This window comes from Trichechus manatus, unplaced genomic scaffold, assembly GCF_000243295.1.
Source record: "Trichechus manatus latirostris isolate Lorelei unplaced genomic scaffold, TriManLat1.0 scaffold00016, whole genome shotgun sequence".
Lineage (NCBI taxonomy): Eukaryota > Metazoa > Chordata > Mammalia > Sirenia > Trichechidae > Trichechus > Trichechus manatus.
Genome location: NW_004443952.1, coordinates 25939279 through 26003333, shown reverse-complemented (window position 1 = coordinate 26003333; position 64055 = coordinate 25939279). Strand labels below are relative to the sequence as shown.

The 64055-nt window shown below is 50.3% G+C and overlaps 7 protein-coding genes across 11 annotated transcripts; 3 read left to right on the top strand and 4 right to left on the bottom strand.

The window, feature by feature from the left end:
* The first annotated feature begins 7 nt into the window (after nt 1-7).
* On the top strand, nt 8-4109 carry TESK1 (testis associated actin remodelling kinase 1). Its single transcript, XM_004372294.2, has 10 exons — nt 8-117; nt 261-382; nt 496-544; nt 1092-1238; nt 1592-1674; nt 1858-1948; nt 2183-2266; nt 2422-2511; nt 2659-2773; nt 3106-4109. The coding sequence occupies exons 2-10, from the start codon at nt 288-290 to the stop codon at nt 3987-3989; spliced, it is 1638 nt and encodes a 545-aa protein (XP_004372351.1). The 5' UTR covers nt 8-117; nt 261-287; the 3' UTR covers nt 3990-4109.
* A 333-nt stretch (nt 4110-4442) lies between these two features.
* CD72 (CD72 molecule) lies at nt 4443-11925 on the bottom strand. The gene is made up of 10 exons (XM_023727532.1): nt 11894-11925; nt 11338-11526; nt 11136-11243; nt 10302-10373; nt 9686-9775; nt 9029-9364; nt 6491-6645; nt 5768-5889; nt 4872-5042; nt 4443-4568 (listed from the first exon to the last, which is right to left on the bottom strand). The coding sequence occupies exons 2-9, from the start codon at nt 11417-11419 to the stop codon at nt 4877-4879; spliced, it is 1131 nt and encodes a 376-aa protein (XP_023583300.1). The 5' UTR covers nt 11420-11526; nt 11894-11925; the 3' UTR covers nt 4443-4568; nt 4872-4876.
* Nucleotides 11926-23729: 11804 nt separating this feature from the next.
* On the bottom strand, nt 23730-25328 carry SIT1 (signaling threshold regulating transmembrane adaptor 1). The gene is made up of 5 exons (XM_023727531.1): nt 25166-25328; nt 24919-25054; nt 24772-24830; nt 24606-24667; nt 23730-24525 (listed from the first exon to the last, which is right to left on the bottom strand). The coding sequence occupies exons 1-5, from the start codon at nt 25215-25217 to the stop codon at nt 24292-24294; spliced, it is 543 nt and encodes a 180-aa protein (XP_023583299.1). The 5' UTR covers nt 25218-25328; the 3' UTR covers nt 23730-24291.
* Nucleotides 25329-28297: 2969 nt separating this feature from the next.
* Nucleotides 28298-31198, top strand: CCDC107 (coiled-coil domain containing 107). Of its 2 annotated transcripts, none has more exons than XM_012554401.2 (6): nt 28298-28445; nt 28535-28686; nt 29947-30004; nt 30094-30184; nt 30281-30393; nt 30474-31198. In XM_012554401.2, the coding sequence occupies exons 1-6, from the start codon at nt 28340-28342 to the stop codon at nt 30680-30682; spliced, it is 729 nt and encodes a 242-aa protein (XP_012409855.1). In that variant the 5' UTR covers nt 28298-28339; the 3' UTR covers nt 30683-31198. The 2 variants fall into 2 exon arrangements, with proteins under 2 accessions (XP_012409855.1, XP_023583297.1); XM_023727529.1 differs by having other exon boundaries at nt 28301-28445; nt 29944-30004; nt 30474-31196.
* Nucleotides 31199-31214: 16 nt separating this feature from the next.
* ARHGEF39 (Rho guanine nucleotide exchange factor 39) lies at nt 31215-34920 on the bottom strand. The gene is made up of 9 exons (XM_023727528.1): nt 34783-34920; nt 34503-34597; nt 34115-34235; nt 33739-33857; nt 33083-33153; nt 32705-32833; nt 31884-32113; nt 31531-31619; nt 31215-31351 (listed from the first exon to the last, which is right to left on the bottom strand). The coding sequence occupies exons 1-9, from the start codon at nt 34918-34920 to the stop codon at nt 31336-31338; spliced, it is 1008 nt and encodes a 335-aa protein (XP_023583296.1). The 3' UTR covers nt 31215-31335.
* A 7553-nt stretch (nt 34921-42473) lies between these two features.
* Nucleotides 42474-49693, top strand: CA9 (carbonic anhydrase 9). The gene is made up of 11 exons (XM_004372380.2): nt 42474-42855; nt 44114-44143; nt 44387-44557; nt 44724-44866; nt 44952-45044; nt 47033-47099; nt 47931-48088; nt 48302-48446; nt 48578-48604; nt 49040-49121; nt 49493-49693. Exons 1-11 carry the CDS (start codon nt 42474-42476, stop codon nt 49557-49559), a joined length of 1365 nt encoding a protein of 454 aa, XP_004372437.1. The 3' UTR covers nt 49560-49693.
* Nucleotides 49694-50668: 975 nt separating this feature from the next.
* Nucleotides 50669-58633, bottom strand: TPM2 (tropomyosin 2). Of its 4 annotated transcripts, none has more exons than XM_004372291.2 (10): nt 58461-58633; nt 58237-58421; nt 57670-57795; nt 54588-54721; nt 54376-54493; nt 54211-54281; nt 53687-53762; nt 53448-53510; nt 53031-53100; nt 50669-50839 (listed from the first exon to the last, which is right to left on the bottom strand). In XM_004372291.2, the coding sequence occupies exons 2-10, from the start codon at nt 58348-58350 to the stop codon at nt 50757-50759; spliced, it is 855 nt and encodes a 284-aa protein (XP_004372348.1). In that variant the 5' UTR covers nt 58351-58421; nt 58461-58633; the 3' UTR covers nt 50669-50756. The 4 variants fall into 4 exon arrangements, with proteins under 4 accessions (XP_004372348.1, XP_004372347.1, XP_004372349.1 ...); XM_004372290.2 differs by lacking the exon at nt 53687-53762 and adding an exon at nt 53997-54072 and having other exon boundaries at nt 50688-50839; XM_004372292.2 differs by lacking the exons at nt 50669-50839; nt 53687-53762 and adding exons at nt 51661-51996; nt 53997-54072.
* Nucleotides 58634-64055: the final 5422 nt, after the last annotated feature.

The following is a 64055-nucleotide window of genomic DNA, read 5'->3' as shown; positions in this document are numbered from 1 at the left end:
CGGGGCCGCCCCTCCTCCTACCGGGCCCTCCGCAGCGCTGTGTCCAGCCTGGCGCGCGTGGACGATTTCCACTGCGCGGAGAAGATCGGGGCCGGCTTCTTCTCTGAGGTCTACAAGGTAGGACAGGCGGAGAGGGCAGAGGGGCGGGGCCGAGCCTGCAACGCAAGCTGGAACTGGGGGCCCAGAGCGACAGGCAGCGGGCCCGCACTCAGGCGACCCGCTGGGCCTGCCAGCGACTCGCCTGCTGCTGCCACCCCCAGGTCCGGCACCGACAGTCAGGGCAAATCATGGTGCTGAAGATGAACAGGCTCCCCAGTAACCGGGGAAACACGCTACGGGAGGTGCAGCTGATGAACCGGCTCCGGCATCCCAACATCCTTAGGTGAGCTGGAGGTGGCTAGAGGGAAAGGTAAAGATCCCGCGGGAAAAGTGGAGACGGCCGGAGCTCTAATAGCTCTAACAGCCTACCCTTCTATCTTCCGCATCCTCTTCCAGGTTCATGGGGGTCTGTGTGCACCAGGGGCAATTGCACGCTCTCACAGAGGTGAGGATGGGCCAAGAAGGGGAAACACAAGGGGAGTAGGAGTCAGCGGGACAAGTGGATCTGCGGAGGGATAAGGAGAGGCAGCAGAACCTCCTCCCAAGGGAGGTTTCCCTGAACTTCCCTTTGGGCAAAACACTTATGAGGTCTCCGCTGGTGCTATCCCCTGTATCCCCCGGGTCAGTGATGTCCAATAGAACTTTCTGCAGTGATGGAAATGTTTTATGTCTGTGTTGTCGGATATAGTAGCCACTAGTCACATGTGGCTAGGGGGCATTTGAAATGTAGCTACTGTGACTGACGAACTGAATGTCTAGTTTTATTTAATGATTTAAATTTAAATAGTTGTACATGGCTAGTGGCATGGCTAGTAGCTACTGTATTGGACGGGGCAGTCCTAGAACATGAATGGGGGGCCCTAGAGCACAGACTGACCCTTCTGACCTTTGTGATCCTCCTGAGTGCTGTGCCCCCTGGCTTATAAGTGGGGGACCTAGAACATAGGCTGAAGCCTTGACATTCATTCCCCTTCTCCACCCCCATGACCTAGTACATGAATGGGGGGACCCTAGAACAGCTGCTCAGCTCCCCCGAGCCTCTATCCTGGACTATCAGACTCCACCTGGCTCTGGACATTGCCCGTGGCTTGCGGTACCTGCATGACAAAGGTATATTCCACCGAGACCTCACATCCAAGGTAGGCTGGCCAGGTGGGTGGAGGCATGAAGGGGGTTTGAAACAGACTGTAACTGGCCTGTGGATATTGGAACATGGATAATAGCTATATTAGGATGTTAGAATGTATATTAGGCATTTGGGCAAGGCATTGGAGAATATTGGGGGGCTGGGGTGGAGGAGAGTGCTTTGAGGGAATGCGTGTCATGCTGGGTTTGGAGTGATGGATAATATTAGAGAATTTGGGTGCACTGGAGAACTGGGAGATCAGACACGGTTGGGGTTATGCTGGAATGACAGGGCTTTGGGGTATGTGTGGGGAGACCAGAGAGCAGAAGGTGATGGCTGTATGGGGATGCTATATGTGTGTGTCAGAACTGTCTGGTCCGACGGGAAGACCGAGGCTTCACAGCTGTTGTGGGTGACTTCGGGCTGGCAGAAAAGATTCCTGTGTATAGGTGAGGTGAATGCCCCTGTCCCCCTAAACTTACCAGAGGGCCCCTACCTAAATGAACCATCTAGAATGCCAGGCCCCCAGACACCTTTCCCTTGGGGTGGGAAGGGGCTTCACTTCATCCCCTTTTGCTTGAGGAAGGTGCCTGAGTGGGATGTTTCTGACCATCCTGCCCCTGCCCCTGCAGGGAAGGAGCAAGGAAGGAGCCGTTGGCCGTGGTGGGTTCCCCATACTGGATGGCTCCAGAGGTATTGCGGGGTGAGCTGTATGATGAGAAGGTGAGACATCAACCCTTCAGGTCTCCAAGGCCTTCCAGAGACCCTTGAAATACTCTCATAAGGGCCCATCCCAAGCTCTTCAACAGCCCTGCCAGATATGTAGGAAGCCCCAAGATACCACTTGCCCCTCACAAGCATCCCCCAACACATGAAAACTGTCAAGACTCCCCAGCTCCCTCCATATTTCTGGTACCTGGCCTACCTCCTCCTGCTGACTTTCTCTCTTATCCCCAGGCTGATGTATTTGCCTTTGGCATTGTCCTCTGTGAGCTCATCGCCCGAGTACCTGCAGATCCTGACTATCTACCCCGTACTGAGGTAAATGTGTCTGGGTTTGGAAAGGAAAGATATTGCCAGATGGGGTGGCTCATAACCAAGGAGGGTTCCCTGGAGGTTGGAGTCCTGATGGAGGGGTAGAAGGAGAGCCCAAGGAAGACTGACTTGAAGGCGCCTCCTCTCTGCTGTCCCCACAGGACTTTGGCCTGGATGTGCCAGCTTTCCGAACCCTAGTGGGCGATGACTGCCCACTGCCCTTCCTGCTCCTGGCCATCCATTGCTGCAGTGTAAGAGCCTCACTCACCCTCCTCACCCCACCCCTGCCCCCAACCATGAGCTGACATAGCTGCCCTTTGGGTCCCAGGTGATGGGAGGAAAACTCAGGGACGCTTTTTCAGAGCACTTAGTGAAACTGCCCCGTCCCTACCCATCAGATGGAACCTGGTGCCCGTGCCCCCTTCACTGAAATCACCCAACACCTGGAATGGATCCTGGAGCAGATGCCTGAGCCAGCCCTCCTCACCAAGGCTCCCCTGACACATAATCAGGGTAAGTGAGCATGACCTTGACCCAGCTGAAGTCCTTCTGCCTCTCTCCTCCTTAGAACTCAGGGAATTCTCTTGGAGAAACTAAGTGTATTCGTTGAGAAGGCTAGGTTGAGGGTTGTCTCAAAGAAGATAGTTTTTAATGCTAGAGCCTGAGGGAGGGGATTAAGGAAAGAAGTAAAAGGAAGCTGGATATGATACCCCCCCTTCCCAAAGTATCCTGTGGGACTCCTTTTTCTAAGCTCTAGTCCTAGCAGCCTCCTGAAGAATAAAAAGGCCCTCAAAAAGCTATGATCAAATGCTGACAGCAGTGATCACAGACCTCTCTGTCTACAGGGTCTCTTCCAAGATGGGGTCCCTCTGCCACACTTCCCCGGCCAGACCCCCGGCTCTCCCGAAGCCGGTCAGACCTCTTCCTGCCCCCATCACCAGGATCACCCCCCAACTGGGGGGACAATCTGACTCGAGTCAACCCTTTTTCACTACGGGAAGACCTCAGAGGAGGCAAGATCAAGCTCCTGGACACACCCAGCAAGCCAGTCGCCCCCCTGCCCCTTGTACCACCATCACCACTGTCCTCTACCCACCTGCCCTTGGTGACCACTCCAGAGACCCTGGTCCAGCCCGGGACACCTGTCCGCCGCTGCCGCTCCCTACCCTCATCTCCTGAGCTTCCTCGACGTATGGAGACAGCACTGCCAGGTTCTGGCCCTCCCCCCGTGGGCCCCTCAGCTGAAGAGAGGATGGAATGTGAGGGCAGCAGCCCTGAGCCAGAACCCCCAGGACCAGCTCCCCAGCTGCCCCTGGCTGTGGCCACAGACAACTTCATCAGCACTTGTTCCTCTGCCCAACCCTGGTCCTCCCAATCAGGACCTCCCCTCAACAACAACCCCCCAGCTGTGGTAGTAAACTCCCCACAAGGCTGGGCTGGGGAGCCCTGGAACAGGGCTCAGCATAGCCTGCCCCGGGCGGCAGCTCTGGAGCGGACAGAACCCTCGCCGCCCCCTTCAGTTCCCCGGGAGACTGATGAGGGGCTGCCCTGTCCTGGCTGCTGCCTTGGCCCCTTCAGCTTTAGCTTCCTGTCCATGTGCCCCCGCCCCACACCAGCTGTTGCCCGCTACCGCAACCTGAACTGTGAGGCAGGCAGTCTCCTTTGCCACCGAGGGCACCACGCCAAGCCACCCACTCCCAGTCTGCAGCTGCCTGGGGCACGCTCTTAACAGTGGGGCCTGTGGTCTCAGACCTCCAACTTTGGCCTTCAGGACACCCTGTGAGGACAGAGCGCAAATGCTGGACAGCGTCAGTCCCAGATGGGCTGACCAGCCCTTCTCCCCATATAGGGGAGCATCAGCATGAACTCAAGAGACAGAGCACTTCCTGTCCAACCCCTGGGCTCACTCTCCTGCGGGGATCCCTGAACCAGACACAGCATTGCTGACACATAAGACTAACACGTGCAAATTATTTAAAAGTATTTCAATAAAACTGCCTGGCTGGCTCCGGGCTGCCCCTATCCGCTAAGCCGGTACGCCCTCCTCCCCCCCTCCACTTTGCTGTGGGAGTTTCTTCGGGAGGCCAAAGTCCCTTCTAGAGGCTTCTTAGCCCTTTTCCTAGGAACAGTCCAGTTTCTGGGACAGAGTTTCAAGCAGGTAGCAGGCTGGCTAGAAGTATCAGGCATGGATCAGTCATGGGCTGGGCACTGCCCGGGCAGAGTGAGGGAGCACTGGAGGGAGGTCATCATAGGCCCTGCAGGCCACAGGTTAGGGATGAGGGGCACAGGCTCTTGTTGGCATGAGTATCTGGAAGAGTAAAGCAGCAGTGAGCTCCACAGTTGACTGTCACTAAGAACGAACCCTCATCTAGGTCACCCCATCTCCTCCCCAGGGCTCTGGACAGCCACATCACCAGCCTCCCTTCAGTTTTAAGGCCTTGCCTGCCCCTCTCCCCTGCCCAACCCTCCTTTACATAAGCAGCCCAGGCCCCTGGAGCTGTGAGCAGGACTGCCACTCCCAGGAACAAGTTTTCCCTCTCATCTCTGGGACCCTGCTCTGAGTCTCTCTTCCCCGAGTCCTCCGCGCCTCATCCCCATCCCTCGCACTTACCCAGCTCAAAAGTGCGAAAAGTGTTCCCCATCTGGATACTTGAAGGCTGCCATCTGACAGATGCAGGGAAGCATATGTGAACACTGCTCTTGCTGCAGTTTTTGCCAATAGTTTTGTACCTTACCACAGTCTAGGTTTTGTGTCCTAAACCTTTGTTTTTGTGGCCCAAACCTGTACAGTAGTGAAATAGAACAGGAGTAAGCTCTGGACCCCTCCTTCCCATCTTCCCTTCTCCACTTGCCCTTGCATAAAGCTTAACCCAAGTCCTAACTCACCCCACCTGCCCAGACACAGCCCACGCCTGAGTGTGGCTCAGAGTCCAATGGCTGGATTCCAACCAGAAGAGGCTTTAGGACCAGGGAGGGAAACGTCATCCAAGATCTTAAAGTTGAAAACTCCAGTTAGGGAACATGGGAGGTCACCACCCTGCTTCAGGGTTCCTGGGGTCGGTCGTCTTAAAGTTACCCCACTGCTCCCTTGTTTACTTCTTTAGTGCCTCGTGTGGCCCGACTGAGAAAGTAACAACCTCAGTTTGGGCAGTTTTGTCAAGGGATGGGAAGTTAGGTTAGGGTACCAGGATTCTTGATCAGCTGTGAAGCCCAGGCTAAATCCTCAGCTTCTGAGAGAAGATGAGAAAAAGATGGCATAGGTTCCCAATCTAGTAATTATCCCCCCAAAATTGTATGTACCAGGGACTGCTAGGTACTGGGGACAGAACAGAGCACAAGACTGGTCTAAACAGTTATTAACCAAATAGAGAAAATGAACAAAAGGGCAATCACAGTATTGATTTATGAAAGATTTTTGGGATGAAGACCTGGAAAAGAAATCTCTTTACTGTGCCCTTAGGAAGGGAATATAGAGTTGAAAATACCTGAAAGTCCTAACAAACTTACCCATTGAATAGTGTGCCATCAGTCCACTCCCAGTTCTTATTGAAGCGGAGGCCAATCCAACATGAATTAAATAGACCATCAGGTGGTAACAACTGATTTAAGATTTCTTTGGAGTCAAATAGCTGAGGGGAGATTCAGAGAGACATGAGGTGTATAGAGAGTGCTGAGAAATACGGAAGAAAATGAATACCCTAGGGAGGCCTGTGAGCTTTGGCAAGAGGGCTTGTCCCTGCATCTTCCTAGTGTCCACCCTGCAGGTGCAGGCTCACCCTTTAGTTCACCTCCCAGCTGGAGGAGAAACTCTGCCAGCCTTTAGAAGGGGGCCATCTAGTAGGCTATTCTAGTCACAGGGAACCTATCCCTACAATCCAGCCCAGCAGGTATGGAATATGTCTCCCTGAGAAGCCATGAGAGTCGAACCTGTTAAGTAGCCCAGAGAGATGACCAGAAAGCTGGGATGAGAAACACGTTAAAGTAGCAAAGGTTCATAAATTTCAACTCTCATGCCAACTCTTATCAGTAGGGGCTACCTGGAGAAAAGATGCACCGGCTGTTTTCAAGTTCGAAGGTAAAGAGCATTGTGACTGATTATCAGTATCTGCATGGAAGAGAAATGGGAAGCCCAGCATGCACGCCAAGTGTGCATTGCCACTTCTGACTTGAGGACGTATGTCCCTTTACCTAACAGATGCAAATACAGCCTGTGGATAAGAGTATTCTTACTGAATAATAAGAGTAAGCTTGAAGATCTTTGAATATGGCCAGATCGGAGGACAGAGATTTACAATGCTTTCGGCTGTCCTCCCAATTTCTCTGAATAGGTGAGACGTAAAAGCAGCTTGTCCTCTTCTGTATCCATCCCATGGGGCAGCAGGTTTCTAAAAAAGAGGAAGAGTGTGACAGCACTGCCCAGACCCAGAAGGAAGGTCTCAGCACTGTTTTTGGATGGAAGTGACCACTCAGCAGCAATCTGGTTGCTAACAATATTCTCCTGGGTCTAAACTCAGTGCCTTCATTGACTCCTAGTCTTTGACCTTTGCTCTCTTTTGCCACCTTTGCTCTCTTTTGCCTGCCCTGGAAATGCCATACCTGTGTGTACTTAGTAGAAAGCTTTAACATTCAACAACATTACTCTCTAATAATCTGGGAGGTTTATTCCAATAGGGCTGGTGTTACTAGCCCCAATTTCTGACCAATTACAGTCTACCCCCCCCCCATTTTGGCTAACCTCACCTGGGCCCCCTACAATTGTTCACTAGCCTCTAATTCATCTCACTAGTTCCCTAAAGCATCCCCCACTGCATATGCAAAACTTTTCCCACACTCCTCAAGCCAACCACCTCCTTGCCTCTCTACTCTTCCACAAGCATACAGCTTGGTTCCTATTTTACTGAAATTGTCAGACTCCTCATGTGAGCTCTCTCCATTTCCCTTCTCTTCCCCTCAAAATTTACGTCTCTCCTCTGTTCCTCTTTTCCTGATTATCCATAATAAACATCCCTCTTTTCTTTTTAATGTCAGCCGCACCCCAGTCTGTGCTCCTGATCCCAGCCGTACCCAACTCTCTTCCAACACTCTGTTCAATCAGTCCTACCTCCATTATTCAGATCATTCCCTCTCCACTAGCTCCCTCTCTTCTGCCTACATTTTCATGTCTCCACTCAGCTACCCCCTTGAGCTACTGTCTTATGGCAACTTCAAGGAATAAAAAGAAGTCCAGTGTGGCTAGATCAAAGAGGATAAGGGGTAAGTGGCATGCTGGAAGGCAGGCAGGGCCTTGGAAGCCATGCTAAGGATTTTTTATTTTTATATTACAAAGAGAAAGTCCATGTAGAGTTTTACACAGAAGAGTTTTGTTCATTGATTAAGTAGGAGATTGAAGGCATCTGCTGAAAGTGAGGGGGAAGGTAGCAGGGTAAGGAGTTCTTATGGGGAGCAAACTGACCACCCCAGGGATTGCTAGGCAGTGCTGAGGCCCCAGCTGAGGCTGGAGACTAGCGTTTCACTGGCACCAAGCAGAATGATTGCACACTTTGTCACACCTGGGTGCAGACATGTGCAAGGTGGGCAGTTGAGTTCATCCAGAGTTGAGATTTTGCCAGTCAGGTGCACCAGAAGGATGATGAAACCAAGGAGTGGTTGAAGTGATGGACTCCGGAATCCAGTACATAGGGAGAGAAGTGAGGATAGGAGACAGGCTGATGGGAAGGGAGGAAACAGGGGAGTCAGTGGGTTGGAGGCTTGGGTGAGGATGAAGAAGTATGGGGAAATTGTGCGGAAGGGTGGGCAGTTGTGATCAGAGTGGAAGTCTGAAGAGTCATTTCAGCACAAGAGTCATTTCAGATGCTGAGGCCCAGGGGGCAGCAGTGGGAATGAGTGGCAGTACTGACATGGAAGTGAGTGTCACAGAGGACAAGGAGGTTAAGGAAATGAGGACTGAGGGTGTTTTCATATAAAATCTTGCTGTCCCAAGCCTAGAGGGAGCATCCAGGTGCCCCCTGAGCCAGATGGAGACTAACCCTGACCATAGATATCCAGTCCATAAACATTCCAGTCCTCTTCTAGGCACCCTGTCTAGAAACCTAGCCTGCTTTGGTACAGCCTTTCCCCTTTTATGTATCCCCCTTTACCATCCCCCATATTGGATGGGTTCTTGCTTTCAAAATGGATGAACATCCCATCCCAGTTCCCTAAATCACAGTACCCTTCCCACTTCATTGTGAGTGCCATCCATGCATGAGAATGTCTGCTTCTTGCCCCACCACCAGATTGTACCTCATCAATCACTAATTCTTAACCTTTGTGGGGGGAGTCTCAGATGTATTGAGAATCTAATTAAAGCTATACTATACTCTCTTTAGAAAAATATGCAAAAAATTAAGTTACAAAAAAGAAAAGAAAAATGTGCAGACAACAAATTTCACATCCAAATTCAGGAGGTGCCCAGATCCTTGACACAGACATCATGCCAGATACCTGAGTTTACCATGCTGCTTTGGACAGTGTAGTTTGGATTGCTGGCTGCCACCCTTCCCTCCCCAACAGGGTCTGCCTTAGAGCTGGGTGAGCCCCCTCAATCCAGTGTGCAGCTTCAGCCTTCTTCCTGCATGGCTCATGTCAGCCACCACTCTGGTTCACTACCCCATTTCCGCAACAACTCATTGACTTCCTGATACATAGATAGATCTCCATCATTAGTGTCTCCTTTCTTCAATCCATGCCTCACAGCAGTCCCCTCTTGGCTCCCCCCAGAGCAGTTACCTGGTGAGGAACATTTGAAGAAGGACTTCAGTGTGTCTTGCACATTGCTCAGCCTCTGCTCCAGGCTGCTCCTCTGCCCCTCCTCCCTTCGCAAGGTCTCCTCTGTCTTCTCCCGGTCAGACTGGCAGTCCTTTAACTGCCCTTCAGCAGCCTGGCGAAGCCCTTGTTCCACCTGTAGTGCTTTTTGACTCTGGGCCAGCTCCCTCCTGGACCCTTGCACCTCCTCTTCGCTATTCTCCACCTGGGTTATCTTTAGGTGGAGCTGCTGGTGCAGGCTGCTGTTAGTGGCTTCCAGAACCCTGTCCGTCTGCCGGAGCTGCTGAGACACCTGCAGATCTGTTTGGTCATAAAGAGTGATTTGGAGGGCATCTTCACCAGACACACCCTGGACCCCCGAGACTTCAGCATCAGCCCTTGCACTGCTCCTTCCAACTTTTTGCACAATGAGCTGAAATATAAGATCTGACTGCCTAAAGCTTAAGGAAGTACTGGATAAGGTAAGGACAATTTAGGAGGACGCAGTGCTGGAAACCAGACCAAAAGCTAAGGGTTTGGTGGGAGTGACTATGGGCTCTACTGAGGAAGGGTGGCTGTTGGGGGGGAGCAGGGAAAAGGTCGTTTAGGGGTAAGTGGGAAGTGGGGGGCAACCATACTCACAGCGCACTCCCAGGCAGATGGCGGCCACACCTAACAGCAGGCAGGTGAGGAGCAGGCCAAGGAGGAGGAGGTGAGTGTAGGCTACACAGCCTTAGGGAGCGAGTGGAATGAGGGGCAATCAGTCGCGGGAAAGAATTTATAGACTGAGGGGATGGGGGGAGGGGATTCACGAGGAAAAAGCACCCCTAACAGGACAGTGATGCAGGGTTGAGGAGGGCAGGCAAGGTCGGCTTGGTGGGCTAGTGGGAGTGTTTTACAAGTAGGGGAGGGAGGTGTTCCAGAATAAAGGTTGGGGATTATCAGACAGAGAGGGGGAAAAGGAAAGGTACGTGAACTGGGGACTTGAAGCAGTCTGGGTCGACATATTGGAATGATCAATATGGGGATGGGGTGAAAGCGGCACCGAGAGGGGTCGCGGTACCGCCGAGGCGTCGGAAGGGCTGCGCCCGGGCTCCCTCCCGGGCCAAGCCTGCACACAGCAGGTCGGCCGACCTCTGCGCGGCCTCGCGTGAGCACGTGCCTCCCCGGCCACCCTCGCGGGGACTCCCAGGAGAAATGGCCTGCGGCGGCCCGGCGAGGTCGCGAGCGCGCGTCGTGGGGACCGGACGCCACTCACAGGGCAGAACCCGCCCGGCGGCTGCTGACGTTACCGCGCTCCAGGCCGCAGGTGGCTGCTCCGGCAAGACCGCTGTGGATTGGGAGCGTCGCCAGTTGGCAGATGGGAAGCACCAGGAAATGCCCCTTCTACCCCCTCTCCACCCTACCACAACGCTGGGCCCCAGTCAGTCCTATGTTGCCCTCTGTACAATTCATCTGGGACACCCTCATCACCCGCGGGAGCTCCTCATCTCTCCCAGAACTCTCTCCTCCCTCCTGAGACTGGCCTTGTCTTTTCCCTGGGGACCCCTTGTCTCCCCCACCACAAACCACAAAAAAAAAAAAAAAAAAAACGTTGCTGTGGAGTCGATTCGGACTCATAGTGACCCTACAGGACAAAGTAGAATTGCCTCATTGGATTTCCAAGAAGCAGCTTGGTGGATTCCAACTGCCAACCTTTTGATTAGCAGCCGATCACTTAATCACTGCACCACCAAGGCTCTACGTCTCCCCCCAGGTCTCCTTTTACCCTTCCTCAGGGCCCCCTTATCTGCCCACCCCAAAACCTCTCCCTGGGATTGCTCTCATTCTTCTCCCCTACCCTCTCAACTCTCTCCTGTGACTCCCATTAGAACTCATCTCCCTGAAGGGCCACCCTGATGCCTCCTCGGAGCCCTTACCTCCCCACTGGGTTCTCCCACCTTGCCCTTGGCATCTTGATTCTTCCCCTGGCTCCTATTTGCCCAGTTCTCATTCTCCTCTTTCCTTAGACACCCCTTCTCTCCCCAAGGGCATTGTCCTCTCCAGCTCAAGACACAGCACCCCAAACATATGTCCCCTGGGTATTCCATACCTGCTTTGTTCCCTAGTCCAGGGGGAGCCACGCCAACTGGCCACTCTGGAGCTGAGGGCACTTGTACATTCTCATAGGTGAGCTCCCCATCCTCGTAATCGTCTGAGTCTGGAGAGGAAAGAGACCAAGGTGAGAATCAAGAGGTGGGGTCCTGAAGGAGGAGGGGATGCAGGCAGAACCAAGGAGATTCATTCACCCTTACCCTGTCCTAGCCGGGTGGAGATGCTCTTCTTCAGGGGTGCCTTCACAAACCGAAGGTCTGCATAGGTGATGGGCTCAGCCATGGTCCTGAGCCCCTCTGCACCCGCTGTTCTTGCCGCCTTGTCCACTGGCCCCAACCCCGCTTGCCACTCTCCGCTCTGTCTTTATACTCTTAGGCTTTGTGTTCCCTCTGTGAAGCACAGATAATCATTTTTACCCTGTGACTTCCAGTCACGAAAGAGGAAGATGTGAGCAAATCTCTACCAGATGGGTTCAGTGAAGCAGAAGGCATCGCTGGGCCTGGGACGGGGGGCAGACGAGGGGAGATTGAGGTTCAGAGTGTGGGAGTAGGTGCTGGGAGTGTCCAGGTCACTACTCGGATCTGACCATGTCCTGCGTATGTCCCCCTTCATGCATCCTAGACCCACTTCAGTAATGCTGGGCTCCAAACACTTGTCCTCCTGTTTGGCTACCCTGATTGCCCCCCGCCCCTCCTGGCTGCCTTGTCCACTGGGGCTTACGGATGTGTAGTCAGAGCTCTTCTGTGCACTACTGACCTCAGAGGATCTCAGTCACTGCTCCAGGGTAGGGCTCCATCGTTCCCATCAGATTTGTGGTACTAGTGTGGATCCCTAGCTTCCCACCATCCTGGGGTTCCCAGAGGGTATGAGTTTCTAGAAAGGGGTCCCCTGATGTGGTGGATCCCCAGATGGGGCTCATCTCCCCCATAGCTTGGGGGCTTTCAGGGTGGGCCCAGCTCCCCTCCTGCTATAGCCCCACAGATCTGCTGCGGAAGCTCTCCTCCCTGCCACAAGGAGGTTCTCACTCAAAAGCCCTTTCTGGGAATGCTGCAGCCCTTCTGGAGGATGCAGGGGACTTAGGACCAAACTGTTTCTCTGAAAACACACCCAGAGTTCCTCTTCAGAGCTTTTCCCTTCCCCCTCCATCCTTGTTGCCCTCCTGTGGCCTGTCAGCCCCTTCCTCTCTCCATCCTACCCCTCCCAGCCTCGTGACATCCTCTGTCCCTACAGCTGAGCTACTGTGCAGGATCCAGAAGGTGGAGCCCAGGAGGCTGAGGCCCCAGAATAGGCCTGGGCTGGGGGTGAGGATGAGAGACCCCACAGGGACCTTAGCACTGGCAGCCTCACAGCTTGTGCTCTGGAGAAGCCTTCTGTGTACCCCTGTGGGGGACCGGGGATCAAGGGAGCTGCCCAGGGATTAAGAACGGCTGCAGCTTCCTAAGCAGAGAAAGGAAGCAGGGCCAGGAGCTGAGTGTGCAGACTCTGGATCAGTCAAGATTTTTGTATCTTCTTGTTTTAGTTTTGGTTTTGCTCTTAGTTTCCTAGTAAAGTTCTTCCTGAAAAACAAGTCCCAACATGGTCCTTTCACACCCAGCCTGGAGGAAGAAGGGACATTTGGCAAAGCAGAGAAGGACCCAGTAGCCGAGAAGCACTCAGAAGGGCCCCTTAAAAAAGGGGAGGGCTTGGCCAATGGAGGACAGAGGGACACCCAGGGAGGGGAGAAGGGGGCTGCTAAGGAAGGGTGCCTGGAGATGCTCCTTAACATTCTTTTGCTCCTATAGGGAACCCCAAAAGGGCCTAATTCTGGGAGTGGGAAGGGGCTGGGGCAAGACAAGGTACAGAGGTGGGGAAAAACCCACCCCGCAGCGGGTGACATCCACCCCCTCAGAAACCCCTTCTGCAGCTGTGGGGAGAAAAAAGGAAGGGGAAAGAGGTCCTCGCCGCAGCTTAACAGCTTTTATTGTATGATTGGTGGTGTGTGGCGTGGCACTGTGATGGGCCCCATCCCCGAGAAAGTGCCTACTGAGGGACCTGAGTAATGTGTCTGAGGAGAGACAGGTGTATGTGTGTGTGCACATGCGTGCCCCCAGGTCTTTGCTGTCTGCTCCGGGGGTGTCATCCATGTCAAAGTCCGTCTGGAGGATTAAACACAGAGGACTCTGGGGGGCAAAGGGTGTCTGGGATAGCTGTTTTTTTTTTTTTTTTTCTAGGGCAGGGATGACAGACCATTTTAAGAAAAGTCTTAAGAGGTCATGGCAACAGGTTCTACAGATATTTCCTTTTTAAGGTTCATTGTTCCCTGAGGTGTCCCTGCAGCTGTTAACCATCCCTGCTTGGTTAAGGTTTCCAACAACCCACCCCCGGGCACCCCGCCAGGGCCTCCCCCAGATAACAGACAGTATGTGTTGGTGACTCCCTGGGGAACTCAGTGACCCGTGAGAGTGACTGGGGGCGTATAGAGCAGCTGGTGGCAGGATGCGTGGGGGCAGTCAGTGCACTTGTATCTGTGATGTAGGGAGTAGGGGGTATGGGCAGCATGTGTACCAACTGCAGGAACACCTGTGGGAATCCCATAAACTGTAGATAATGTCTTAGTTTTCAGGATTGATACATAGGTGAACATAACCTGGATGCCAGTAAAATGCCAAGACTGAGGCTCCCAGGGTACACTCTGAAAAAGAATCAGGGGCATACTGTCTAACTCGGCCCTTGGAGAGGCTTAAGAAGGGAGGGTACCCAAAAGGAGCTAGGATGAGTTAAACTGCATACCCAGCCCCAGGGCAGGAGCTGGCCTTGGAGGTCTTAACCAGGCTTGGCCTCTGTTTCTCTCGTCTTTTGCTCTTTTGGTGATGGTTGCATGTCTTCTCATGAGATCCTGCATTCCATTCTATCTTAGACCATCACATAGCCTTCTTTTGTGAACGGATGTAAAAGCGGAATTCTTCCCCTTCCCCATGTGTACCACATGGGATCTTTGCAATATTTACCTCCACATTTCTTTTGAAGCTAGACACCTGTAACGCCAAGCCATATCCCTACTGCGCAACTGTCAGAATCACCCAGGGGCTTTTAAGCGTTGAGGGCCAGTGCTGCACACGTTAGCATTTCCAGAACCACAATATCCTCATCTGAGCCCCTAGAGGACAAACACCAAAGCCCCTTTCTTGCCCTTACCTGGCCTCTCCACTGCCTATTACAGGGAATAGGGTGTTAAGGTAGACAAAAGGAAGGAACCCAACAGTAATGGCATCCAGAAAGAATTTTCAGTGTGGAAAGGGGCGCATCTTGGTAAAGCCCAGCCAACATTAAGAAGTCAGGGATGTCTCCTAAAACTCTGAAAGTCAGACTGTCTCTCTCTAACTCCAATCTAATCACTTGAGTTGTTGAAAGGGAGCATCTTTGCCAACTGTAGGAAGAGAGAGATTTCATGATGGAAGAAGAATTAGAGAGCTGCATCATGAGGACTCAACCAGCCCATTGCTGGCTTTGAAGATGGAGGAAGGAGGCCGTGAGCCAAGGAATGCAAGCAGCCTCTAGAAGGTGGGAACGGCAAGAAAATGGGTTCTCCTCTAGAGCCCCCAGAAAAGAACATAACCCTGCTGACACCTTGATTTTAGCCCAGTGAGACCCATAGTGGACTTCTGGCCTCCAGAACTGTGAGATAGTAAATTTGTATTGTTTAAGCCACTAGTTTGTGGTATTTCATCACAGCAGCAATAGAAAACAAATACACAAGTGTCTGCTAAGTTTCCTGAACTGTGGAGGAAGCATGATGTAATGGAAAGAGCACATTAATGGGGGTAAAGAGGCCAGTCACAATTTCCAAGGTTTTCATTGGTAAAATGCAGATGGTTTAGATGATGTGTGACATCAGTCAAAGGTGTGATTGCTGGAGACATAGTAGGTCTAGACTTTAACAAAAACATCTTAAAAAGTCTGATGCAACAGCTTTGGAGACAGGTGGTAGCAATATGGGCCACTTGATAGCATTATTAATAGTATTTGCAGTTCTTTGAATCACTGAAGACAAAGAGTGCCGCTAGGTCGCCCGTGACTCACCCAGGCCCCTCCTTGGTCCTGTGTTAAATGATGACACAGAAAGCACGTTCGTGTTTTCTGATGCCACAGAGCTGAAAAGAAAAGCAATCCACTGAAAGGCAAACTCAAGATTCAAACACTGCAGCAGGGCAAGATGATGACTCAAAACCACAGAACAAAATTTAATAAAGGTAAATAATAATAGCTAGCATTTATTGAAAAATGAAATTTGGGGTTCAGAAAATAAATTACATAAGCATGGGATGAAGGGTATCCTGGCTTACCAGCAGTTTATACACAAACTTTCAGGGAGGGAGAGGCAGTTATCAGACATTTTAGAGCTGCAAGGGAGAGCCCAACCCACTTATTTTACAAATTAGGAAACTGGGCTCCATAGGCTGTAAACTCAACTGTGTGACTGGGAGGGCCTGTGGCAAAAGCTACACTGATAGGACTTCAGCTCCTTTATCAATATGTCACACATCGTGCCAGCCACACCTATAGTCTCTTTTAACAGGGCAAACCCCTGCTGATGAGGCAGGCCTAGACCCTGGGATTTGTAATATCAAATTCTGACCTCAGCTGATTGAAATAACCAAGTGGGCAACTGACCCAAGACCTGGCCAGTCCATAGACTAGCCAGTGGCCTATGGGGTAGCCTGGGCTGGAAGTCAGGGATGATGTGAACTTACCAAATTTTCATTCTCAGGAATTTAAGGAAAATAAGGAGATAATCACTCAGCAGTGGGAGGTGAAACTGAAAGGCTGCATGGAGAGAGTCTGTCCACAGCGCAGAGTTCTCCATACCTTAAGCAATTGTGCCTGGCTACTCTCTCTCAAGTACTTGGTGGAGAGTAATTATCCTGGCAAGGGTAATGAACCTGATTATCATGCAGACATAGGGTTACCCTTACACATTGGGATGGGAGGACTGCCTCTGCAGCCAGGGGATTCCTGGGTGCCTCTTGGTGCTCCCCACCCAGTGATTAGCCATGAATGGACAACTGTGGCCATCACAGCCTGAAAAGGGCAGAGTAACCAGGGTTCAGACCCCTTGGAAGTGAACACCTAGGTTACCCACCAGGCAAGTGATCTAGAACCAGCAAGAAGTGATGTCCGAGGATGAGGGGAGTCTGGAAGGGATGCTAGAGGATCTAAGCTGAATAGAGGGTTGCAGCCTTAGAGCCAACCCTGCGGTGTGGATTGTAGTTTCTTTCACTAATCCTCCTATTTTAAGTGTTTATTTCATCTCCTCCTCTCCCTTCTTCTTTTTTAAGAACTTGTGACTGCATCTACCCTGAGACCAGAACTGGATGGTGCCTGGCTACCACTACCAACTGTTCCAATTAGGCCCACAATAGATGGACCTTGATAGGATGGGAGAAAAATGTGGAAAAGAGCTTCAAATTCTTAACAAACAAACAAAACAGACCTACCAGGCTGTTTAACACTGGAAGACTCCCAGAGACTATTGCCCTGAGACACTCTTCAAACCTTGAACCAAAACTAACTCCTGAGGTCAGCTTGTAGCTAAACAACAGATTGGCTCAAAAAATAACGAATATCACCCACAAGTACTGTGCTTCTTTAAAAAAGTCATCTATATGAGACTAAACGCTCAACAATTACTTCAGAACAAAGATGAGAATGTAAGGGGGCAGGGAAACTAGATTAATGGAAACAGAATATTGTGAAGTATGTAACCAATGTCTCTGAACAATTTGTGTAGAAATTGTTCAATGGGAACCTAAACTGCTGTGTAAACCTTCACCAAAAACACAATAAAATATTATTTAAAAAAAAAAATCTGTTACCGGTCATGCCGTTAAAGCAGCAGCGATATGGTAGCGTGAACTCAATGTGGAACATGCGTGGGTCTGAGCCATGCGTGTGTGGATGGTGCAGACACTGTCAGGGCCTCAGTCATGTCCCCTGGCCTCACCTCGGTGGTGCATATCAGCCCTGCTTCCACCTGCCAGCCCGCACCTCTTTGCTTGCGGATTTTCTCTGGTGGCTCAGTGCTCAACCTTCACACATGGCAGGCCTGAAGTGCTGGAGGATCAATCTCGCCCCCTCCCAAGGGCAGCACTCAAATAATGACTGGTGGGAACTGATATATAAATACATCGGCTCCCTCACCCCTCGGGTGAAGATAAGGATAATAGCAGACATCTCTGTCTAATTTCTGATTTTAATTGAAATGGCTTTAGTGTTTCACCATTGAGAACAACATTTGCCGTTAGGTTTTAGTAAATACCCTTTGCCTTCAAGTCGATTCCGACTCATAACGACCCTATAGGACAGAGTAGAACTGCCCCACAGGGTTTCCAAAGAGCGCATGGTGGATTTGAACTGCCAATATTTTGGTTTGCAGCCATAGCTCTTAACCACTGCCCCACTAGGGTTTCCTTTAGCAAATAGTCTTCATTAAATTTAAGTGATTTTCCTCTTTTTTTATTTTAGAGTTTTTATTTAGGAATGGTGTTAAGTTATTCAAACTCATTGATTGTCCCTGGGCAGCAGGGTGTTTCTGGGACTTGCTGCCTTCCTAAAGGTCCTTGTTCTTGGCTCTGAAGCTGTTCTTCAGAAACTTGTCTGAGAGAATGCTCTTTGCAAAGAGACCAGGAGAACCCACTTAAAGCTTCTCTCCTGTAACTGGGAGTTGTCAGAGGGGTGCGGAAGGGAGAGCCTTGCTGGGGTTGCCATATGCTCAGAATCTTCTAGTCCTGACTAGTCTAAGTATTACTGGATTATTGACAGATACACTGATAATCACTAAAAGATTCAGAAACCATTAATAGTAGTTGCCTCTAGTCAATTATGACTGGGAATGGGAATGAGGCAGGGAGCCTTTTGCTTTTTTTTTTTTTTTTTTTCTCTTTTACTATAGATTAGTTTTGTCTATTCCAGAACTTCATGTAAGTGGAATCATGTAGAGCCTTTTGCTTTTTTTTTTTTTTTTTTTCTCTTTTACTATACTAAAATTTCTTAACCTCGAAGCTATTGACGTTCTGGACCAGATAATTCTTTGTCATGTGAGGCTGACCTGTGCATTGTAGGATGTTTAGCAGCAACCTGGCTTCTACCCAATAGCACCCCTCCTCAGTTGTAATAACCCAAAATGCCTCCAGATGTTGTCAAATGTCCCCCAGGAGGGAAAAGTTGCCCCTGGTTGAGAATCACTGTTCTATACCCTTCTGTTCTATTTGAATTTTTTTTAACTGTGTGCTCACACTGCTTCTATAATTAAGCACTTAACCAAGGTCATGAGACAGAGGAGGAAATATGAAGCTGTTGGGCGGAAGCAGAAACATGAAGTAGAGAATCTACAATAAAGGATGAAGAAGCAAAGTAGGAGGAGATTTGGATATAATCCAAAGAGGCACAGACAGTCTCTGGGTCACAGGACCGAAAGGGGAGCTTGAAGACCCCCATTCTTTATGATTCTTTAATTCTCTTTTCTATCTGTAATAATAAGGAGCCCTGGTGGTGCAGTGGTTAAGCACTTGGCTGCTAACCAAAAGTTGTCAGTAGGAACCCAACCAGTGGCTCTGTGGGAGAAAGACCTGCAGTCTGCTTCCAATAAAGATTACAGCCAAGAAAACCCTGCAGGGCAAGTTCTACTCTGTCACATGAGGTCACTATGAGTCGGAATCTACTTGAGAGCACCTAACAACACCATCTCCAATGATTTTCCTGTACCTGAGGTCCCCAGCACTGCCTGGGATCCAATAACAGACTGCAGAGGCCCAATCAAACCATGGCCACTGTTCTGGGATTCCCACTCCATTAAGTGTCCTACTTGCTTCATGTGTCCTTACAATAAACACCCCTTCACTTAAGCTAGACTGAGTGAGTATTCCTGACAAAGTGCCCAACCAAAGAAGTGGACCCCGCCCCAGCACCGTGTGCTTCGAGCTACATTCACTTGTTAGCACCACACATGAAAAGGGATTCTGATTAAGCAAAACAAGAGCGATGAGTAGCCTTCAAATATGTCCTGTAAAAGAATTGCAGAAGGAATTTTAAAAAGCTTTTCCTGGGGAAAAAAGACTTAGGCCATCCATGAGGACCGGCTTTCAACTGCTGTTGGGCTGTCATGTACAAGATGGAGAAAACTGATTGTATGATTGTAGCTCAGAGGGCAGAAGAGGTGAGTGAAGATGTAACAGGGAATTGGCAAATGTTGTGTTATATATATTTTTACAATGATACTTTTAAAAAAAGAAGTAACAGGGCTCTAAATTTAAAAAGTTCTATCAATAAAAAAGGCTAAGACTGGAAAAGATTGCTTGGTAGGGTAGTGAGCTCCCCATCTCTGGAAGTGCTCAAAAAGAGGCTTGAAGGGTGGTTCCCGCAGTGGGTGTAAGTCTGGGCCTGACTTATCAGCCTCCTTCAGCTGTATCTTTCTAGAAATGTATAAGATAGGGAAGAGACCAGGTCCACCCACACACTGAGCAGAAATATGTCAGGGCTAAATGGTATGATAATGCGTTTAAGTCAGAAGACGATGGCTCACAGAGAAATTGAGCAATAGGGAAGATCTCAGAGGTTCAGCATCTTAGCTGGCCCTGGTCTGCTGGTCTTTCCCCACAGAATTAGTCAGATCTTGTGGTTGCAAGAGATAGAAACCTAGTTTAGACTGGCTTAAGCAAAAAAAGAAATTTATTAGCTTACATAACCAAAAACTCAGGAGGCAGATCTAGCTCTGGGCATGGCTGAATTCAAGGCTTCAAATGAAGTCATTAAGACTTGGTCTGTCTCTGAAAGAAGTTCTGATACATGTTACAACATGGATGATCCTTGAAAACGTTATGCTGAGTGAAATAACTCAGACTCAAAAGGACACTGTATGATCTCACTTACATGAAATATCTATAATAGGCAAATGATAGAGATCAAAGTTTGTTAGTGGTTGGTTACCAGGGCAAGCAGAAGGTGGAGAGTTACTGCTTAAGGGGCACTGAGTTTCCGCTAAGGGTGATGAAAAAACTTGGAAACATAATGGTGATGGTTGCACAACGTGGTGAACATCATGTCACTGAAGCATACATGTAAAAAAGGTTGAAATGGCAAATGTTTTGTTAGATATATTTTTACCACAATTAAAAAAAAAAAAGGAAACAAAACATGCAACTTAAAAGAGGAATTAAAAAAAAAAAAAGATTTGGTCTCTCTCTGTGTCTCAGTTGTTTCCCTCCTTATAGCCAAAACCGCCTTGGAAGTTTACACCCATCTTGAGAAGAGTGTAGGGCAAGGCCAAAGCGGGTCTTGATTAGATGGCTTCCGAGGCCCTTCCCAATCTACAAGTAATTCCTTAAGAACTTCCTGTCACTGAACCTTTGGCTGGCCCAAAGCCCCTTCATCTCCAGGTTTTGGGTTTATCCCTACCTATCCTCTCACCTACGAATTCAGGAAGAGGGGAAAAGCTGGGGCCGCAGAGGGCGCTGGTGGTGCCCCCTAGAGGAGCCCTCCTGGGAATGTGCCTGGGACAGGGCACTCCTTCTGGCTGGAATCATACACCAGTGAGGCAAGGAAGGCCACTAAGGAAAGTACCTGGAGCTATGGAGGGGGAAAGAAATACCATGCATTTTGTAGGGTGAGCCGAGTTGACCAGCCAGAGAGATGTGGCAATGGGGCCCTTCAAAGGTGTTTGAGCGGATTCCAGAGGAGGATTCAGCTGTCGCAACATGCTTCTAGACCCAGAGCTCAAATAGAGAGTTGTCACAGTCACGGGCCTGGGCCAGAGCACGAGTCTCGGAGATTGAGAGTCAGATAAAAAGGTAAGAACTAAATAGTTGTAGGGTAGGGAGCAAGCAGAGGATACAGGCTTCTGGGACTGGGAGGAAAACAAAGTTAAAATCACATCCTCCTACAGACGCACATGAAAAAGAAAAACGTTTTATATAAACTCAATTTATAAGCGACTTTCGGGGTCAGTCCCTTCAGCCCACTCCGGGCTGAGTGAGTCCGCTACGCTCCGCTAACTTGGGAGGCTCTGGCTCTCGGAGCTGCGGGGCCTGCGGCGTTTCTGGGGCGGCCCCGAGTGCCAGGACTACATCTCCCAGGATGCCGCGGGCCAGGCAGCACAATGCCTACGCAGAAGTGGTGGGCGATGTCGCTTGTCGCCAGGCGGGGGCGTTCGGAATTTGGTCCTGAACCCGCGGAGGCAGCGAGTGCCGCGGGGCTGAGCCGGGTTTGTTGGCCGTGCTCCTATGGCTTGAGTAGCAAGTACAAGTAACGAGCTTTGAGCCCTCCTCTTTGATTCCCGGCTCGTCCCCGCAAGTTGGCGGGATCCCGGCTTCACCTTTACCAAGGTCAAGCTCTCGCGTACCCCAGGCCGCAGACAGAGACTCGTCTTCAGAAGCACAGCAGCTCTCAGGAACCCCACTTCCGGCTGCCGGTGGTTCCCCGCATCCGGTACCCACCCCCAGGAGCCACCCTCCCTCCCACACAGCCCCAGCTGCCGGCCCTTAACCGCGACTAGGGCCCTTCCTGAGGAAACTCATGTTGGAGTCCTTGGAGGTCCAGGGACGCCGGGACATTTGGGGTAGGGTGTGTGTGGCGGTGATTGGGGGGCGGGGGGTCCCACTTCCCACTGGGACCACCAGGTGGCCTCAGGCGCGCACTTCTCTGCTCTCTGATTTTCTCTGGAGCGCTAAGTGGGAGGTAAAGAAGTCTGGAAGTGAAGGCCTCAGCTTCCCCTTTCTTCCCTCAAACCCCAGAAGGGGCTGTCCAGCCAGACGTGCTTCTACAGAGGCTCAAGAGGGAGATACTGTTTCCTGGAGCTAAGGCCGAACTCCCTCAGCTCGGAGCGATTACCAGGGCGATGGAGGGATCTTAAAAATGGGCTACAGGAAAGGTGGGTGGGGCCAGTGATGGTAGGACCGGCGGTGGAGAGCAGGCATTGATGGATGGGACTTAAGGTGCCTCTGACCCTGGAAGAGGTGGGGTTGGGACGCTTCTGTGTATGTGTAAGAGATAGGGTGAATTTGTTGCCAGGGTAGTTGTGATGAGCTGAGCCAGTTTAGAGCTGTGCTGTAGTCATTGTGTTGTTATGAGGTTTGGGAGGCTCGAGGTTTGGGTGGCTCAGGCTGTAACCAGAAAGATGGAGGATGTGATAGGTAGGGCTTTTTCTTTCCTTCTTTTTTTTTTTTTTTTTTAAACCTTCTACACATCTCTTTCTAATCCATTCCCTCCTCTCTACCTCCACTGCCACTGCCACCATTTTATCTCACCTAGATTATTACAACATCTTAAGGACACTCCCTGACTACAGTTCTGCTTGCCTCCAGACTAAAATAGCAGCCAGTGGAGTTTCTGTAAAGCTCATATCTGACTGTGTTCATCCCTTGCTTAAAAACCTTCAGTGACTCCCCTTCATCTCACCTACAGGATAAAGTCCAAACTCCTTGGTATGGTTTACAGACCCCGTGGGATCAGACTTCTGTCCATCACTCCAGCCTCATCTTGTCATTTCCCCCATCTCACTATACCCTCTTGTCATTCGAATGAACTCCTGTCAGTTCCTCCAAAGAAGCCTCTCCTTTGCCTTGTGGTTCCCTCTGGAACATTTTCTGTCAGACTCCTCCTAGTGCGTCATGTACCTGCTTATGAGTCACTTAGTCTATGAGCTCCTATAGAGGATCCTATACTTATTTTTAGCAATAGCTAGCATTATTGAGCACTCACTCTTTTCTAAGCACTTTACATGGAATACATTTAAACTTCACAACAACCGTTTTTAAATAGACACCATAAATATCCTCCCTATTTTACAGATTCAGAAATTGAGGCCCAGTTGCTCAAGAACATATGGATGGTCTGGTGGACATGGAATTTGAATTCAGGCAGTCTGGCTCCCAAGCCCACAGTCATAACTACTGAGCAAACCCGCCTACTGTAGCATGGTATATGGTGTGGAGGACTAGCTGGCGTTAAGAATTAAGTAGGTGGTGGTTGGGCTGGTAGATAATACAGGCAAAGCAGATTTAATCCCCAAATTAAAATAAAGGTGATGACAAGCAAAGCTATTGTCAGGATAGTAGGTGACAATTGAGAGAGCAAAGTAGAGATGGAGTGAAAAGAGGGTCAGTAGAGGTATATGGATGACAGAGTGAAGAGCGCCACTGCTGATGTCAAAACCGAGGTATAGATGAGACTGATGAAGGGCAGGGGGAGGAGTGATGGAGAAGCTGATGGAGGGGCTAGGCTCTCAGGCTGTGGAGGGCGGCAGTGCATTTACCAAGGAGAGTAGTACATGGGGAGAGTAGTTCAGGGGCTGGGGAACTTGCAGACCCCAGGTTACAGGAGTAGGGTGACTTTGAGTGCAAATCCTGAGGATGTTCTAGCAGCAGCAAGAGTAGCCGAGGGCTGGGCTCCAGCCTTCCACCCCCAGCACCCACCCCTGCAGTGTTGTTGTGGCATCCCTTCTTGTGGGGGCCCCTACCCCATCTAGTCATCCCCAGAAGTGCTCTGTGCAGACAGCAAAGCTCACTCTCCCAACCTATGGGGCCTGTTACAGGTCTACAGCCCTCTAGGCAAAAAATCTAAACACTTTTTGAGAAGTTTTATTTGAAAAGTTGGGGATGTGACAGAGGCAGTAGGATGGAGATTGGTGTTCTCTTGGCAGGGTTCCCAGGTTAGAGCCAGGCTTGAGTTCCTTAGGTTCCTGGGCACCAGGACCATTCTAATCTGTGGGTTCCCAGAAAAATCTACCCACCCACGTCCTTTTGGGCTCCTATGCCTCCCCCACTACCCACTTCCTGTGCCTGAGGAGACGCTGAGGTGTGGGGAGGATCTGGTTAAACTCCAGAAGGAGGGGGAAGTGAGAACTTGGGAGTTGGGGGTGGGGGCTGAGAGGAACAGATAGGGAAAAAGAGATGGGGGAGGAGGACACTGTCTGTGCTTCCTCTATCCTCAAGAAATTGAGGGCCTGCCATTCCCCTGAGATGTCTCCCTCAAGCTCAGGAAGCTTGGGGAGACTACCTGTGACAGAGCAACGGCTTCCTGCTATTGGGGGTGGTTGGGTAGAAGTCATGCCCTGGCCAGGGTTGCAGTAACCCCTGCCACAGGGAGGCTGGGTGAGGCAAGCCCACCATGCCAGGGCCTCCACTTCAGCTGGGTGCCGGCTGGCTGTTGGCATAGGCCTGATCGGGGAAGGAAGCCCGCGCTCGGCGGGTCTGGGAGCACACTGAGGCATAGAGCTCCGGCTCGGGGCCCAAGGCCTGGGCCTTTGGCTCAGAGTCCAGCACCACCTCTGAGTACTTGATGGGGGCCCCAGGGCTGGGGACCCGGCTCTGAGGAGGCCGCAACTGCAGGCTGGTATAGCGCATCACCTCCTCTGCAGCCTGGAGATGCAAGGCTGTTAGAAGTACTCTGGACCTTTGTCCTACTTCCCTCCCCTCTTCTTCAACCCGAGCTGACTCACCCTGGTGGGGCCCCCAGGAGCTGGTTCCTGCTGCTCTGGCCCTGGTTCTTGAGACAGCCGTCCTGGGATAGGGATCAGGAATCTGGTCAGTTTCTTGTTCCTCCTCCTTCAGCCCCCAGCCCCCATGACCTGGCCTCTGTGCCCCTGTCCTCTGCCAGCTCCTTACCTGTTTGCAGATAATGCAGGTTCCCATATAGGGGGGCCTCTTCCACAGACCCTCCAGAGCTGCAACACAGAGTTTGGGGGATGAGTGGGGACTTCTTGGTAGGATGAAGCTCTTGATCGACCCATCCTTATGTTGTCCCCCACTCACCGTCCCTGCCCTGGATGGCTCCTGCTCCGGCCAGTGGTCCATTGGGACAAGTGTGCAGCCAGTGAGATGAAAAGCAGCAGCGTCACAGCCCCTAAGAGGGCCCATAATCCCCAGGCCTTGCCAAAGGAGGGGATTCCTGTGGACAGGAGGGGGTGGTGGTACTGCCCAGCCCAACCCCCTAGCTCCCGGCAGGTGGGATGTTAGGCTTATGACCCTCCCCCAGGAGCCCCTGCTCCGCCCAGCTCACCAGGCCCTAGTAGATCCGTGCAGTTTGCTGCTGATGTGACATCCCCAGGCATCCTGCTCTGAGTCCAGAGGTCATCCTAGCTCATGGCCTCACAGCTGCCGCAGCCCCCCTTACTCCCACCCCTCCCTGGGCCTGGGCCCTACAGCTCAGCATCCCCAATACTGGTGGTAGCAAAGTCTCTGGTTTCCGGGGAGGAAGGGGGAGGGGAAGGATTGGGTGAAAGAACAAAGACACCGCCCTGCACCTGCGCCATCCTGTAGCTCCTAAGCGTCCCTGCCACCCTCATGGCCCTGTGCCCCCCTTCAGCCTGAGAGAAGAGCAAGCAGGCCTGAGTGTAGTGGGCTACTGTGCAGCTGAGCCAGTGAAGACTCCGGAAAGGGAGGGAGTGACTTACCTAGGGGGACCGGAGTGGTGTGAGGCAGGACCAACAAGGACAAGACACCTGGCCCTAGGATCCCCTCCTGCCAAAGGGTGTCTGCCTTTTCTCTTCAACTCCAAGCGCCATGAAGGAAGATGCATACCTCAATAAGCACATTATAAAGTGGAACAGGACGAGAGGCCTGGCACCTCCAGTGCCACCACACCCAAAGGCTGACCTGAGGGGAATGTGTGTTTGGATGATTGTTGTCATTATCATTACTAGTGTTATATTAGGGAAGAGTGGAAACTAGTTACTCCTCCTGTCTACCCACCTACTTCACCCAGACTGTCACTAAGAACTGTCAGTCTTAATAATTACTTGGACTAAAAAAATCCTCTGCCTCAGGACTACCCTGGGAAACTGAGTCCTGACTTTGCACTCTTTTACTTGGGGAGTAGTTACCTGCCATGCCTGAGATAGCCCAACCACACAGGAAGTTATTGATGTGAGAAGACAGATTTTAAGTTCCAAATATAAACCTTAGATCAGAAGTCAAAGATGTATTTTGTTTGGCTCATATAATGTTTTTTAAAAAACGTAAATTCACTGTGGTGGTATATCAAGGAAGGAGATGGCAGGAGAGGTCCTGCCCCTCCAGTTATAGGCAATAGGAGGATGGATTGTCTGTAGGAAATGTAAAAACAAAAAGAAAACAGACTAAAAATCAGCCTCCTTCTTATTATCACCATGTACCAGCCATTCTAAAAAATGTCAGTGATAAAATACTCCTCCCTGAAAAATATTTTATAGTTTTAAGTCCTGAATTTCCAAGAGCAGTTTAATAATATACAAATTTCAAATTAGCACATTTTTGTTACTTATCCTTTAATAAACATGGTAGTTTACATGGAAGTTAATCAGGAGAATTTCTGTTTTACAGTTAGCCCCTGACACATGCAGATTCATCTACGTGTGTTCATTTCTAGAATTAGTTCATAATGGTTTGAAATTGTTCAAACTTGCTGTGGGCATCATTTCAGTGTCCAATCCCCATGGTTGGGTTACATTTTCCTGTGTTTAACTTGTAGATTTAAAAGAAACAATGATTGTAAAGTCAAAGAAATTAAACTTGAGTTACTTTAAGTCTGACATTCCATGTGACCACTTGGAATTTTCATTTATATTTAAAATTTCTGGAAATGTGAAATAGGATTTTTATGAATCTTTGTCAAATTTATCCTTATGTTTAAGACTTTCCCTATTTGTATGTCTCTTGCTTCATGTGAAAGAAACTTCTTGAAATTAAAATAAAAAGTATTATTTGATCAACTATCAGAGAAGATGGACAAATCTGGCTATATTGTCTATTGAGTATGCAAAGACTACTTTTGACAAAGCTGTTGACAAATGTGTAGAAGGATCAAAAACAAAAATTGTAATGTTATTCATCATTCAGACAGACCAAAATGTAGGTGTTTAAGTTTTTTGCCCCTTTTCTCAAAAACGAACAAAAAAATACAAACTGTAACTAAGAAGTATTAATCCACCCATTACTTTTTTCTTCATGCTCTGTAATGTTTAATTTTTAATTATTTTGGTTTTTTACACTGGTATAATAATAAGGAGCCCTGGCAGTTTGAAATCACCCACGGCTCCTCGGAGGAAAGAGGTGACAATCTGCTTCCTTAGCGATTTACAGCCTTGGAAACCCTGTGGGGTCGCTATGAGTTGGAATCCACTCATAATCAGCATAATTATACATAAAAAATTCAGTAAAAAATGCTCACTCTCAGTTTCTTTTCTGGCCGTTAGTATTTATAATTATTGCCGAAAATAATTTTGTCATATAGAGGAGAGTTTAATAAATGATTAATATGGGTGTCAAATATCCTAAAGTATGACAGATACCTTGTAAACCTTAAAAATAGATTTCCAATTTTAAAAGTCCAGATTTAACTTTTTTTTTAATCATAAGACCTGGCAACAGTGGGCCCAAGTACCGTAAAAGCAACAATCAACAGGAACTGAGTAGGAAGTTTCCTTTTTAAAACAGCTTTTAGCCCCCTGTGGGAAAATTAGAAGTGATGTTTAATATGTCTAAAAGACTGAGCACAGGAGCTTCCTCAGCTCTGGGACCGTCTCACGACCTGCGGAGGAGTAAGATAAAAGTTCGCCGCGCTGAGAATGAGCCCCGTTTGGTTGGTGCGCGCGCAGACGCACTGCCTGTGTAACTAGCACTGCTGACGGACGCCACCCCGCTATCACGCCGCTCAGCTCTCCCGCCGTAGACGGTGGGGTTGCTTCTCGGCGGGTTTATGAGTGAGAAACGGGAAGGTCTGCGTGCGTGCGCACGCGGCACTCTCTGCCCAAGGTCCGGGGACTTTCCCCTAGGCGTTAGAATAAGGAACTAGTCCTCCGTTTGTAGCCTAGGAAACAGGCCTTCAGCACGAACCACGTAGTTGCGGCTATTGCCTCTCCTTTTATGGGTGTACTAGGTAATTTATTTTCGGGTTAGGGTGAGGAAGTTAATGGTGTGAGAAATTTAAAAAACACATTTAGGCTTAGTTTTATAAGACTTCAGGCTTCTGGGGAGCATTCTGGATAACAGAATACCTAAATAGGTAAGAAATTAATTAAGAAAACCGGACAGACACTGCCTTATGTAAATAGAGCTGGCCCCGCCTCCACAGTAGGTGGGTGTGGCCCGCGTGCGAGGCCCTGAGCCGGAGTGAGAGTGTGCGCGTGCGCACTGGGGTGGCCCGCCAACGCAGGAAGGGGTCGGTGCCCGTGCTGTTTCTTTCTGCGGGCTAGCAATGTCTGGCGCGGTCTTTCTCTGGGGGGTGCTGGGGCCGCTGCTTGTGTCTGTGCTGCCCGGGCTCCTCGGAGACCGCCCCAGCCCCAACCTCGGGGCACACCCAGGTACCAGCGAGGGCTGTGGAGGGAGGCTGGGACTGCCCGTGGGTCCCAGGCCCCAGCTCTGCTGACCTTCCTCTGCCCTCCCTCCGCAGGGGACCCCACCCAGGTCGGCCTTGGGGCCACGGAACCCCTGCGGCAGCCACCGCCCAAGGACCAGCGCGAGCGAGCCCGAGCTGGGGCTTTGCCTTTGGGAGCGCTGTACACTGCGGCCGTCGTGGCTTTTGTGCTATACAAGTGTTTACAGGTGCGGGACGACCGGGGGTGGGGGTACTACATACCAGGAACAGGACACATCTTCCCGTCAGCCTGTAAAATGAAGACAGTAGTCCCTTGGCTTTTCAACAGTACCAGGTTATTTTAAGGATCCAGCGAGGTAATGGATGTGAAGGGCACGTGGTAAATTGTAAATAATGACCATCACATTTATTCCTCCCGACAACCCTGTGAAGAGAGATTAAGTCACTTGCCCAGCGTCACTCAGCCAGTAACTGGCAGAGCCGGATTTGAACCCAGCTAGTGTCCATGCTACGAAAGTGCGGTTAATGGGAGGTTCCAACCTTGGCATGAGTTCCAGCCTTGGCGTGAGCGTTTGATTGCTGTAGCCACGGTGTTTCTAGTGTTCAAGGGACCAAGCAGTCTCATGTTCTCCCTGGGAAAGAGGCCCTGAAATGTGAGCTGACAGTACATTTTGGTGGATTGAAACTGGAACGCTAGAAGGGATAGCTAATTTGGCATCATGATACTAAATAGATTTGACAGGCTAGGATGAGGAACTGAAATCAGTGATGAAATTTAACAGGGATAGATTTAATTCTATTCTTGGACCCAATCACAGACTGGAAGAAACAGGATTTAACCGTAGTGTCTTTGAAAAAGACTTAGGCATTCTGCTTGACTATAAGCTCAGTTGTATGATGTGACAACCCACTTCCCAAGTCAGTGCTAGGATCAGGGTGGTTGTGCTTTATCTGCTGATCAGAACACTCCTGGAGAATTTCATTCTCTTCAGGGCATATGCTCAGAGTAAAGCAGCCTGACGAACCAAGCCAAATGAACACTGAAAAGACTGGGGCTATTAAACCAAGAGAGGATGCTGGAAATGCTGGGGATGGGGGGAGGAAAGAATGACTACTGTCTTCACATTCCTGAGGTGCTATCATGTTGAAGAGACATTATTTTAGAAGACTAATCAGCACCATGGCATGAAGATACATGGACAAATTTTGACTTTGTATGAGAACTAACAACCAGAACTGCATCAAACTGTAGAGAGTTGCTCACTCCTGGAGGTGTTTTGGCAGACAGTGACCACGTGTGGGGCCTAACTGATATGTTGGCTTCATGTCCAGGGGGTGGGTGGGGAGGTGGACTAAATGTGATTGATTCTCTAAGGTAAAAGCTCAATAGCTTTCTCTGCCTGAAACTGTCTCACTGGTGTTGGAGGCTGAGGTGGTGCAGCAGGACCTTGTTGCTGCAGTTTTGCCCTTTCCTTCTTCCACAGCAGGGGAAAGATGAGGCTACAGTTCTCCAAGAGGAGGCCGGCAAGGAATCACTGCAGTCAGGTGAGTTTTGCAAAAGTCTGTGTTGGGTGGGGGATTAGGGGACAGCAGAAGATAAGTAACCATTGCCCCCTCTTCTCCTTTACCCCCAGAGCAACAGCTGGCCCAGTTGACGCAACAACTGGCCCAGACAGAGCAACACCTCAACAACCTAATGGCCCAGCTGGACCCCCTTTTTGAGTGGTGAGGAGAGTAATGACCTTGGGGCCAGGAGAATTGGAGGCAGGTGGGAGGGGTGGGGACATGGGGTGGGCAGCCCCTGAGTGGACATTTCTGCAGTGTGACTACTCTGGCTGGAGCTCAGCAGAAGCTTCTGAACATGAAGCTACAGACAGTTCACCAGCTGCTACAAGAGAACAAGCAGGACAAGGGTGTGGAGGTTCCAGAACCAGGTAAAGGGTTGGAGGTAAGGATCTGGTGGAGGTGGAGGCAAAGTCTAAAACTGGAACATGCCTGATCTTTCCCCTCACAGAGGCCAGCACACCTTTTCCTGAGGACTTATGTATAGAGGAGACTGGTGACAGTCAGGCCTGGGAGGAGCCCATAAACTGGAGCACAGAGACATGGAACCTAGCTACTGCCTGGGAAGTGGAGCAGGGGCTAAGAAGAAGAAGCAGCATGGCTGTGGCAAAGGGCCCCAGTCACGGCTCCAGCTGGGAAGGAAGGAGGGACAGCAGCTGAAGGTTTAGTAAAACAAAGCCTATTCTTGTGACTGGGCACTCCTGCGTGCTTTTTCCATCCCAGCTGGTTGTACGCACACCCATACTAGGTGCCTAAGGACAACTGGGCCTTCTTGAAAAGCTTCCCTTATTAGGACAAAACGAGGCTGCCCTCCAGGGTGAAGGCAAACAAGATAGAGGGAGCTCCAGTTCTTTTCCTTGTATTTCTGAGGCCACCATCATGCCAACCTTCAGGGCACAAAAATCCCTTTTCTCATTTAACATAACTGAGAAAGCCCTTTCCAAAAAAAAACTTTATTAAATCCAGTGGGAAAATAAATTATAGAAGTTATATACAACATAAAAATAGCCGTGTTTACAAAGCAGAACTCCTGATAAATAACTGGCTATAGACACAGTACAGAGCGTATTAGTCCCAAATCCCCTCATTTGTGTTGGAGGGTCTGGTCCAACTGAGGTCTAACCAGGTCAGACTTGGTATCCTGATTAAGAGCCGGTCAACTGACCCAGCTTGGCTTGGTCCCAGGCAAACACAAAATGACCCTTCTCAAACCACTAAACGCGTCAGTGTTTTAGCACTGAAGAGGATTCCTTTGTACTCCTGGCTCTGACCTATCCTTGAGGCATTCTGGGTTCTGGAGTTTGTAGAGTCTTCTAGTTCTTCTGGCTGCTGTAGAGAGAAGACAGTCCAGGCACTGGCATGAGCACTGTATTCAAACAAAATCACCCACAGGGTTAGGAGGTACCAAACAGGTAGGACAAGTGACAGGATCAGAACTGCTTATCTCTCCAGCAGGGTGGTTAGAGCCTCATGGGCCACATTAGGGCACTCTTCCTGACACAACTTACCTGATGGCCAAAGTCAGACTGTGGTACCAGCGTGATAGCTCCTCCTGGTCTGTGGACATAAGCAGTAGCTTCTCACGGGGGAAGGACAGCTAGGGAGAGACCACCTCTTAGTGCATGGCCTAGAAAGTTCCAGGCTAAAGCTGGAACCTTTGCTGTTTCCATGGCGGTAATTCAGGGATGAAATGAGAACTAGGCATGAAGCCCAATCCCCGGTTACTCTCTCCCAGAGTAGATGGCTCAGTTCCTATAAAAGGAGGCCCAGGCCAAGGAGATAAACAGTCCCCAGGGGAGGAGTTTAAGTTATATTTTGGGCTTCCCCAAACCTTACTTCATGGTCCTCTCCTATTACTTACACTGAGCAGTCCACCACAAGGGCCTCCTGAGTGGCCAAAGACCCTGTGGAGTTGACACTGGGCCATGGGGTAGAGGGCCCGGCAGGCAAAGCTGCCACTCTGCAACAGATGCAATGGGGGTCGAGGCTTGGCCATCAGGAGCACATCAGTGAAGAGGAAGAACATGCGAGGCCGAGGCTCCCCTCGGGGAGGCACCACCAGCAGCCAGCCCTGACGTAGGAACCAGCGCCCTAGGGGTGTGGGGGAGTTGTTATTGTACAGCTCCAGGACTGTGACCCATGGGAATAGAAGGAAAGAACAGCTGAGGAAATAGGGGATATGTGCTGGCTGTATAGAGGAAGAGGTATATAGTGGGCTGAATAACATCCCCCAAAAATTCATGTTCCCTGGAACCTCAGAATGTGACCTAATTTGGAAATAGGGCCTTTGCAGATAGAATTAGTTAAGGATCTTGCGATTAAATCATCCTGGAATTAGGGTGGGCCCTAAATTCAATTGGTATCCTCATAAGAAGAGAACAGAGAGACATAGAAAATAAGGCCATGTGAAGACTGAGGCAGAGACTAGAGTGATCTGTCTACCAGCCAAGGAACACCTGGGGTCACCAGAAGCTGGAAGAAGCAAGGATTCTTCCCTAGAGCCTTCAGAGGGAGCATGGCCCTGCTGACCTTGTTTCTGACTTGTAGCCTCCAGAACTGTGAGAAAATAAACTTCTGTTGTTTTAAGACACCCAATTTGTGGTACTTTGTTACGGCAGCACTAGGAAACTAATATAAATAGGAAAGGAGCAGTTGAGGATTGAGAGGAAGTACACAGACTACCTGTGGTAAGCCCCTTTGCCTGGCGGCCACTGAGCAGTGCCTGGACACGCCGGAGGTGCTGGTCATTCTTCTGTCTCTGCCCAATAGTGTGGACCCGCTGGGCAGTCTCACTTATCAGCCGGGCAGCCCCTGGAATAACATCCCTCGTCCCACTCCCATCACAACTTTGAAGGAGGGATACTGGTGGTGAAAGATAGGTTATTCCGGAGTGGACACGGGTCAGGGTCTAACTTCTTGAAAAGGGTGCAGAGCAGTAGGGACGCTGTACACGTGTCAGTGGAAGATAGGGACATACCAAACATTGTTGGAGGTGAGAACTAGAAAAGGAATACAGGAGAGGCAGCCTCCTGCATGAGCTGTGGAGGAACAGGAACATACGCGTAAGCTGTTGGTGGTCAGGGCTGTTGGGACCTGTGTTTTCGGCCAAGGCAACAACGAGATTTTCATACCTGGAAAGGGACAGTTGGAAGTCTATGAGGGAAGGTAGGACTGAGCACAATCCCATCTGCCTGGCATACAGATCATACCCTACACATACTTGAGTTGGAAGGCTACGAAAGATCTACTTCTTGCTGTTGTATCCCCCTTTCTCATCTGAGACTCAGAACCTGGGCACATACCACATGGCCTTCCTCCATCTCACACTGAAGAGTCAAGGGCAGGCTGGCCACAGATCCCAAGGTGAAAGTCAACCCACAGAGGATGCTGTAGACAACAGTGACTATAAACCCTACTTCATTCCCAGGGACAGAAATTCTAAGCTGAGCTTGCCCCTCACCTCAACAAACTCTTCAGATATCCTGTCTCAGGCTCTAGTACAAGTCTCCTCACTTCAACAGAGACTTCCACAGTCCCAGCTAAGGGGCCAAGGTTGCAGAACCTGGTTACTCCAGAGAGTTCATATTTACCCTTGCAAAAGGTTGTTAGGAGCAATTTAGCCCAGGGAAGAGGCAGGTGATAAGGACAGACCCCAAAGCTCAGGGCAGCAGACTCGGAAAAGAGAGGTTGGCTTGAGTTAGGGGGAGTTCACGCACTGCTGGAGCCGCTGCAGAGGCAGAGGGAGCAGGTCCTGGAGCTGAAGGCCCCCAAACTCTGGGCGTCCTTCCTGAAGCTGCACAAACCTTCGGAAACGTTTGTTTTTCTTTAGCTGCTCCTGGAGTTGAGGGGGAAAGGGTTGGCAGCAGAGAGAGAAGACATTTCTTACATTGCATTCATCTGTGTTCACAGTCCCGGCCTCCAATAAGCTGTTTGCACCTGAGACAAATCCTGTCTCCCCCCAGGGTACTTGGCACAGAGCTGGACACCTAGAGGGCTCTATAAATACAGGAACTGTACAAATGAAGTTTCTTCATAATCGAAAAGAAATGTGTGGGGGAAGAGGGGACATATTTGGAATAATCTCTAGGTTACCTGCAGTGTGGTCCAGGAACTCTCTGCATTGGCTGCATACTGGGTGTAGAGCTCCAAGTGGGGGCAGAAGCCCTCCAGCCCCTGTCCCCAGTGCCCTCCTTCCAGGTAGGGAAGCAGATCCCTGTGTGAGGGAGGACAATAAAAGAGCAACCCAGGAACTACTCAAGCACCACCTTATTTAATCCTCATAACTCTGCTCTGGAGGTGGTGCTATTACTACACATCACACATGGAAAAACGGGGGCCGGTTAAGGCACCGGGCCAAGGCCACAGGTGAGGTAACGAGCCCATTCCGAATATGAAATTGGGTTTGTCCGATTCCAAACTCCGTGCACGGCCAGATCCAGGGCTCTCCCTCCATGCCTTTCCCCGCGCCCCTTCCACTCACTGGCTAGCTCCGTAGATAAGCTCCCAGGGCCCAAACAGGGCCTGGCGCTCTGGGAGTCGCAAGGTCCCCTTGGCTCGCAGGATCCCCAGGAAGTACTGGGAAAGGAGAAAATATAGTATCATAGTCTGGAGGAAGACAAGGCTAACGCCGAGGAGCAGCTAGGAACTGTAGAGGTCGGCCCGCGCTCCCTACATTGCAGGCTGACGGTCCATGGCCCACCATACTTGGGGCCACCGACCTCGCTGATACCCTCCCGCACCCTGGGGCACCCGCCGCGCACCGTAGCCACCAGACCCAGCTGTTCCTGGTAGCGTCGCTCAGTCTCCAGCAGCTCGCGGGCGGTGCAAGCGCGTTTCCGCTCCCAGCGGGCACGCTGCTCTTGCAACGGGCACCGCGCGCCGGAGTCAGGACTCTCCATGGCCCGGCTTAGGTTGACACTTCCGGCCGCAGCCCGCCGGAGATTCAAACCCCAACGGTTCCGGGGGCGGGGCCTTGGGGCGGGGCTTAGGGGAAGCGCGCCCCCTGGCGCCTAGAGGCTGCGTGGGCTGGACAGAGCATGCGAGGCTGCCTGCCAGACAGCGTTTTGTCTCCTGTATCTGGCCTCTCCCCATCGCCGGGGCGGCGCTGTAAGTATGCGGTACCGGCCCAGGCAGAGCCCGGAGGGGCAGGGCTTGTGCACAGGCTCATTGTGTGTGACCCTCCTCTGAGTGGCACCAAGTTGGGGCAGCAGCCTCGACTTTAGCGGACTTGAGGGTGCAGACACTGGCAGGGCCTCAGTGTCCCATATGTAGAATTGGGAAGGGGTCAATAGGGTACATACTCTGCCCTGGGCCCATGCCAGATGCAGGGAGGGGTTAGTCCTTCCCAATGCTTTAACCACTAGGAACCCTCACGGATCACAAGGTTTGAAGTATTTTGGCCCCTAACTCAGTTTCTCATTTCATGCGTGACAGCCAATTAACTTCTGGTCAGCAGGTGTAGATAACGAACGTGGTGGTTCCTTATTACTGTAATTGTAAGCAAAGGCAAAAGCTTTGAGTTGATTAGTCAGTGTTGCCTAGCCAAAGATTAAATGTACCAGATTCTCCTTACTTAGGTTTTTTGAAGAATTGGCAGTAGCCCTGGAGGGTAAATTTTGTCGGTAAGTATCAGAAATCTAAAAATATGCATACTATTTTGACTTAGCAATTCCAGTTCTAGGAGTGCATCCTCACGAAACAGAGATGTGCATAAAAATAATGTCCCAGGATGTCTGACACAGTGTTATTTATAACAACAGAAAACTGGAAACCAGCTAAATGTCCAGTGGTAGAGAACTGGTTAAGAAAATTATGGTACAGCATTTGATGGAATAATATGAAAGCATTAAAAATGTAGAAAACTATCAATAGGAAAAATGCACGTGGTATATTTCTGAGAGAAAAAAGCAGGCTACAAAGCTGTACACTATGATCCCATTTTTGTATAAAACCGTTATCTATATGTATATACATATATATACATGTATGTATATATATATATGATTTGAAGGGTAAACACTGAGAAGTTAATTGTGGCTTTTTATGTCTGGATGGTGGAATTAAAGATGATTCATTCTGTAAATATTCAGCATCTAATCTGTGCCAGGCACTGGATCACTGAGGTTAAAGGGGTGGATGGGACAAATAGGTTTTGTTTGTTTGTTTTTAATTCCCTTATCCTTTTCTTATTTTCCCCAAGTTTTATACATTGAACAGGCATTACTTTGTAATTAGAAGAAAAAAAGTTACTAAAAACAAAAACTAAATGTTAGATAGAAACTTTAGACTCCATTCCTACCATTGTGGATCCCTAGGAATCTAGGCCCCAAGCCAAGAACCAGGGAATTATCAAGGTTCTGAGGGAGGTCCCTTCCAGCTCTGGCATTCTAAGAATTCTGAGGAAGAAGAAATGCTGGGCTAGTCAGGGAGGGGCAACTTGAAAGGCGTGGATGGAGGAAAGGGAGAGTCAGGGTCAGACTGTACCTTGGGCTCAGGTCCCAATAAAACTGGTGATACCATAAAGGTGGAGGACTGATTACACTGTCTCAACTGAATGTGGGACAGGCTGCACTAAGAACTCAGCTGTGGAAGAGGACATAATCCCATGGTTGTCTGTCACTGTGAGCCCAGGTAATGGGAACAGAGCACAGTACCTGGGGCCCAGTTGGTGATGGGTGTGTTTGGGTATGTTGCTGATGTGTGAATGTGATTTGGGCAGCTGGAAGAGGGGTGGGAATAGAGGCTACTGTGAGCTCCGGTGGGAGAATCATCCAACTCTGGAGGACGAAGAGGTCGAAGCTGAGAAGATACACTGAGGACACTTGGAGATAACTGTCTCTCTGGGACCAAGTCTCCCACAGATCAAATCAGGCACACCACACTCCACTTGGAACAGATGCCCCAAAGCTAAAGGAAGGAGGGGCTGGGGGAGGAAGTCAGAGGGCAGTCAACAACCTTTCTATCCTTTAGTCACTCTCAACCTCTGCTTTCAACTCCCTAGATGCTGGAGAAGCCCTAGAGGTGCTTTGAACAACAATCATGAATCATTCAACAAAATCTAAATGTTTGTCATGTGCCAGATACTGTGCTAGGCATGGGGATGAAATGGTGGACAAGAGAAATATGACCCCTGCCCTCATGGAGTTTATAATCCAACATGACAGACACAGTAAGGAGTCACCACAAAGTGAAACGAACATTACAAGGGATGTAGAGACTGCTATGCAAGCACAGAGTGAGGGGACTGAGCCTAGTCTAGGAGTCAGGGAAGGCTTTTTGGATAAAGTGACATGTGAACTGATAACAGAAAGCAAACTGATACTGAGGGAAAAAGCCAGCGGGAGTGGAGAATTGAGAAAGGGAGACAAACAACATGTACAGAGACTTGGAGGTAAAAAACAAACAAAGCAAAACAAGACAAACATGCAATGCATTCAAGGAACTCCTAGAAGTTCAATAAGGCTAGAACCTAAATTACAAGGGAAAGAATGATGAGAAAGGAGACAGGAGAGGTGGCAGAGGCCAAATCATGGAGTGGATTTTTATCAGTAAGACTATTTATGTCACAAGTAATAGTAAATTCAAAGTGCCTTAAACAATAAAATTTGTCATGCAATTGAAAAGTCCAGATGCAGGTGGGCCTAGGTTAACTTAACCCAGCAGTTCAGTCATATTACCGAGGACCTCTTCCCACCACTCCACGCTTCTTTCTATTGTTTTGTCTTCATCTTAAAGCTGACTTCCATTGTCGTTGTAAGATGGTGGCCCACAGTTATAGTGGCTGTGTGCTTCCTTATCCATGTCTGGACAAAGAATGAGTGGGTTCCCTCAGTCATCAAATACTTCACTCTGTTTAGACCAATGTATGTCACAAGCCCACCAAGAAGGCCAGAGGAGCCTTCTGAAGGCCATGTTAAGTACTTTGATCTTTATCCTAACGGCAATGGCAAACCATTGAATGGTCTTAAGCAGGAAGTGAGATGATGAGATGTCCATTTTAGAAAGAGTGTTCTGGCTAGATGGATTCAGCAAGCCCCATTAAGAGGCCAGGTAAGAGGTGATGGAAGTTTGGACTAGGTTGAAATGTGGATGAAAATTTAGAAGATAGAATCCATAGGGCTTGATGATTAAATGTCATGAGTGAAAGAAAAGAAGAAAGCAAAGATGGTGCCAGGTTTCTGGCTTAAGCTTCTGGGTGGAGAGTGGTGCTGTTCACTAAGGAGGAGGAAGAGGAGATTTTTAAGGAAGATGAATTCCACTTGGGGCTGTTGGGCTTGAGATACTTGGGGGACATCCAAGTGGGAATGTCCACTGGGCAGGTGGTTATAAGTCTGACACGGGGGATTGGAGAGAGTCCAGTCTGGGGATATCATCAGCTTATAGAGGCCATGGGAATGGATAAAGGACCTATGAAGAGTATGAAGAGGACAAGGGCAGAAGGATGAGGGTCTACAACAAAGACCCATCCCTTCTCATCCTGGGAGTCTGCTTCAGCTTCAAAATGGTTGATGGTGTGGTGGGCCAGAGTACAGGTCAGCCTTAAGGCCCCAGGAGGGCTTTCATTGGTCTTTTCTCCCAATCCATGGCAGAAGGGGGAGGGAGATTATTTTTCCCCTATCCCACTAATCAGTAGCTCCCTCCTCTGCAGCCCTGGGGTAAACAGTGACATATTTTAGTAACATGGCCCCTCAGTGTCGGAAGACACAGACCTAATGACCAAAGACTTGGTCTTAAACAACCACAGAGAGGTCCTGGGCCATGCAGGGGGTGGCCCAGTCAGTCCTGAGCATGCCCCGTCCCAACCTGGGGAAACAAGAATTCTGGGGGCTCAAGCCTGTTTTAGGCTTTGGCATACTCCCAGCTGTGAAGGCATGATTCAGGGTCAGAGTCCACATTCTCCACCCAGAACCAGAGACACAGTCACACACAGAGACAAAGAGACAGACAGCTAAAGAAAGACAGGACCACAGAGAACATTTGGAAAAACTGTGAGCTGTAATGGAGAGAGATCTGCACCTAGAGGCAGATATGTACTCTGAAATACCTGAGAGAAAAAGCAGCAGAGGTGGTGTGGAGATGGTAGCAGAGAGCCAACAGATGTGGATATATAGAGTGCTCCAGAGAAGTGTACAGGGAGATCTTGACAGATCTAAAAAGAAAAAGAAACAAAAGAGAGATGGAAACATTCAGAACATTTGGAAAAAGGCAAAAAGAAATAGAACTGAGATTAGAGTTGGAAAAAGGTGTCCAGACATACAGACTTCAGTCTCTAGTTAATGTGGTGCTTCTGTCCTTTGTGCTCCATGAATTCTTCCGCCTCAACTAAATTAGTTGCTACTACATTCTGTTTTGTACAGGCCCATCCAGGACAGGCCCATCCAGTTCAGATTACCATGTACCGTCTGAGTGTCAAGGTCCGAGCAAGGTGCTGGCAACACAGCTGACCAAGAAAATGAGCTGACCATACAGAGTCCACAATGGGTCAGGTGCCACGGATGGCTAATTTGGCTCCACAAATGGTAACCTAGATTCAGTTAGGCTGCCTGCCTCCTAAGACGACTGCTTGGAGGACGGTTGTTGTTCGTCTGTACAAGCTTTGGTATACAGTATGACAGTTACTTTGACAAGGCAGATAATTTCAGGTGCTATAAAAAAGCGATGTCATACCCCTGTCTTAGTTACCTAGTGCTGCTATAAGAGAAATACCACAAGTGGATGGTTTTAACAAACAGAAATGTATTCTCTCACAGTCTAGGAAGCTCGAAGTCCCAATTCAGGGCATCAGTTCCCAGGGAAGACTTTCTCTGTCGGTTCTGGGGGAAGATCCTTGTCATCAATCTTCCCCTGGCCTAGGAGCTTCTCAGTGCAGGGGCCCCCAGTCCAAAGGACGTGCTCCGCTCCTGGCACTACTTTCTTGGTGGTATGAGGTTCCTCTCCTCTCTGCTCGAGTCTGTCTTTTATATCTCAGAAGAGATTGACTCAAGATACAACCTAATCCTATAGATTGAGTCCTGTCTCATTAACATAACTGCCTCTAATCCTGCCTCATTAACATTATAGAGGTTGGGATTTATAACAGGATAATCACATCAGATCACAAAATGGTGGACAACCACACAATACTGGTAATCATGGCCTAGCCAAGTTAACACACATTTTAGGGGGTCACAATTCAATCCATAACACTTCTGAAATAGTTGTGGTTTGACACACACGTTATTGACAATAAGATCCTTGAGGGTATCTTAGTCAATTAGGAATTCCTCCATCACCCGGCAAGGTGCTCTGCACAGAGAAAATGTTCAATAATAATGGCTGTTGAATGAAAGACTAAATCAATCAAATATTGGACCCCGCCCTTATGGAGATCAAGGCTACTAGAACAGATAAAATGTGGCCATAAATCACCTAATATGCATTAGATGGTGAACGGGTCATTAGCAAGAGCAGGCAAAGAACTGTGGTGGCTCAGAGGTGCCAGAGATCTTTTTCTGGATGGTGGTAGTGGGTTAAGAAAGGCTTCCCAGGGAGGTGGCCCTTGAGATGAGTCTTGAAGAATAGAAGGGATTTAAACAGGGGAGATATTCAAAATGTTTAACACAGTACCAGGTACACAAGCACTGACCCTTGAGAGTGGAAACTGGCTGAGACACTCAGGTGGGGTTCTGGGGCCCCTCCAGTGCCGGGTATTACCCATTTAGATGAGAGATTGTAAGGAGGTCTGGAGGTTCCCCAAGGAGGAACTGGGGTAACAGGGGCCCCCTAAAGGCTGGGGGCCTCTGCTGTTTACAAACAGGATTAGAAACATTTCAACATATTTAACCTATACAATGATACTGGTGCATACCTACTGAATATTAGCCCTCGACATGGACCTCCTGAGATGGCCTTGTGCTCTTCTGGTTTGTGGAAGCCACAGGGGCCTTACTAGAATGTAAACTACAGAAGAATAGAGGCTGTTTAATGCTCCATCCCCAGGGCCTAGAGCAGTGCCTGGCAAATTGGAAGAGGCTCAATAAATGTTTGTTAAATGAATAAGCAGACTGGGAGCCCCAAGCTCATTCTTAGGGTTCCCTCATTCTTCCAACTTGTCTTCTTGCACCCAGTTCATGCTTCACACCAGCCCTCAGCATGACCTTATATGAGAATTGGATTCTGTCACTCTCCTGCTCAAAATATTTGATACTTTCCTTTTGCTCACAGAATAAAGATCAAACTCTTTATCATGGCATTCAAGGCCCTGCTCATGCAGGTCCTGCCTTTTCATCTGTCTTCACCATTCATCTCTCTTATGCAACCTACACCTGAACTGTACAGAAACCCTTCCATGTCTTTCTTCATGCTGTATCTTGAATACCCTTCCCTCCACTGTTTTTATCAATTAAACTGCTACTTCTTCTTCAAGGCCCTCGTCAAATTTTGCCTACCTCTGTTTTACCTTTTGAGGCAGAATTAATCTCTCTCTCCTAAATATTGTGATGATGTTTGCTCTCACTAGACTGTGAGCTCCTCAGGGGCAGGGAATGTGTCTTATTCAATTCCATTTCTCTAGTCCATAGCCCAGTGTCTGACATACAATTAGTACTAAATAAATTTTTGTTGAATTCCTTAGTGAATGGCATTCCAAGCAGCAAGAACTAGATGAACAAAGGTGGTAAAAGGTTTGGAGAAAAAATGAATAGTTTAATTGGGCTTGAAGTATGAGAGACAGTGGTAGGAGATAAGACGGAGGGGTATCTTGGGTAAGATTATGAAAGGACTTGGAAGTCGACTAGAGGAAGATGACAGGACTTAACTCTGGTAGGCAGTGGGCAGCCAATGTAGGTTTTTGAGCAGTGGAATAATATGGTGAGAAATAAATTTAGTTTTAACCCAACAGACTCCCTCCTACAGATACTCAGTCTTCCTTTCATACTCAGATGGACTTCCCGCCCACGTATTCATCCATCTGCCTACTCACCCTCAGGCTTCCCCAGCAGTTCACCCTACCCCCTCACCTGCTCCCTGGCTGGGCCAGGGATGTATGCATGGGCTGCTTCCCCTCTCAGCCAGAGAACATGGAGGCCCCAGCTCCCTCTCTTTCCCCTTCCCTGCCTGGGGCTGGGAAGCCGGCCAGGGTTAGGTGAGGCTGGCTAGCAAACAACTGGTGGTGCCAGAGAAAGCCTATATAGTGCCAGGTGGTGCCTTGGGTTCCAGGCTGAGCCTGTGACACCGATAACCTTCTGCCTGAGCACACACCTGCCCCCACCCCACCCCTACCCCGGCTTGGTATCAGGGAGGGGGCACCGGGCGAGACAGACCCGCGGGACTTTGGCTCCATCTCTACCAAAGGGCACTCTGTGAGTCAGCCTACTCCCCTCCAGGCTCTCGCTCCTCCCCAACCCGGCTCCAGTTTCCTATGCACGTACAGCCCTGTGCACACTGTATCCTGGGACACCCCACAGCCAGCCACATGGCTCCCTGGTGCCCCAGCCCCTGGCTCCCTCTGTTGACCGCAGCCCCTGCCCAGGGCCCTGCCATGCAACTGCTGCTGTTACTGGTGCTCCTGGTGCCTTCCCATCCCCAGAGTCTGCCCTGGATGCATGGGGCCCCCCGCATGGGAGGAGATTCATCTGGGGAAGATGATCCGCTAGGTGAGGAGGATCCAGATGGTGAGAAGGATCTGCCCAGTGAAGAGGACCCACCTGGAGAGGGGGAGCTACTTGGAGAGGAAGAGCCACCTGAAGTTGAGACTGACTCAGAGGAAGAGGACTCTCTAAGGTTAAAGGATCTACCTACTGAGGCTCCCAGGAATACGCAAGGTCAAAAAAATAATGCGCACAGGGAAAGAAAAGGTAAGTGGCCATCAGCCCTCCAAATCTAGGTTTCAGGAGGTGCATGACTCCCCCCACCATACCCCAGCTCAGGCAGGGATTATTCAGGGGAGGCGAACCAAAAACCAGTTGCGGCTGAGTCGACTCTGACTCACAGTGACACCATGTGCGTCAGAGTAGAACTGTACTCCATAGGGTTTTCAGTGAGTAATTTTGTGAAGTAGATCACCAGGCCTTTCTTCCAAGGTGCCTCTGGGTGGACTCAAATCTCCAACTTTTAGGTTATCTGTTTGCACCACTCAGGGACTCTCAGGGGAGGAGAGGAGTTTGTAATCCAAAACAGTAGCCTTTCCCAGTCCCAGGGGCTTCTTTACCAGTAGACCCCTTCTCCTTTCAGAGCTAGAAGGGGGTGAGGGGGAGACAAAAAGGGCACAGATGGAGATGGGGGAGCTAGAAGAGATGAGAAAGAGGGGGGAGGTTGGAGAAGAGTAAGAGATGAGGAATGTGCACCACCACCCACTGCCATCTAGTTGATTCCGACTCATAGTGACCCTATAGGGTTTCCGAGGCTGTAAATCTCTACGGAAGCAGACTGCCACATCTATCTCCTGCCAAGCCGCTGGTGGTTTTGAACTGCTGACCTTTCTGTTAGCAGTCGATTGCTTTAATCACTGCACCATGAGGGTTCCTTTGAGGAAAGTGCAAAGAGATTAAAAAAAAGGGGGGGGGGGAGGAGAGAAGTATGAGGGGAAGAGAAGAGGAAAGATTGAGAGTGGGGACAGAGGAAGAGCAGCAGGGACTTTCAGAGATCATCTCATCTGCAGTCTACAGATGAGGAAACCGAGACCCAGAAGGCAACAGCCATAAGGAACCTGGTCTCCAGACTCCCAAGTAGGGACTTTGGGAAAGGAGTTAGAGACCAGAAAGGGGAGAGAGATGAATGGGAAGGGTGGATGAGTAAGGGAGAAAGGAACAATGGTCTGATTTGGGCCTCGGACTGAGGTTCTTACCCAGTTTACAGACCCTAAGACGGCGCCAAACTGGTACCCCAGGGCCAGTAAGGTTTTTGTTTGGCCCATCCAGCTGTGGTTATTATGCTTGGCAGCAGTCTATTGTGCTTTACACTTGGCCCGCTTCAGGCATTTCAGTTACCTGCTAGGCCCCCGTCAGGCATCTGAGTTTGTGAACCTCCGTTGGTGAGGGGGGGCCCACCTCATTCTGGCCACTGGGGAGGGATTGGGCTCGAAGACCACCCTCTTAATCCTTCTTATTTATGCAGGGAATGACCACAGTCATTGGCGCTATGGAGGTGAGACAGCCACCGCCTACACAGACTCAATCTGGGTACCCAGGTCTGCTGCTGTGTCCCACAACCATCCCTGAACGCTGGGCGCCCCAACCACCGCTCCCTCCTCTGCCAGTCCCACCCACACACCAGATTTCTATCTGCCGCTCCAACGCTTGCTGCCCCACCCCTCACTTTTTATTCCCTGGTTCCCTAAAAGTACCTGAACTTGTCCCCACACTTCCTGACCATACTCTCCCACCCTAGGCGGCCTGCCATGGCCCCAGGTGTCCCCAGCCTGCGCAGGTCGCTTCCAATCCCCGGTAGATATCCGCCCGGAGCTCGCCGCGTTTGGCCCTGCCCTGCGACCCCTGGAACTCCTGGGCTTTGCGCTCCCGCCACTCCCAGAATTGCGTCTGCAAAACAATGGCCACACCGGTGAGGGGGGTTGGGGGGGTCTCAGGCCGGGCCTCAGGGAAGGGGCGGAGGCTGTCTGAGGGTGAGGAGTGGGGCCTAGGGAAGAAGACTGGTGGGCGAAGCTTGGGGGCTGGCCCTCGGGGGTGGGGCGGGGCAGGGTCCAGCTCACCGCCCTTCCCCACCGTAGTGCAGCTGACACTGCCTCCGGGGCTGGAGATGGCCCTGGGTCCCGGGCGGGAGTACCGGGCCCTGCAGTTGCATCTGCACTGGGGGGCAGCGGGTCGCCCGGGCTCGGAGCACACGGTCAACGGCCACCGTTTCCCTGCTGAGGTGAGCGTGGGGCTGTCTGAGGAGTGGCGAAGAGGCGGGGCTGGGTCCGAGATCTGGCCCACCCCTACCTGCGTGTCCTCTCCAGATCCATGTGGTTCACCTCAGCACCGCTTTTGCCGAAATTGATGAGGCCTTGGGGCGTCCAGGAGGCCTGGCGGTGTTGGCCGCTTTTCTGCAGGTACCAGCCCTGGATATCTTCACTCCCTGCTTTCCCACGCGTGCCCCTAGAGACTTCGTCCCAGCACACTCACCCGGACCCTCAGCTGTCATCTCAGTCATTAGTTCAGTCATTCATCCCCCACTGTGAGTCAGGTAAAACCCGCTGCTGCTGCCGCCGTAGAGTTGATTCTGACTCTTAGCGACCCTATAGGACAGGGTAGAACTGCCCTATAGTGTTTCCAAGGCGGTAATCTTTACAGACACAGACTGCCACATCTTTCTTCCGTGGAGCGGCAGGCGAGTTCCAACCTCCGACCTGTTAGTAGCCTAGTGCTTAATCGCTGCGTCACCAGGGCTCCCTGTGAGTCAGTTACTGGGCCACAAAAAGGAGTCCACAACCAAAGTGGGAGGCTAACATGGTAGACAGAGCCCCTGCGTGGTGCAAACGGTTAGAGCAGTAACCACTAACTGAAAAGTTGGAGGCTGGAGTCCACCCAGAGAGGCCTTGGAAGAAAGGCCTGGCAAGCTACTTCTAAAAATTAGCCATTAAAAACCCTATGCAAAACAGTTCTACTCTGACTCACATGAGGTCGCCCCCAGTCAGAATCAACTCCATGGCTCCATGGCAACTTCTTTTTTTTTTTAAACCTGATAAACCGGAAACCAAACCCATTGCCATAGAGTCTATTCAGACTCATAGTGACCCTGTAGGACAGAGTAGATCTGCCCTATAGAGTTTCCAAGCCTGCCCTGGTGGCGCAGTTAAGACCTCTGCTGCTAACCAAACGGTCGGCGGTTTGAATCTACCAGCCGCACCCCGGAAACCTTATGGGGCAGTTTTGCTCTGCCCTACAGTGTGGCTATGAGTCGGAATCAACTCAACCACAATGGGTGATCTTTATGGACGGAGTAGCTGATGGGTTCAAACCACCCACCTTTTGGTTAGCAGCTGACAGCCTAACCACTGTGCCATCAAGGCTCCTTTTAACATAATAGACATATTCAAAGGACACAGATAAAGCAAAAAAGATAGTCAGGGAAGGCTTCACAGAGGAGGTGGAACTTGAAGCCTTCACTAGTGGGAAAGAAAAGGCGTCTTCCACACAGAGGGGAAAGTATGTGCAGAAACTCAGAATTCAGGGAATGGCAGATGCATTAGAGTTGACATCAGTTAGATTTCTCTAATGCTCGTATAGTCGATAATTTCCCCTTTATGAAGTACAATAAAGTCTAGATAAATATTTAGTGACCTCTTTGGACCCATAATGATTGAGCCTTCATACACAATGGCTAGTGAAGGCCAGGAGAGTATAGGGATGGAGAGAGACCTGACAGCTTACTCACTGACTCCTTAACCAGCCTCCCAGCGCGAATTTCAGAGAAATGCCTCAGAAATAGCAATGTCAGGTGACCTTGTTCCAAAAGTCAAACGCATGAGTATTGAGGTGAATGCAGAGGTTACATGAATACAAAGGTGTATTATGGAGTCCTGTGGTGGGATTGTGGAGTATGTATGTACGGTGGTAGCTCTGAGTGAGACCGGAAATGTTATTAGGTTCCAGGTCATTGAGGGTTTGTATCCTAGTCAAGTTGCCCCACTTTCTTCCTGTTCTCCAATTTGCCATTGAAAACCAGTCCACCAAGCTTGATAAATTAGTTTGCAAAGTAAGAGTAAATACACTTTGAGTAATAATACTAAGATTTTTGGTTTCCCCAGCATTCTCAGAGCTAAGGAATGGGGGAAGACCGTGGGAACCCCATCTCACCTTTAGGCATCCAGCCATGGCCCTAAAAACCAAACCAAACCCACTGCCATTGAATCGATTCTTACTCATAGTGACCTGATAGGATTTCCTAGGCTATAAATCTTTACAGAAGCAGGTTGTCACATCTTTCTCCCAAGGAGCGGCTGGTGGTTTCAAACTGCCCACCTTTTGATTAGCAGTCAGGCGCTTTAACCACTGTACCACCAGGGCTATTAGTCTGTCTTGCACTGTCATCTCACAGGAGGGCCCAGAAGAAAACAGCGCCTATGAGCAGTTGTTGTCACATTTGGAAGAAATCGCTGAAGAAGGTCAGTTTGTTGGTCTGGCCACTAGCCTCAGTACCCTAGTTTATACAGAATTGCCCTTGGGGAGCCTGCCTCAGTTTGAGGGTAGATATGGACTCCCTAGCCTTCCGGAGGGGGTTGAGGTGTGAAGTGGCTGACCATAATCTTGATAATAACTAATGAAGCTGAACAGAGGCAGACAGGCAAACTGCTGCCCACAGGTTTTATGGTTAAAAACCAAAAACCAAACAAAAACCAAACCAGACATAAAAACAATAGTGTTTGGAACTTCAGGGGTTGAGTCTGTAGAGCTAACATTTTTCTGAGAACTGTCAATTTCTCCTTCGTAAACATTAAATATTTTAAATTTTAAAATAACTATTGTTGGAAGTCTTCCCCTTCTCAGTTACTCTGGGTCATTTTAAACCTCACTTATTTTACTGGACATTTAGGTTTAGCTAAACTGGAGGGGCATGCTTTTTGAGTTGTTGGGTCTATTTGTTTATAGTTACAAATATTTATATTTATTACAAGTTATTCAGCTCAGTTTTCCCTTTCAATTCACTGTGGCTTGAATCTCTCTCAGCATGTTATGGTAATACGCAAAGTAAGAGTAAAGACCCAGACCTAAGGAGCTCTTCTCACACTTTGTGATGCCTCTTCGTTTCCCCAAAGCCTTTTATTTTCTTCTGAGTTATATCTTGTGCTGAGTTAGTGGAAGGGACCCCTTTTAGTGAAGAAGGGATCCCAGGGAGGTGAGTTAACTTTGCTTCTGAGAGGTGAAACTGTACCCTTTATCCCAAAGCTTCAAGGGGGCATGATCTAGGTGGGACCCAGCACAGGTCCTCTCCACAGGCTCAGAGACTCAGGTCCCAGGACTGGATGTATCCGCACTGCTGCCCTCTGACCTCAGCCGCTACTTCCGATATGAGGGGTCTCTGACCACACCCTCCTGTGCCCAGGGTGTCATCTGGACTGTGTTCAACCAGACAGTGAAGCTGAGTGCCAAGCAGGTGGGACTGGAGTGGGGGGAGAGGTGACACAGGGAATGTGGGGGAAAGGGGATATAGGATGAGATGAGAAAGAAGAGGCATGAAGAGATGAAGGGGCCATGTGGGGAATTGGGGGGCAGATGAACGGTGGAGCCCTGAGGTGCTGGCTGTGAGTAGGCTGTTAGTTTCCCCTTATGCCATAAGCCCACCCCCACTGTCTACTGACCTCCGTAGCTCCACACTCTCTCTGACTCCCTGTGGGGGCCTGATGACTCTCGGCTGCAGCTGAACTTCCGAACCACACAGCCTTTGAACGGGCGAATGATCGAGGCCTCCTTTCCTGCAGGAGCAGACAGCAGCCCTAGGACCTCTGAGCCAGGTGCAGCTTTGTCTGGGGTCCCATATTGCCATCTCCCCCCAGCCATGGGCCCCTCATCATCTCATGTGTCTTCATTTGTCTGTTCTCTGAGGTCACAGCCCCCAGCTCTAATGTCTCCTTTTTCTCTTCAGTCCACCTGAACTCCTGCTTTGGTGCTGGTGAGTCTGGGGCCCCTCCTCTTGCTCCTGATGCTGGGGGACACCACAGGGGCTAGTCAGGGGCATGTCTGCTCCCTCTAGGATCCCTCTACTTTTCTGCAGACCTCCAACCCCAATATGAAGTGGTCAAACTATGGGGTTTCCCCAGTGGCCTCAGGGCAAGAGAAGGTCAGAATGAAGCTCCAAAAATCTAGTATCCACCTCCCCAAACAACCTCCTTTACTTGGTTTTAGGGAAGAAAAGTGGTGTCCGTCTTGCCCTCTTCCTGTGTATCCTAGCCCATCCCTTTGCTGGCCTCTTCTGGAGACTGAGGCATTGGGGGCTGCTGGAGAACTCTAGGCAGTGGGGGGGGGGGAGGACACACTGAAGCAGGCTTTGGGTGAGCCCCATGGACTCTCTTCACCCCCTGAGGCAGCCCTTTCCTCTCCCTCCCAGGTGACATCCTGGCCTTGATTTTTGGCCTTCTCTTTGCTGTTACCAGCATCGCCTTCCTTATGCAAATGAGAAGGCAGCAAAGGTATTATACTGACCCTCTCCCTAAAGTATAACACTTCCCCCTCATCCTCTATCACCCTACCAGGTGGCCGATCACCCACCGAGCAGATTGTGGAACACAGAATCATGTAAATTGCATGCAAATGAGATCACCCTGTGCCAGTTTTCTGATTAGGGCCCCTGGTGGTACAGATGGTTTTCACTATTCTAACCTAAAAGGTTGGCTGTTCAAACCCACCCGGCAGCACCATGGAAGAAAGGCCTGGCAATCTGCTTCTGTAAAGATTACAGCCAAGAAAACCCTACTGAGCAGTTCTACTCTGTAACACACGGGGTCACCATGAGTTGGAATTGACTCAACCACGGGTTTGGTTCTTTTTTTTGGTTGTATAGACACGTAAACATGGCCAAAGGAAGTGTTAGCTACCACCCAGCAGAGGTCACCGAGACAGAAGCCTAGAGGCCTGGAACTTGGAGAATGTACAGAAAGAAGCTGGCTAGAAGAATCTAAGGGGAAGCTGGAAAACTGTGTCCTTGCCTGTCTCTGTTACACCACTTCCTTTTTAACCTCCAAAGATTTTTGAAAATAAGCTTCTAATAAAATGTGTGGAAGGCACCTTTGTTCCTCAAATCAGGATGGTGAATTAATTTCCTCTGGCTGCTGTAACAAATTACCACAGAGTAAAACAACACACATTTATTCTCTTATCGTTCTGGAGGCCAGAAGTCTGAAATGAGGGCTAAAGTCAAGGTGTTGGCAGAGCTGGTTCCTTCTGGATGTCTGAGGCAAGAATCGTTTCCTTGCCTTTTTCAGCTTCTAAAGGTCACTTTCATTCCTTGGCTCACAGCCCCTTCCTTGCATCACTTCAATCTCTTGCTTCCACTGTCACATCTTCTACTATTGTCTTTCACCTTCTTGCCTCCCTCTTTTAAGGACCCTTGTGATTACATTGGGCGTACCCGGATAATCTAGAATATTCTCCTCATCTCAAAAATCTTAAATCACATTTGCGAAGTCCCTATTGCCATGCAAGGTAACATATCCACAGGTTCTAGGGATTGGGACGTGGACATCTTTGGGGGGGCACATTTTTCTGCCTACCACAGATGGTGTCAGGAAGGAGACAGAAATGACTAATACTGTTGATAAGACCTTGTATGTGTGTGTTCAGGAGTAGGGAGGCTGCAGCCTTTAGGCTTAAAAATCACATCGAGGCCTTTGGGCTTTTCACCTTGCCCAAGTGCAGTCTGTGTAGCTGCTTGCAGTTTTGCTTTCAGAACGAATTGCCTGGCACAGCTGCCTGCTGGGATAACGTGGTGCCACAGAAGGCAGCGCCTTTGCCCTGCAGGGGGTAAAGGCCAGGATATTCCCCCAGCCCTGCTGGGCTTCTCTGTTTCTCACAGCCTTCTATACCTCCTCCGTGAACCTAGCACCCCTACCCCATGGCCCCCATCAAGAAGGATGTACGGCCCCAGAGCATGTGCCCAGGTCCTGTTCATTTAGGGTCCCCTCAGGCATCCTCGCAACCACTTTGGAAGACCACCTGCCGCCATTACCAACACCAAAGAAAGGCTTACAGGGCCCTGTGATGCTGGTAACATCAGTTTTATTGGGTTGCGGGTGGCAACTCCAGCCTGGCTGGGGCAGGGCCAGCCCTCACAGGTTGTTGAGTTCCAGCAGGGTCTGGTCCAGGGTCTGGTGAATCTCCACATTCTCCTCCTTGGCACTGGCCAAGGTCTCTGTGAGGGGAAGCAGCACATGAGGAGGGGAGGGGTGACAGAAGGAGGGGACATGGGGGACAAACATAAGAGGGAGACATGGGGAAGCATGGATGGGACATGACAAATAGACATGGAGACATAGGAAGACACAGGATTCAGGGATCTGATTCTGAGGGCCCCGTGTCAGGGACTCACCAGGACAAAGGGAACAGAACAGATACAGATGCTTCAGGGAGGGGCCAGGGGTCTTGGAGATGGGGTGGGAAGGCCTAGTCATACACTAATTTGGTCTCCTTCTTCTGAAGGTTTAAGAAGTTGGAAACAGAAGGAAAGACAAAGACCAAGCCAGGAAAGGGAGGGCCAGACAGACAGGCAGACAGACAGACTTGAGGTAGAAAACAGACCTGCAGCTTCAGTGAAAGCCCCACGTTGCTGGCATCCAATATTTTTCCAAACTTCATCCCAGACCTTTCACAACCTCTTGCCGCTCCCCTGTACCTCGCCTCCCCACTTCCTTTCCAGTCATTCTATTAGATCCTGGAACCCCAGCTAGGTGCTCTGAAGGCCAGTGATAGGCCTCTAGGGTCTGTGGTAGGGTGTGTCTCTCAGAGGCACCAGTAGGGGGTTATGGCGCTTGATGGTCACACATGCCACATGCAGCAGTGAGCGTCAGGGTGTGACAGACTAGTAGTGGCCTGTGAGGAAGGGGTTTCAGTGTGGGACACATGCTTGTGGGTGGGCTCAGTGGTGGGGGGTGTCTCTAAGAGCCAGGGGTCTCGGGAGTCAACCAGTGCTCTGTGGGGTGATGGAAGTGCTCCCCGGAGGACAGGAAAACAGCATGGAGACCAAGTTAAGAGTTTATTAAGCAGCAGAGAGAGGTGGATATTCACGGGTGGTAGTGGGGGGAGATGGACAGAAGGATGAAGCAAGTGCCAGGGTGGGGAGCTGGTGTGATGGGGGCTCTCCCTAGGTTGCTTCCAGCCTGACTGTGCAGTCTCGCCAAGTTTTGCTCCTCCTGCCTGCCCCCTTCCCAATAGAGAGAATGGAAAGGAGAGGAGAGAGGGGGGCTGAGAGGCCACAGTGGTGTGGGGCTCAGAGAGAGGTGATATCATTGAGGGCGTTGTCCAGCTCCTCACTGATGGCCTTGTACTTCATCTTCTGTGCATACACTTCATCTGGGGGGGTCCGAAGGGAGGGGACCAGGTGGATGTGTGGGGAGAGGGAATGGAGGAGGGAAAGAGGAAAGGAAGGAGACAGGGTAATGGAAAGAGAAAATGAAATCAGAGACAGGTGGACAAAGACAGAGTGAGAGAGGCCAGAGAATAGGCTGGACAGCTGCCAGGGCTCCCTCCTCCCCTCTCTGCACCCCTCTCTTTTGTCCTTCTCTGTACCCCAAATTGGTTCTTCCTCCAGGAGCTCCTGCCTCCCCCAGGGACCTGGGGGCCCAGTGCTCTGGACAAGCAAGAATGCTTTCTTCAGGAGGAGGGTGAAGGATGTTTATGAACCAGAAAGGTCTAAAGTCCTAAAGTTGGAGATAGAATTGGGGCTTGTCTGAGAAGGCTAGAAGCAAGAGAAGTAGGAATCGTGGAAGTTGAAGAGTTACTATAGTATAAAATGGAAAGATATTTTAGGCACAAAGTTGTTGACAATAGTGAGAAATAGCCACAAACTAGCAAATACCTTGATGTTTGTTTTCTCCAAATCTAGCTTAAAATAGTATTTTCCATTAATGTTGTCACGCAAACCTACATGTTCAATCAAATAGCTCTCTATTCAAAATAGAAGTCTTTGTGATAAAGCTCTATTTTGTTGCCCTTGGAGATGAAATTGTCGAGATCAGTGCTACCCAAAGTGTAGTCTGTGGACCAGCAACAACAACATTGCCAGGGAGCTTGTTAGAAATGCACATTCTCCAGCCCAAAGTCAGTAATCGCTTTGGGGTAGGGCTTGGGAATCTGCATTTTAAAACCTCTCCATGTGATTCTCAGGCAGGCTAAAATTTGAGAAGCACTGGAGTGGATGGGCTACAGCCAGCTACAACTACCTGAAGAGCAGGCATAGCCCACAGGAGTCTGTGGAGTTTGTGGAGTCCTAGGTGGTGCAATCTTAGTTGAGTGGTGGCAAACACAATGCGATGGGAAGATAAGGGACACCAGGGATGCAAACCTCCTGAAAAAGGTTCAGGGGGCAAGGGGGAGTATCCTTTTACCTTCTAGGTCATCGATGGTTTTCTCCAACTTTGCCACAGATCTTTCAGCAAACTCTGCTCGGGTCTCAGCCTGGGAGTAAAGGAAGGATGGGGGAAATGGCAAAAAAAAATTAGACTCTCCCAGAGACCATCACCTAAGTCAACCTCTCTCTGTCCCTATCCCCAAGTCCCCTGCCACAGGCAGTCTCTGGCAGGAATTAGGGTGGCTTAAAGAGCCCTGGTGGCAAAGTGGTTAAGAGCTACGGCTGCTAACCAAAAGGTCAGCAGTTCGAATCCACCAACCGCTTCTTGGAAAGCCCATGGGGCAGTTCTACTCTGTCTTATGGGGTCACTATGAGCTGGGATTGACTCGAGGGCAACAGGTTTGATATTTTTTTAGGTTTAAGGAGGGACTGGGAATTGGAAGAAAACTCTTACCTCCTTCAGCTTCTCCTCCAGCAGTTTGATCTCCTCTTCATATTTATCTTCTTTGGTGGAATACTTTTAGGGACATACATACTCCATCAGTATATTGCCTCCATGAGTCCTTCATTTCTCCACTGAGCCCCACAGGCTACTCATAATCTTGCCTCCATGAACACCCTGCCCTTTCCTGCCTGGGCCCATCACCTCCCCGGCAGGACCCCCATCCTCACTGCCCTGCTACCCCCCTCTACCTTGTCTGCTTGGGCCTCCAGGGATTTCAAGTTGTTGGTAACAATTTTCAGCTCTTCCTCTAGGTCCCCACATTTACTGCAGGGGGTGTGTGGCAGGGTGGGGTGTGAGGGCACAGTGAGGCGAGGCAGTGGAGATGGCACAGTGAGGGAGGGGTGGAGGAGAGAAGAGAAGAGCAGAGTTGTGAGAGTGACAGCAGGCAGAGTTTGGAAGCCCCAGGCCCTTCCCAACACCTACAGGGCAGAGAGAGCAGCCTGAGATGGAGGGGCAGATGAGCTGAGAGAGGGCGCCACTGCCCAGAGAGGTCACTACCTCCTCCTCTGAGGCCATCAGGGACTTGAGGGCCTGGTCCATGGTTCGAAGCTCCTCCTCCAACTGCCTGGCTCGGCTGGGGGCAGCAGGCAGGGGTCAGAGGACAGTACCTGTCCCTATGGCCCCGAGCTTGGGAAACTGCCTCCCCACTGTGCAGAGTGTCCCACAGCCTCTGGCTCAGCCAGGTTTCACTTGCCACCCAGGGTACCCTTACCTTTCAGCCACCTCGGCCCTCTCTTCTGAGCGCTCTAGCTCTCCTTCCAGGATCACCAGCTTCCTGGCCACCTGTAGGGGGTGGGGGAGAAGGATTAGATCAATGGTGAATCACTGAGAATGTCTGGGGCTTGGGGGTGAGACGAAAGTGGGGCAGGGCCATCACCTCCTCATATTTGCGGTCTGAGTCCTCAGCGATGTGCTTGGCCTCCTTCAGCTGCATCTCCTGCAGCTCCATCTTTTCTTCATCCTTCATGGCCCGGTTTTCAATGACCTTCATTCCTCTGAGATGCAGGGAGAGGGGTGCGGGTGGGGTCAGGACCAGCAAAGACAGGCTTCCTCCCCGCTGGCCCACCGCTGAGGGCCTGCCCTGCCCACCTCTCACTCTCATCAGCTGCCTTCTCAGCCTCCTCCAGCTTTTGCAGGGCAGTGGCCAGACGCTCCTGTGCCCGGTCCAGCTCCTCCTCTACCAGCTGAATTCGGCGGTTCAGGGAGGCCACATCTGCCTCGGCCTGCCGGTCAAAGGTCAGAGGTCAGAAAGGCTTTGTCTGTCTTGGATGAGGTTCAGAGAGGCTCCAGAGGATGGCAGGATTATTGTCAGAAAGAACCTAGCCTTCCTGGCTTCTAGACTCTCAACCAATAGTCTTCTCCCAACCTACCCATCTTCTGTCCAGACTCTGGGCTGTAGTCAAACACTCATTCCTTGTCAAGCTCCACTCCCCTGCTACAGGCCTCTTCTGGCACTGTGCATAGTCTCCTGATGGTTCCTTGCATACAGGTCCCTATATCCCCCCTCCCCCCATCAGATACAGCCCAGATTCCTCCACAGCACAGCCTGGTCCAGGTAAGGTGGTGGAAGATTAGGCCAACCAGACCCCACCGCTGCTAAGGATAGCCAATCACACAATCAAGTTCCGTGATGTCACAGGCTGCCAGGCGGACTCCAAAAAACCGGCCCTGGAGGCGAGCCCAGGCTGTGTGGAACATCCATCACTGTAGCACAGGGCTCCCTGCCAAGGCCGGGAGGCAGCTGGGGGCAGGGCAGGAGCAGTGTGAGTGACAAATACTCAGTCCCTCATCCTGCAATAGGGAGGCAAAACCATGGAGGTTTGGGAAATCCATGAAAACTGATGATACCTGGGAAAAAGACATTGCAGAGCATGAAGGGGCCCAACACAGGAAAATGAGAATCGGTGAGGTAAGGTGTTAAGAGCATCGGCTCTGAGTCAGAATGTTGTCTTTGAGCCATGGCTCAGCCACTCAACACTTGTGTGACCTTGGGCAACTTATTTAGCCTCTCTAAGCCTCAGTTTCCTCCTCTATAAATTGGAGTTGACAATTGGAGTTGACAATAATACCTCTTCCTTCAGAGGGCTGTTCTGAGATAATACAGTGCTTCTAATACCTGATTAATCAACAGGACCGTCTGGGAGGCTTATCACACCAAACAGGTTCTCTAGCTCCATGTGAGACCCACTGAACTGGAATCTCCAGGATGGAGGCTTGACAAGTTTATCTTTTTTTTTTTTTTTTTTACAGCTCCCAAGTAATTCTGATGATGATTACTATCTAGCAAATAGTAAAACAAAATGCAGAAAGCAGTTGAACATACTGCCTACAGGGTCAGCACTCATAAACATTAGATTATCCCTGTCTCTCCCTCAAAGACGAAGACACAGGAAACCTGAAATTTAAGACTGGAAGAGAGAAAGGACCAGTGTAGGGGAATGGAAACCAAAAAAGAATGAGTGAGTAGAGGGGAAGAGATGCAACATCGTTGCCAGGTGGCAGCACTAGGGATAGAGGGGATGGAACGCAGGCCCTGGGTGGTACTGTAGGGCAGAAGGAACCCAGCACCATATATAGAATGGAGATTGTAGCTGGTCCTCCAGGTGCTGAAAGCACCTGGAGCTTCGCCACCTAAAGTGACAAGAACCCATGATGGGCACAGGGCCGAATGACTCAGTGTGGAAGGATTCTGGGGACAGCACTGGGGGTTGGGAAGGATGACGCTGGGGGACACTGGGGTCTACTCTAGAGAGAGATGAGACTCTATAAAAGGAAAACCCTCTTCGTGGTGGTGGGGCAATGAAATGACTCTGAAAAGCCTGGGAAGTCTTGCAGTCCTCATCACAGTACTGGCATTTGCCCTTTCCTATTCCTCAAAGCTCTTTCTGGTTATGGATACTGCTCTCTAACCAAAGGGTAGGAACTACTGTTCCCACTGGACAAATGGGAAGCTAGAGAGAAGGGAGAAACTGAGGCACTGTGTAAGTTAAGTGCTCTGTTCAAGGTCACACAATAAGTTTGGGCAGTGTTTCCTATCTGCTCCTGACACTGTTGCCCTGCTTCCCTAGCTCTGTCCCTCCTCCCCTCCTGCCCCCATCAAGCTCCTTGGGTTTCCAGTCCTGCCTCCAGCTGCACTGGGCCTTTGTTATTTATAGAGTGTCAGATGCCCAGGGTCATCTTCCCTAGCAGCTGCAGGTCAGGCCCCTCCCAAGTGCCAGGGCTGGTGGAGAACCAAAAGTAAAGGCTAAAGGTCAGAGAGACTCAACCCTTGGGTGGGGCAGGGGGGTTGGGGAACATGGAGAAGGGTCAACACAAACAGTGATGTCACCTCTGATGTTCAGACCCTGCTTTATGCTAATCCCTCCATACAGCCCAACCACAGGTTCATCATAATCTTAAAACGACCTGGGTGGAAGGCAGAGATGTGGAAACGGAGGCAGAGAATGGTTAAAGTATTATGCCCATATGGCCATTCTCCTACCTTAAGGTGGGGGTTGGGAATGGAAGAAGTAAAGAAGTCTGGTTGGGTTGGAGATGAGGGGTGGGCAGAGAAATCTTAGAGTGGGCAGGAACTGCCAAGTGGCTGCCTTGGCATCTGTGGCCCTGTCACTCTGTCCCATGGCCTGGCATGGTCTTGAGGATGACAGCTTAATGAGGGTAAATGAGGAACCATTAGAACCTGAGCTGGGGCCCTAGTGTACAGCAGGGTTGCTGGAGCTAGGAGTCAAGGCCAGGGAATTTCTAATGGCCCCTCAGAGTATAACTCAAGCCAAGGTCCCATCTTTGGATTCCTTTCCCTCCCTCGTCTCCCCACACATCTCACAAACGTAGCTGCAGTCTCCTCTCCATTTTCAACTAGAGGATTAATTGAGGTCGATGGTAAATTCTTACACCACTCACCACAATGACTCACTGCTTGATCAATGTGCATTCTAAAAGCTGGAACCGAACTGAATTACAAGGCGAGGTTCTCTGGGGGAAGTGGTAAGTGGTTTTCATTTATCCACTGGTTTGGATTATTTGTGCATGCTTGCCCTAGCACGGGTTCCTGAGAGGAAACCATTTCTGTCCTGATGCTGGGGAGATCTAGGTCCTCTTGTCCCCCAATCCCATGCATGGGGCCCCTCCCAAGTGCACGAACTCCTTCCACATCCCCCCGGCCCACGCTCACGTCAGTGGCTTTCTTCTCAGCCTGCTCCAGCTTCTCCTGGGCATCCTTCACTGACTCAGAATACTTTTCCACCTCGTCCTCCGTCCCCTTCAGCTTCTTCTGGAGGGCCTGCTGCTCCTCCTCCAGCTGGGACAGAAGGGCTTTGGTCAGCCAGGCCCGGGCAGGGGCCTGGACCCAGGCCCAGGAAGGAGACAGGGATGTGTGGGGGAGGAAGTGCTAAGAGTTAGATTTGGAGGCTGGTGCATAGAAGAGGGGTAGCAGAAGAGGGACAGTCCAGTCAGGGTGTTGGGGGGACCTGGAGGAGGAGAGAGAAAACTTCAAGTCCAAGGAGCAGGGCCCATCATTGTCCTACAAGGGTAGAAGTGGAAACTGGGGGTTGGGGCTCCCCAGGCTTTGGTGGGGGAGATGAAGGGTAGCCTGGCTAAGGCCCAGGGGTTCTGTGAAGGCCCAGGCCCCCACACTGGGCAGGAGAGCCTTGGAGAGCAGTCCTGAGGCTGGAGAACACAGGACAGGGGCCTACCCCGTCCTCGGTTGGGGGGAGGGGCTGCCCTGGGCCCAGGCCCCCACCTGCTTGCAGCGGTCCTCAGCTTGCTTCTTGTCGGCCTCAGCCTGCTCGGCGCGGTCGATAGCATTCTCCTTGTCCAGCTTTAGCATCTGCATCTTCTTCTTGATGGCGTCCATGGCTGCAGTGGGGGCGGGCCGGCGGGCGGTGCGGACCGGGCTGGCTGGGCTGGCTGGGCTGGCTGGGCTGGCTGGGCTGGCTGGGCTGGCTGGGCTGGCTGCACGACCACGCGCACAGGCGGCGGGCGAGGAGGGCCTAGCGGGACTGGGATGTCCCAGCCGCGCCAGGGCCTAAAAGGCGGGGAGGGACCGGGCGGAGCCGGGGGCCAGGACCCTCCCCTGCCGCGGCCCGAACCTTTTAGGGGCAGAAGCACAGCCGTACCCGGGTGAGGGGTGCAGCCGCCCCCTGCGCCTACCCTCTCCGGACCGCCTCCCTCGGGGCCCCGCCCCCAGCCGTCGGAAGGGAAAGTAGCGGGACCCTCGGCTGGAGAAGTCTTGGCGCTGCGGAGGGGAGGGGACCCTCGGGCTGGGGGCTCCGAGCTGTCTCTGAGTGACAGCCGGGCCCAGTGGCAGCTGCGGCTGGGGCCCCTGGGGCTATTTCGGGGCGTGAGCTCACGGCAGCTGCCCGGGCGCAGGGGCCAGCGTGTCCCCCCCTCAGCTGCGGCAGCCGCTGCCCTTAATTTAGAAGTTTCCTGCAAATCCCCCTGGATTAAATGTCTCTTGGGAAGCGGTGCTCCTCTGCAGTTCGAGTGCCTCAGTTTACCCCGAGTCTCAGACTCTAGGGTGGTGTTACCTACGTGTTGGTAGCGGAGAATCTTACCAGGAACTTGGGGAAACTGAGGCAGGAGGGGAGCCGGGCACTCGGTCCCGCGCTGAGGCCCGGCCTGACCTCTCTTCCCCTCGCGTCCCCTCCCACCCCTGTCTCCGAAGCCAGGGCTGCTGCTATACGCTCGCCCGGCGGCTCGGGACCGGCTTCACCGCGCGCCACCCCGCCTCCTACGTGCCCCGCATATTTTCCACGCGGCCTGGGCCGGGAGGGACCCGCGCGCTCCCCCTCGCTCGCACCCTCCTCGGGCTCCATCGGCTCGTCCCCGCCCCCTGCCTTCCCCTTCTTTCCCCCTTCTCCGCCCCTTCTCCTCGCGGACTCTCCTCTCTTCCCTTGTGGGCCAATTTTACGCTGAAATTTCTTTTCTGCCCTTTTTTGGGATGCTTCCCCGTGGGGAGGCGGGGCCGGGCTGGGGCGGGAAAGGCAGGAGGTGGGTGGCGAAGGAAGAGTTACTGGGCTGCCGGGTGTCTGGAGCCCGGAGGGGATGCCCCCTCCGGCTGAGGCCGAGGAAGCCGCTCCCGGAGTGGGTCCTAGGGCCCGGGAAGTCTGAGGCGCGGGTCACGCGGATGTTTGTTTTTGTTTTCCCTGGGGACGGGGTTGGGGAGAGGAAGTGGTGAGCCGCTCCGAAGGAGGGGTAAAGGGAGAGGAGACGAGGCGGAGGAGAGGCGGAGGAAGCCGGGAGGCAGTGGTTTGCTTCGCTCCCCAGAGGCTGGAACAGCCAAGTGGGGAAGTCTGGACTTCGCTGGTGGGGGTGGCAACTGTGGGAACCCTGGGCCGGGGCTGGGGGAGGGGGCGCAGAAATGTATTCAGACCTGCTTAGCTGTCTGCCTACTAGACATGGAAGAAATTTAACCTCACCAGTGGTCACTCCAACCTGATATCCCTGTGTACCCCAAAGTCCATGAAAGACACCTCCATCCACGCAGGGGCCTGCGCCAGACCCCTCGGAGTCATCAGCGCTCTCTCCCTTTCTACATCCGCTTAATCCTGTGGATTCTACCTCCTATTAGATTCCTCCTCGAAATCTGCTGTGGGGGTGCCTCAGGCACCTCCTGCCTAGGTCTTGGTTCACCAACTCATTCATTCATTTAACTGTCCCTCCACACGGCTGCCAAGATCTTTTTAAAAGCTGGTGCGAACAGGATCTAAAATGCTCCAAAACAACCCCCCGACTTTGGGGGTAAAAATCCACATTTCTTAATATGGTATAGAAAGCCTTTTGTTTTGGCCCCGGCCTACCTTTCTAGCCTCATCTCCTTCACGACCCACCTCACCCCCAATACAGACTTGTACCTCATGCTGCATTCATACCAGAGCTTCAAACAGGTTCATTGAGGTTTGAACCCCTGCTAAGAATTTGCATTTCATTCCGGATATACTGAGTCAGAATCTGTATTTTAACAAAATCCCCAGGTGATTCCTATGTACAATAAATTTTGAGAACCACTGCTCTGCTAGTGGTTCTCAGAATTGGTCCCTAACCAGCAGTATTAGCATTGCCTGGGAACTTGTTAGAAATGCAAATTCTCAGCAGGGTTTTGAACCAGAACAAACCGGCTGGAAGCCCTGATTCATACCGAGGTAGGAGCTGAAGCTGGAAACAGCCATAACTTTTCTTAAAGCTTCCACATTTTACACATTCTGTTCCCTTTCCCTAAAATACCCTCCCCCAGGCGGGTTCCCTGTGGCCTTTAGATTCAGATCAAGTTGTCAGCTCTTCTGGGAAGTCGTCTCTGGCCACCTGTCCTCTCAGCGCCCCTTCACCACCTAGGTGCTTGTTCCTGGTGCAGGCTGCTATCATTCACATCATCATAGTCAATGTTATAACAGTTCTTATTCCTGTCTGTCTCCTCCAATGATATGTACGTTCTCGAGAGCAGGGACCATATTTTTCAATTCTGAATGCCCGACACCTAGCACCACACCAGGCTTAGACTTGGCACTTGGTAAATGTTTGCAAATGAATGGTGACTCTTACGTACCAGGCTCCGGGTACACAAAGATAACTAAGATACTGTGTGGATCTAGAGTAGCTCATGGTCTAGTGCAGTAGTTCTCAAACTTTCTGAACTTAGATCTTCTTTACATTCTTAAACATTACTGAAGACCCCAAAGAACTTTTGTTGAAGTAGGTTGTATCTATCGATACTTACCTCAAAACAAACACGCTGCCATCGAGTTGATTCTGACTCATAGTCGGACTCATAGCAACCCTATAGGACAGAGTAGAATGCCACATAGGGTTTCCAAGGAGTGGCTGGTGGATTCAAATTGCCGACCTTTTGGTTAGCAGCCATAGCTTTTAACCAGGGCTCCTATCGATACTTACCATATTAAAAATGGAAACTCAGAAAATTTAAAAATATTTATTAATTCACTTTTTAAAAAAACCCATTACAAATTAACCACATTAACATAAATACTTTTATGAAAAGTAACTATATTTTTTAAAAAAATTAGTGAGAGGAATGACAATTATTTTACACTTTTGCATATCTTTTTAATGCCTGGCTTACTCTGGGACACCTGGATTCTCAAAATCTGCTTCTACAGTCTGTTGCTGTATGTTGGTTTGGTTTAAGTACACGAAGCAAATCTGGTCTCACACAAATCAGTAGGTGGAAAAGGAAGGAGCATTAGTATAAACTCTTCAGATAATTATGGATCTTCTTCTTTGATACTACACCAAAACTTGACAAGTGGCAGTTTATAAGTGGTTAGTTACAATGTGGAACCTGAAACCATATCAATGACTTTTCGTAATATGTTACATTAAAATCCATTGGTCTGTCTTGCATTTTAATTAGATCTTTTTTTACCCATGCAGAATTTTGTAACATCATGCACTGGTCATTTGGAAAATATTGTTTCATAATATATTATCAAAAATTCACATTCTTGGGAGGCGGGGCCAAGATGGCAGAGTAGTCAGACACTTCCTGTGGCCCCGCTTACAACAAAGACCCAAAAAAACAAGTGAATCGATTATATATGACAATCTAGGGGCCCTGAACATCAAAGGCAAAATAGAGGAACTGGACTGAGTGACAGGGGAGGGAGAGACAGTTCGGAGGCAGCAATGAGTTGTCAGACCTCGCTTGGTGGGAGCCAGCACCCTTCAGGCCAGATCGGCTGGTGTGTGCAGTGAGGCAAGCAGTGGTGCTCCAGAGGCGTTTTCCACATTGGGAGAGACCAAGTGGTAGAGGCTACTCAGGCCTCCAGAACCAATGAAAAGTGGTGCTCAATTGGCAAAAGATAAGTACATGCATCTGACCTACTGTGTGGATCAAAAAACACCTCCTTGGGGAAAAACTTCTCTCCTATTTACCTGCCCCCTCCCTGCTCTGCACTGGTCCCGGGCTGGTGTCAGCAATTGCCAAGTCCCCTGGGTCGGAAGTAGAACCTGTCACATGCCCTGAGCCATTCTCCTGGCCTTGGAGAGGGAAAAAATTAGCAAACAGGAAAAAATAATCCACCAGCACCCCTAAGCCGGGAACTCAGGGTAGGCACAGCTCCTTTGCCTAGGCACAGGCATAAGGGGTCCACGGACTTTGAATGCCTTTCGTCCCAGCATAGACCTGTGTGGGCCCATTTCAATAGCGTAGGCCCTCATTACCACAGTACAACAGGGTATATACCTGAAGCCTAACTTTAACTGAATCAGCTATATGGTGAAGTGGTAGGTTTGTGACATTTGATACTGCTCAGCCCATTAAGCAGGGTCCTCACCTATCCACATCAGGGGCCTGAGGACTGGTGGCTACACCCATGCCACCTAGCTGCTTGCGACAGGGGTCCAAGAATAAGTGGTGCCTCCTAGTCCTTACAGCCAACAGCACTGGGTGCTCATAGTCTGGCTGCAAAACCCACCCACCTATGTGCTGTAGGGAACAGGGACACACTTTCCTCCCAGACACTCAGCAGCAGCTGTCAGCCCCCTGCCTTTCTCAGCATGTGACCCCCTACTGCAGCCAGATACCTGTGCCTACACCAATCACCCCTGCCTGTCTAGGACTGTAAGTGAGAGCCTGTACCACACACTTCATGAGCGACAACCTGGACACCTGAGCTGAATCCATACAAGAGAAGCAAACAGACTCCTGGACTCACATACCTAGTAACAGATCTAACCACCTGGTGACAGGATGTTAGATCTTCAAAGGTGCCAATAATCAAACTAGCTCACACAAGCAGCCCATTTGGCCATATCAAAACAAAACAACAAGAAGCTAGGACACAGTAAGCAAACATAAAATAAAAATTCACATTCTTTAGTAGCACCAATCAGTTTCAACAGAAAAGTCTTGTAGAAGCTATCAGGCTCTTGGTGGCAGAAACAAGTTTCCCAAGATTCTAATTTTCTCTTGAAAGCTCAAACTGGCCACAAATACTATCAGTTTTTTTTACCCCTTAAGTGACACATCCACTTTGTTTCTTTTTGAAAAACAAAAAATAACCATAGTTTGAATAATCATAGTCTTTCAGTTGTTCTTTCAAGTAAAAATGGTGTTCCATGAAAAAAAAGCAGCTAGTTCAGCTCACAACTCAAAGAATTATGTAAGTGCCTTTCCTTGAGATAATCATCTTACTTTGGTATGCAGAAAACATGCTTTGTATGTACTTTCCATTTACCACACAGAATATTGAAAAGACTTGTTTTTTTTAACCCTTTGTCAAGGACATTCTTAAGTGAAGCTGGCATTTTTTAAATTGCTAATGCATGGCAGTAAAGAATACAATTACTATTAGTAGTTTGGTGCCACTGCCTTGATTTGTGTTAAGGCAGTTTTACCCACCATTCCTTTTCGATCATCAGTGCAAATGTTAATATAGCAAAAAAGGAAAATAATATTTTAGTATTATTATGAAAATAATTTTTATCTATGAACCCCTGGAAAGGTCTTTTTTTTCCCATGCAAATATTTATACATACATTGTTATGTGACTCTAATTGCTCTCCCCATACTGTGACAGCACACTCCTCCTTTCCACCCCTGAT

What these genes read in the sequence shown, in the direction of transcription:
- TESK1 (XM_004372294.2), top strand. Translation starts at nt 288, where the DNA reads ATGGTGCTGAAGATGAACAGGCTCCCCAGTAACCGGGGAAACACGCTA. An exon ending in GAAAAGATTCCTGTGTATAG is followed by an intron (nt 1,675 to 1,857) that starts GTGAGGTGAATG and finishes CTGCCCCTGCAG; the next exon opens with GGAAGGAGCAAGGAAGGAGC. An exon ending in TCCCCTGACACATAATCAGG is followed by an intron (nt 2,774 to 3,105) that starts GTAAGTGAGCAT and finishes CTCTGTCTACAG; the next exon opens with GGTCTCTTCCAAGATGGGGT.
- CD72 (XM_023727532.1), bottom strand. Translation starts at nt 11,419, where the DNA reads ATGGCTGAGCCCATCACCTATGCAGACCTTCGGTTTGTGAAGGCACCC. An exon ending in CATCTGCCTGGGAGTGCGCT is followed by an intron (nt 9,365 to 9,685) that starts GTGAGTATGGTT and finishes ATGACCAAACAG; the next exon opens with ATCTGCAGGTGTCTCAGCAG. An exon ending in CTTCAAATGTTCCTCACCAG is followed by an intron (nt 6,646 to 9,028) that starts GTAACTGCTCTG and finishes CCTCTTTTTTAG; the next exon opens with AAACCTGCTGCCCCATGGGA.
- SIT1 (XM_023727531.1), bottom strand. Translation starts at nt 25,217, where the DNA reads ATGCCTGGGGATGTCACATCAGCAGCAAACTGCACGGATCTACTAGGG. An exon ending in CACGGATCTACTAGGGCCTG is followed by an intron (nt 25,055 to 25,165) that starts GTGAGCTGGGCG and finishes TCCTGTCCACAG; the next exon opens with GAATCCCCTCCTTTGGCAAG. An exon ending in CTCCTGGGGGCCCCACCAGG is followed by an intron (nt 24,526 to 24,605) that starts GTGAGTCAGCTC and finishes TTGCATCTCCAG; the next exon opens with GCTGCAGAGGAGGTGATGCG.
- CCDC107 (XM_023727529.1), top strand. Translation starts at nt 28,340, where the DNA reads ATGTCTGGCGCGGTCTTTCTCTGGGGGGTGCTGGGGCCGCTGCTTGTG. An exon ending in CAAGGAATCACTGCAGTCAG is followed by an intron (nt 30,005 to 30,093) that starts GTGAGTTTTGCA and finishes CTTTACCCCCAG; the next exon opens with AGCAACAGCTGGCCCAGTTG. An exon ending in CTGGACCCCCTTTTTGAGTG is followed by an intron (nt 30,185 to 30,280) that starts GTGAGGAGAGTA and finishes ACATTTCTGCAG; the next exon opens with TGTGACTACTCTGGCTGGAG.
- ARHGEF39 (XM_023727528.1), bottom strand. Translation starts at nt 34,920, where the DNA reads ATGGAGAGTCCTGACTCCGGCGCGCGGTGCCCGTTGCAAGAGCAGCGT. An exon ending in CCTCTGCAGCGGCTCCAGCA is followed by an intron (nt 33,154 to 33,738) that starts GTGCGTGAACTC and finishes GTCCCTTTCCAG; the next exon opens with GTATGAAAATCTCGTTGTTG. An exon ending in CTTGTGGTGGACTGCTCAGT is followed by an intron (nt 31,620 to 31,883) that starts GTAAGTAATAGG and finishes GTCTCTCCCTAG; the next exon opens with CTGTCCTTCCCCCGTGAGAA.
- CA9 (XM_004372380.2), top strand. Translation starts at nt 42,474, where the DNA reads ATGGCTCCCTGGTGCCCCAGCCCCTGGCTCCCTCTGTTGACCGCAGCC. An exon ending in TGCGCACAGGGAAAGAAAAG is followed by an intron (nt 42,856 to 44,113) that starts GTAAGTGGCCAT and finishes TTATTTATGCAG; the next exon opens with GGAATGACCACAGTCATTGG. An exon ending in TGTTGGCCGCTTTTCTGCAG is followed by an intron (nt 45,045 to 47,032) that starts GTACCAGCCCTG and finishes GTCATCTCACAG; the next exon opens with GAGGGCCCAGAAGAAAACAG.
- TPM2 (XM_004372291.2), bottom strand. Translation starts at nt 58,350, where the DNA reads ATGGACGCCATCAAGAAGAAGATGCAGATGCTAAAGCTGGACAAGGAG. An exon ending in TGGAGGAGAAGCTGAAGGAG is followed by an intron (nt 53,101 to 53,447) that starts GTAAGAGTTTTC and finishes CTTTACTCCCAG; the next exon opens with GCTGAGACCCGAGCAGAGTT. An exon ending in AACCATCGATGACCTAGAAG is followed by an intron (nt 50,840 to 53,030) that starts GTAAAAGGATAC and finishes TTCCCCTCACAG; the next exon opens with AGACCTTGGCCAGTGCCAAG.